The sequence below is a fragment of the Erythranthe guttata genome, chromosome 13 (assembly GCF_056151865.1).
Source record: "Erythranthe guttata isolate IM_541 chromosome 13, IM_541, whole genome shotgun sequence".
Classification (NCBI taxonomy): Eukaryota; Viridiplantae; Streptophyta; class Magnoliopsida; order Lamiales; family Phrymaceae; genus Erythranthe; species Erythranthe guttata.
In genome coordinates, this window is record NC_142545.1 from 6,125,001 (window position 1) to 6,189,443 (window position 64,443).

The window sequence follows — 64,443 nt, forward strand, 5'->3', positions numbered from 1 at the left end:
AACAAGCCACACTTCTCTCAAAGGCAATTCTCTCCGCTTTCATCCCTGGATGGAGGTAATAAATTTAATAATAATCACGTATTAGTTCGTATTCGATGACGTCTTATATTTTAAATTTTTGTATATGTTGTGTGGGTGTGAATATTTTTGCCTACCAAAACAAATAGAAGAATGCAACACATAATTAAGGAAGTGGAGTCACTCTTGCTTGTGATAATCGATAAAAGAACAAAGGCAATTGAAGCAGGGGAAGCTACATCAATTGATTTGTTGAATATATTATTAGAATCCAACTCTAAAGAAATAAAACAAAATGGGCGTAAGTTTGGAATGAGCTTGCAGGATGTGATTGAAGAGTGCAAGTTGTTCTATCTTGGTGGCCAGGAGACAACCTCGTCGTTGCTTGTCTGGACTATGATTCTACTGAGTAAGCATTTGGATTGGCAGGCTCGCGCAAGAGAGAAGGTTCTTCGTGTTTTCCGAATTGGGACTCTCGATTTTCAAGACTTAAATCGCCTCAAAATTGTAAGACCTCTATTGATTGGCTAGATAATCCACGATAAATTATTTGGTATTCAATTATCCAAATAACTTTTAATTTCAGGCCCGAATTTTTTGAAAATAATGAGCAATGTTGTTTTAGCAGAAAATATGATATGCCTAATTGGGCCAACCCAATGGGCCTACAATTTCTTTACCTACTGGGCTACGAGCCCAATATCGAAGACTAATATCACCGAGGCCCAAACACCTTCAAGTAAGGCTTGGGCCCAACAAAGCAAACACAACCCAATAAACGACATATAAATAGAGGTTTTACTCATTTTATTAAGGTACGTCCAATTAACTGAGCAATACTATTAACTGTATTCTCTGGACTATTTCTATGATCAGCACGTCTGACTTGAGCGTCGGAGGGGTTTCCGCCGGATCAACCCCCGGCTTAGCTCATGTGTTCTATGATCGCAGGTACCTCAGGATCATCAAGTTGTCAAGCTACTGATCCGCTTTGCTCTCCCAGTTTATTTTCTACACCACCCCAGGTGATCTAAGTAATTAGCATCATCATTTTGGCGCCGTCTGTGGGAACGATGCAAACCAGATCACGTAGCCAACAAGATCCTCCTGAGGCGTCAGCTCGGAGAGAAAATAACACAGCTAATCAAGATCCTCCTGAGGCGTCAGCTCGGAGAGAAAATAACACAGCTAATCAAGATCCTCCTGATGCGTCAGCTCGGAGAGAAAATAACACAACTAATCAAGATCCTCCTGAGGCGTCACCTCGGAGAGAAAATAACACAGTTAATCAAGATCCTCCTGAGGCGTCAGCTCGGAGAGAAAATAACACAGCTAATCAAGATCCTCCTGAGGCGTCAGCTCGGAGAGAAAATGACACAGCTAATAACCTCCCAGTCCGTGGAGGATCTGGCATGCCACCTCCTCCACGTGCCGCGGAGCCACTTCCTCCACGTGCCGCGGAGCCAGCTCCTCCACGTGCTGCAGATCCACCTCGCGAGGTTCAGGTGATCCCCCCTCGGGACCCACCAATCGCCGATCCACCACTCCATGCTCCTCGAATGGTTCAAATAACCGAGGATGCGCTTCAACGCATGATAGCAGAAGCTTCAACTCGCGCTGCCACAGAGGCCGTGACCCAATATATCGCCACGATGGGAGCAAATGCTCCCAACGCGATACCAGCACCTGCTCCACATGTGGAGCCACCTATGGCACCACCGCCATCGACTCCCTCGGGGCTTACATCTGCCCCCAAAATATTTCGCTCGCCAAGGGTTATCGACTCCCTGGGGGCTTACATCTGCCCCCAAAATATTTCGCTCGGCAAGGGTTATCGACTCCCTGGGGACTTACATCTGCCCCCAAAATATTTCGCTCGCCAAGGGTTATCGACTCCCTGGGGGCTTACATCTGCCCCCAAAATATTTCGCTCGCCAAGGGTTATCGACTCCCTGGGGGCTTACATCGCCCCCAAAATATTTCGTTCGCCAAGGGTTATCGACTCCCTGGGGGTTCACAGTGCCCCCAAAACTTTTCATTCGCCATGGGTCATCGACTCTCTGGGGGTCTACTTCCGCCCCCCCTCGAACGGTTCAGATAACCGAAGAGGACCTTCAGCATATGATCGCCGAACCTTCAACAAGATCAACTTCTACTTACTTCTCGAACGGTTCAGATAACCGAAGAAGACCTTCAGCGTATGATCACGGAAGATTCAACTCGTGCTGCCACTGAATCAGTGGCACCATATATCGCCAAGGTTGGGCATCTCACCCCAGTGGTTCGTGATCGCCTCATCCTAAATGGTGGGCTATCCCATCCTAAAGTTGGGCATCTCATCTCAAGAGTGGTACATCCACTTACCTTTCAACCCCAAGGGGTTTCACATCCCATCAAGTGTTTCACGTCCCTACTTCAAAAACAGAAAAAATGGTCGGACGCGCATGAGCGAACCAATGGCACAACCGTGCGCATCCACCTCAGACCATAGGTCTCGAGCGCCTCATCCTACAGTGGGCAGTTATCCCCATCCTAAGGTTGGGCATCACCCTTACCTTTCAACCTCAAGTGGGTTCACATCACATCTCAGGAGACGAGTATAATCTCCCTACTCAAAAAATAGAACATCCCCAAGTGGGTGCACATCCTATCTCAAGGAACGAGGATAATCTCCCTACTCAAAAAATAGAACATCCCCAGGTGGGTGCACATCTCATCTCAAGGGACGAGGATAATCTCTCTACTCAAAAGATAGAACATCCTCCAGGGAGTGCACATCCCATCTCAAGGAACGAGGATAATCTCCCTACTCCAAAAAAAGAACTTCCCCAAGAGGGTGCACATCCCTTCTCAAGGAACGAGGATAATCTCCCTACTAAAAAAATAGAACATCCCCAAGGGGGTGAACATCAACCAACTAAAAAAAGAAAGAAAAAGAAAAAAGAAGAAGATGAAAAAATAAAAGAAAAACGAAGATGATGAAAAAAGAGAAGAAGAAAGAAAAAAAAAATGAAAAGAAGAAAATGAAAAAATAGAGCGCATGCACAGCACGCGCGGGAAGAAAGAAGAAGAAAAAAAGAAGAAGATGAAGAAAAAAGAAAAAGAATAAAGAAGAAGAAAAAATTAAAAAAAAAAAAAAAAAAAAAAAAATCGCCAGAATGCGCGAAGCGCGCACGCGCGACGCGCGCGTGCATGACACGCGCCCAGCTGTACTGTGTAACATGCCTCTGCGCGCGTGCATCGCACGCGCCCATTCTCTCTCACCGCGCGTGCGTCGCACGCGCCCGCACTCTCTCTCTCCTCCGCGCGTGCACTGCACGCGCCAAAGCTCTCTCTCCTCCGCGCGTGCACAGCACGCGCCCGCGTGATACCTACCGCGCGCCCCCCACTACCCCAGCCTCAAAGCGCGCGCTCCCACCTACCCAGCATCAAAGCGCGCGCCCACCTCCCGCTACTCACCTACTCGCGTGCAATTTGCACTGCGCACCATTAAATCGCGCGGAACTTTCAGCGCCCTCCACCAAATTGCGCGTAGATTTTGACTCGCTTCACCAAATCGCACGAGAATTTCAACGCGCTCCACCAAATTGCGCGAGCCCTTTAACGCACCTACCAAATTGCGTTCGCTATCAAATGGAAAAAAAAATAAAAAAATTATTTCTCCACGCCATGCCAACGATTAACGCAAGACTACAGCACCGATCTACTCTCAATACGATCCGGTACCCCTTTCGACTTGGCTCCCACATTGTCTCGAGAGTGGGGGGCTTGCGAGAAAACTCCCACGAGGAGCCAATTCGCTCAGTACTACCACCCGCAGCGAGATAACTCCCACGAGGAGCCAACTCCCTCGGGTCTCATAACCACAGCGAGATAACTCCCACGAGGAGACCACTCGCTCCGTCCTACAACCCGCAGCGAGACAACTCCCACGAGGAGCCAACTCCCTCGGGTCTACGAAACCATAGCGAGATAACTCCCACGAGGAGACCACTCGCCCCGTCCTATAACCCGTTGCGAGGTACCTCCCACGAGGAGCCAACTCCCTCGGGTCTCATAACCACAGCGAGATAACTCCCACGACGAGACCACTCGCTCCGTCCCACAATTTGCAGCAAGACAACTCCCACGAGGAGCCAACTCGCTGAGTGCTACAACCCGTAGCGAGACAACTCCCACGAGGAGCCAACTCGCTCGGTACTACAACCGGCAGCGAGACAACTCTCACGAGAAGACAACTCGCTCGGTTCCACAACCAACTCGCTCGGTACTACGAACCTGCAGCGAGACAACTCCCACGAGGAGCCAACTCGCTCGGTACCACAACCCGCAGCGAGACAACTCCCACGAGGAGGCAACTCGTTCGGTACCACAACCCGCAATGAGACAACTCCCACGAGGAGCCAACTCGCTCGGCACTACAAATCCGTTGCAAGGCAACTCCCACGAGGAGCCAACTCGCTAAGTAATACAACCCGCAGCGAGACAACTCCCACGAGGAGACAACTCGCTCGGCCACACAACCCGTTTCGAGATAACTCCCACGAGGAGACAATTCGCTCAGAGCGACCTCAGTCTGCGCGCTCCTAAGTCGCGCGCCATCCGATGCTCCTACAACTCCCTTGCGAGACAACTCCCACGAGGAGCCAACTCGCGCAGTAATACAACCCGCAGCGAGACAACTCCCACGAGGAGACAGCTCGTTCGGTCCTACAACCTCTTACAAGGAAACTCCCACGAGGAGCCAACCCCCTCGGGTCTCAAAACCACAGCGAGATAACTCCCACGAGGAGACCATTCGCTCCGTCCTATAGCCCGTTGGGACAACTCCCACGAGGAGCTAACCCCCTCTAGTCTCAAAACTACAACGAGTTAACTCCCACGAGGAGTCCACTCGCTCAATCCTACAACCCGTTGCGAGGCAACTCCCACGAGGAGCCAACTCCCTCGGATCTCAACACCACAGCGAGACAACTCCCACGAGGAGACCACTCGCTCCGTCCTATAACCCGTTGCGAGGCAACTCCCACGAGGAGCCAACTCCCTTAGGTCTACGAAACCATATCGAGATAACTTCCACGTGGAGACCACTCGATCCGTCCTATAGCCCGTTGCGGGACAACTCCCACGAGGAGCCAACCCTCTCTGGTCTCAAAACTACAGCGAGATAACTCCCACGAGGAGCCAACCCTCTCTGGTCTCAAAACTACAGCGAGATAACTCCCACGAGGAGCCCACTCGCTCTGTCCCACAACCCGTTGCGAGACAACTCCCACGAGGAGCCACCTCGCTCGGCACTACAAATCCGTTGCAAGGCAACTCCCACGTGCAACCACCTCGCTCAATAAATATTACTCACCGCGAGACAACTCCCATGAGGAGACAACTCGCCCGAAATTCACTATATAATCACAAGCTCAAGTTAGCACGATTACAACCCTAGAAGCACTTAGAGACATTATGAGAATCTATATAGCCTGGCCAGCTTGATTACTCAAATTTATCTACTTGTTTTCGATGGGTCATTCATTAAAACGTGGCCACGGTCCTAACATACTTAAGACCCACGAGGTCTAACAAGAGGCACGACCCCCATAAAAAAAATCTTGAGAGTCTGATCCCCTCCTCAAGTACATCACGCACAAGGCTATATGTAAACACATATAAGCAACGCGTCAAAACATTGACAATGTCGAAAAATAACAACTCCCACGAGGAGAATACTAGCTCCGTGCTACTACATTATCGTGAGACAATTTCCACGAGGACGTAACTCGATCAACTCGATTACCCCAGAGACAACTCCCACGAGGAGATTACTTGATCCGTGCTACTACATTATCGCTAGACAACTCCCACGAGGAGATAACTCGATCAACACTGTTACCCCGCGACAAGACAACTCCCACGAGGAGAAAATTCGCTACTACATCGTCGCTGGACAAAACCGACGACTCAATTAACTTACATCGCGACAACCTTGTCGCGCTATGCGCCAACGCGCATTCACACCCCTCCGACACACGCTCCAACGCATTTTCGCATACCATTAGGCCATACGCCAACGATCGACTTCTACAATTTTTACTCTCGACACGATCTGAGACCCATTACAACATGGCCCCCACATCGACTCGAGAGTGGGGGGCTTAATGATATGCCTAATTGGGCCAACCCAATGGGCCTACAATTTCTTTACCTACTAGGCTACGAGCCCAATATCGAAGACTAATATCACAGAGGCCCAAACACCTTCAAGTAAGGCTTGGGCCCAACAAAGCAAACACAACCCAATAAACGACATATAAATAGAGGTTTTACTCATTTTATTAAGGTACGTCCAATTAACTGAGCAATACTATTAACTGTATTCTCTGGACTATTTCTATGATCAGCACGTCTGACTTGAGCATCGGAGGGGTTTCCGCCGGATCAACCCCCGGCTTAGCTCACGTGTTCTATGATCGCAGGTACCTCAAGATCATCAAGTTGTCAAGCTACTGATCCGCTTTGCTCTCCCAGTTTATTTTCTACACCACCCCAGGTGATCTAAGTAATTAGCATCATCATTTTGGCGCCGTCTGTGGGAACGATGCAAACCAGATCACGTAGCCAACAAGATCCTCCTGAGGCGTCAGCTCGGAGAGAAAATAACACAGCTAATCAAGATCCTCCTGAGGCGTCAGCTCGGAGAGAAAATAACACAGCTAATCAAGATCCTCCTGAGGCGTCAGCTCGGAGAGAAAATAACACAACTAATCAAGATCCTCCTGAGGCGTCACCTCGGAGAGAAAATAACACAGTTAATCAAGATCCTCCTGAGGCGTCAGCTCGGAGAGAAAATAACACAGCTAATCAAGATCCTCCTGAGGCGTCAGCTCGGAGAGAAAATGACACAGCTAATCAAGATCCTCCTGAGGCGTCAGCTCGGAGAGAAAATGACACAACTAATAACCTCCCAGTCCGTGGAGGATCTGGCATGCCACCTCCTCCACGTGCCGCGGAGCCACTTCAACTATGATGTGAAGCATTGTCGATTAAGAATCTGCAACTAAAAATAACAAATCTCAACTGCGAAAAAAGCAAAATCAACTATATATATATATATATATATATATATATATATATATATATATATATATATATATATATATATATATATATGATTTATACACTTGGAATCAATAAACAAAAAATCCAAAAAAAATAAAAAAAAAATTGGAGTCGATCAACCTTAATCGACCACCAGACATAGTCGATTAGCTTAATCGACTATTGAACATGTACATACACTAGTAGAAAAATGGCTTTTTACTACGACCATTAACCGTAACAAAAGGTATCAAATTCGTCGTAAAAAGACTTTTGCTACGCATTTGCTACGAATTTGCCCCGTAGCATATACGGGCGTGACAAAAACATTGCTACGGTAAATAGTCGTACCAAATACTTTTTTGCTACGGTAAATCCTAGTATTTACTACGACTCAAAATTGTTCCGTAGTAAAAAATACCTTTTATTACCTGCCCCTTTCACAACCTTAATTTTCTTTCTTCTGCCTCTCTGTCTTTCAACCGATCATACCACCGCAATTAATGTCTCTAGGAATTTTTCGGCAACATAACCGTTTGACCGTTATATTACCGCTCCTTTTGTGTTATCTGCCTTTGGAGACAATTTCGTTTTGTCATCTATATATCAAAAGCCTATTGAAAGAGAGAGATAAGGGGAGAGAAAAGGCACAATTCGAATCTTCGTTCTTCTATTATTTCTGCTCTTTTGTGAGCGTGTGAGATCTACTCCTCGGAGAGGAAAGCACAAGAGAGGTTAAATCTGTGTGAGGTGGGGTTTGGGTGAGAGACTTAACTTGAAATCTGAATGATTCCGGTTAACCTAGGGTTCCGGTGACTCTGCTTTGTGCCGGGCTGTTGGTGCCACTGCTGGTGGATTTTGGACGAGAAAAAAAAGATTATTAGTATTATTATTAGTATTAGTGTTAGTATTAATTTTAGTATTTTGACGTGAATCGAGGGTCTCGATCAGATATAATGGTGATGGGGACGCCGTGAAGCCGGACTATTTCTCGAACATGGAGTTCGGCCAACTTTTCTAGGCTAAGGTCCTTCATATTGGAAGAAAATGAGCTGATTTAGTCAGTCGGTTGATGATTACCCAAATGGCGTCGGATCCCCTTTGGGTCTTCGGAAACCCTTGCACGAAGTCCATCATAACAACTTCCCATTTCCACTCCGGGATTAAGTTGTATTGAAGTAAGCCTTCGGATCTTTGATATTCCGCCTTGACTTGCTGATATACTAACATTCGGCAACGAATCGGGCCACGTCTTTCAAGTGATTAATTTTACTAAGAATGTTGTCTAATATGAAGTTTTTTTAGTGAATATGAAGGTGATTATAGAAAACTAATATTAAATAATAATTTTATTTTTTATTACATATATGCTTGATTATTATTTGTGTAGGTTGATCTTCACTCTACTGAACTTACTATGGAATCCAGTAAAGATTTTTTATTTTATCAAGGTTGTTTATTGTAAACGGATTTTATTTCATTAAACATTTTTTTTGACATTGTTTTGGTATTGTGTTAGTTAATTTGTATGACAATTGTCCATATGCAAGACACTCGCAATGTATAGAATTTGGTACATGTGGTTAAGTCAAGTTCTCAAACACGGTTTGATTATAACATGGGCTATATGCGAAACACCATTCATTGGAATTTTAATTCTTGATAATCCTTTATTTATAAATGATATTTGAGATAAATCTAATGGACCTGAAAAATCATATATGCCCCCACTAATTGTTAATTACTATAATTATTTAATTTAAAAAAAAATTATACCCATAATCTACACCAAAATCTTCTCCAAAAATTATTCCCCTCATCACGCCGATTCAATTATTTTTTTTTTCCTTTTTTTATTTTTTTTTGTTTAATGCTTTTCTTTATTTCGATTTAAAAGAAAATTTTGTAATTATTTTGTTCTTTTTATTTTTTATTTTTTTCGATTTTTTATTTTAAATTATCTTTTTTCTTAGTTATATTATTCATGTTTTTTATTTTAATTTAAAAAAATTGTTTTATTTTATTTTCGTTTTTTCATGATTTTACATTTTTTTCTTAATTTTTCATTTTTTTGACAATGGTTTTTTTTTTTCCGAGTTTTTTTAAATAAAAAGCACTCTATATAAACATGAAAACCACTCTGTATAAACATCTATATAAACATGAAAACCACTATGTATAACAATTATATAACATGAGAACCACTCTGTATAACAACTATGTCAACATAAAAACCACTCTGTATATGCAGTTATATAAAAATCTATACAAAAATTATTGAAAACCACTATAATTTTTGTTCAGATTTTTATAGTGGTTTACGTAAAAATATTGAAAACCACTATAAAAAAAGGAAAATGCAAGTTGAGATACTTGGAAAATGGCCGAGAGAATCAACATCTGGAAACTCGTCATCTACACCACCACCAACCACGAATTTTCCTTCAACCGCGTTCATTATATATATATATATATATATAGAGAGAGAGAGAGAGAGAGAGAGAGAGAGAGAGAGAGAGAGAGAGAGAGAGCAAGGGGTTCTGATTCGAGAACCGGAGATCTAAATACATAAGCATATATTGTATGCACCCCAGGATTATATATATATATATATATATATATATATATATATATATATATATATATATATATATATATATATATATATATATATATATATATATATATATATATATATATATATACCTATTTAATATGCATTAAGTGACGAATTTGAATTGATTAGGCATCATGGTTGTAGATGTCAGGACCAAAGATACTCGCTTTTCGTATACAAAACATCATTCATAGATTTTTTTTTTTTATCTTATTTTAGCTTACTTAATTGGGTCTTTTTAGGGTGAGACCACATGTGTTCTAAACTTATATGAGATATGTATTAATTACTATTAATTTTATAAGATTAGAACTGGACCCTAGGAAAATAACAAGGCTTATGTTCTAAACAATGAAGTACTTTACCAAATTATCCGTCGATTATTTTTTTTTATTAAATTAATATAAAATCGATTAACATTGAATTGTCTAATCTACCCCATACTAAATTTTAATTAAATAATTAATTTAAATTCATTCTGACCGAGTTTTATTTGATAAATAATCGAAAAAAATGCATTCATTAGGGATAGAACTTGTGAGATCTTAATACATTCATCACTTTTAACCATCCAAGCACATTAACTTATTATGATATAATTAACCATAATTGTATAAATACTGTTAATTAAAATATTAATTGCAACATTCATTATTATTAAATGATATTAAATAAATTATTAACAAATTTAATATAATAAAGTTTGAAAATAATAAAGAATTGCAGTTCAATACGTCAAACATCTATCATTAATTATATAATATTAGAATTATTAATAAACTCCACCATTTAAAAATGTAAAGAATGCTCAATCTATATTATATATAAAACTAAGATACACAATAAAAGTTATCCACTTGAAGAGATTGAGTCCACATTATTTTATAAATTTCAAAATAACCCCACTTATCATATTCGCCCATATTATTAATGAATTAATTTCACATTATTGGCTTTTAAATTTTATCTCTCACACATGTCAAAATAGTGTATTTTTATTGGTTATTGAGTTTCTTTTTTTTAATCCATTGCTTCATATTAAAAACGTAAATATATAAATGGACATTCCACTTAATTTGGGTTAATTAAATTTTATGCACAATATTATATTAATTGCCAAAAAACTCCAATTATCATAATCATCTATATTATTAATTAATTGATTTCACATTATTGGTTTTCAAATTTTATCTCTCCTACATGTCAAAATAGTGTCTTTTTATTGGTTAATGAGTTTCTTTTTTTATAAACAGTATTTCGATTAAAAAAACGTAGGACTTAAATGCAATTTTTTTTAAATTTCACAATTGAGTAAATTATAAAACTAAGATACACAATAAAATTTTTCTAATTGAGGACATTGAATCAACATTGTTTCATTATTTAAAAAAAAAAACCCTAACTTCTATAAACAACCACCTAATTATCTATTTATTAAAACAAAAAACGTGGTTACCTAATTTGAATTGCGCACATGGCCAATCTGTGCATTTTAATTGGTTGATTTTTACCATTTGGCAAACTATACATATATACAAAAAAATAATAAAATCCAAATTTCTTATATGGAAAAATTATGCATTTTCATTGGATGATTGTTTTCAACTTTTAATTTTAATTGCACACATGGAAAATTTGTGCATTTTAATTGGTTGATTACATATTTATATATAATTTATTACATCTTATTCGCATATCTAATATTATGTTTTCTTAATAAATATTTTAATTTTTAATCTATTTTTTATAGTTATTTTGCATATCACTATTTTATGGAAAATATTTACCAACCTATTAACTATATATTAATATAGATAAATTAAAATATTATTTAATAATTGGTACATGGTAATGAAATCATCTATTATGATAACCGTAAGATCAATTTGGAAATGATTGATTTGATTGAATATAAATATGATAGGTAATTGTAAATATGGAGGTAAATATGCAATTATAGGGGTAATTATAAATTTCATAAAATTTGAATTTATTAACTAATTTGTTTTCAAATTTTGAATATTGACTAATTAGTTTCTAAAAAGAGTATTAACTCTACATTAATTACTTTATTTATTTCCTTTATTACATTATTGAACCACCTATAAATTCACCATTCAACACATTCACCTTCTTCATCTTTCTCACTCAATTTTTTTTTCTTTTGCAATTTAATGTAATTCGAATTATTCAATTTAATTTCGTATTGAGTATTGACTTATTGTTTCGTAATTTTTTGTCGTAATTCTTTCGATTTATCAATTATTGTTTTATTCGTTATTTTTAGTGTTTCGGAGATACGGCGAAGATCATGTTTCAAAAAAAATTGCATGACATCACATACCTACAATTGTTGAAACATCTTAGCATTTTTTATACTATATGTTTAAGTTATTGATTTATTTTGTATTTGATTTCTTTATTCAATTGTATTTGCAACATTTGAGTAATTCTTTCATTGAAGCTACAGGATTGTATCAACCTTTGCTATGAGTGTAGAACTCATGTTCAAGTTGTTATATATGTTCGCGTAAAATACATGGGGAAATAAAGTTTCAATTGACCGAGAGTTGGGGAGAGTTTTGTAGATCAAACAAAATGGTGTGCGACAACAATTGTACTCTTTTTATCTACATCTATATTATATATGAAACTAAGATACACAATTAAATTTTTCCAATTGAGGAGAATTGAGTCCACATTGTTTACATAATTTAAAAAAAAAACCACACTTACCATAATCACCTATATAATTAATTAATTGATTTCACATTATTAGTTTTCAAAATTTATCTCTCCTACAAGTCAAAATATTATCTTTTATTGGTTAACGAGTTTCCTTTTTTTAATCAATTGTTTGATAATAAATACGTAAAAACAGAAATGCACATAATTCTTTTTTTTTTTTTGGTTAATGAGATTTTATGCACAATATTTATATTAATTGCAAAACAACCCCACTTAAAAGAACCACCCATATTATTAATGAAATAATTTCATATTATTGGTTTTCAAATTTGATCTCTCCACACGTCAAAATATTGTCTTTTTATTGGTTAATGAGTTTCCTTTTTACAAACATTATTTTGATTAAAAAACGTTCGAGCTAAATGAAATATTTGTAATTTCCCAATTGAGGAAATTTTATGTACAATATTTCTATTAATTGAAAAAAAAACCCACTAACAATATTCACCCATATTATTAGTAAAATAATTTCACGGTATTGGTTTTCAAATTTTATCTCTCCTACATGTAAAAATAGAGTTTCACAGTATTGGTTAATGAGTTTCCTTTTTATAAACAATATTTTGATTAAAAAAAACATAGGACTTAAATTCAATTTTTTTTTATTTCCCAATTGAGGAAATTTTTTGCACAATATTATATTAATTGCAAAAAAACTCCACTTACCATAATCACCCATATTATTAAATAAAAACAAAATCACAGTATTGGTTTTCAAAATTTATCTCTCCTACTTGTCAAAATAGTGTATTTTTATTGGTTAATGAGTTTCCTTTTTATATACAATATTTTGAATTGAAAAAAACGTGAGACTTAAATGCAATTTTTTTAATTTTCACATATTATTGTATTTAAATTAATTTAGATATATCCGAAAATTATATCAATTTAAATCAATTACTTTATTTGTTACCTTTATTACATTCCTTAACTCTCCTATAAATTACCATTCAACACATTCACCTTCTTCAACTTTTTCACATACATTTTTTCTGTTTCGGAGATATGGAGAGGATTCTTGAGAAAGAATTGCATTTGTATCACCTACATGCAATAATATATTTCATTATAGTCCCTTTTGTAGTATAATTTTACTTTATTGCTTTATTTTGTAATTGATTTCTTCATTCAATTCTATTTGCAGCATTTGAGTAATGCTTTTGCTGAAACTTCTCGGTTGACAAGATTGTCTACTATCAACCTTCGCTACGATGAAGGCAATCATTTTCAAGTTGTTGTGTGTTCGCGGCAAATATATGTGCTATTGACTAAGGGTTCGACACAATTTTGTTACGCAAATAACATGGTTTGCGGCAACAAGTACTCTTTTTATTTTAACCAATGGGATGATGTACTTGAGGCCTGGCTTGACCTAGCCTTTTAAATATTATGATATGTCTTTGGTATTCCTTAAAGCTTTATTAATAATATGAGTTGCATCGATTTTCAAATAATTTTGATTTTTTATTATGTTATCTATCATTTATACATTAAACAAACATATGTATTAATATAAATCGAATGCATAAACTATAGCCACGTGGAAAGAGCATTGTATTCCATTAACGTAATTGTGCGCATTCACACGGAAACGAGTGCCCATAAGATAAACCGAATAAAGGTATGGAAGGGAAAAACTATTATAATATATTACAAAAGAGCCACAAAATTGGGCCAAAAAGGAAATTTGAAAAATATCTAAATAACTAATCTTTACATAGATGTTATATATACGATACATAGATATGTATTGCTTTGATAATTTGTGAAACTAATATTATATGCATCAAAGCCCATATAATGTGAATATTTATCGTTAAAAACTATGTATTTACTGTTTTTATTGTTTTAATAAAAACCGCATAACCTATGCAACAATTAAATGTAAAAGTGTAAGATCATGTACATAATTATATTTAATTGTTATTGTAACAATGTACAATAAGCAAATTGGATATATACAAATTTTCACATGTACAATAATGTACAAAATTATATATTGTTTCCATATAATATGTGTAAAATTTATTAACCATATATAAAATACATATGAATATTTTATATATCGGATATATATTTTCGTAATGTATGTATGGATATTTATTTTATATGTATTTTCGCACAATATATGTTTTGGTTCCTTAATATTAATTAATAATGATGTAAAATTTTAGAATTATGTATCGGATCTATAATTAATTCTAATTAAGAATATAAATCTATTTAAATCGACATTTAATTTGTGCAGATTATTTATAGAAAATTGCTTAATTGTATTTCATTACATGGAATATGAATATTTGTTGCAAGAAAAAATTTCGTAAATTACTTCTTCTTCCCACATGTTTCCAAAATATAAAGTAAAATTATTACTAATGTTAAATCAATATATATTTTTCCGGTAGGTCAACCGCCGTTGATCGCCGGGTCTCCGGCGTGGACTTTTTTTTTTATAATTTTGTTTTTTCTTAAAAAAATATTTTAATTAATATTACTGTCTTGGCTACTAAATTACTGTCTCCAACAGTTATTTAACTGTCGGAGACAGTAATTTAGCTGTTAATTGATTTTTTTTCTTCAAAAATATTTTAATTAATATTACTGTCTTGGCTGCTAAATTACTATCTCCAGTAGTTATTTAACCGTCGGAGACAGTAATTTAACTGTTAATTGACTTTTTTTTAATATTTTAATTAATATTACTGTATTGTATGCTCAATTACTGTCTCCAGCAGTTATTTAACTGCCGGAGACAATAATTTAACTGTTAATTGACATTTTTTTCTTAAGAAATTATTTTTAATTAATATTACTGTCTTGGCTGCTAAATTACTGTCTCCAGCAGTTATTTAACTGTCGGAGACAGTAAATTTAACTGTTAATTGATCTTTTTGTTTAATTTTTTTTCTTACAAAAAATTATTTTACTTAATATTACTGTCTTGGCTGCTAAATTACTGTCTCCAACAGTAACTTAACTGTTTAGACAGTAATATTAATAATATTACTGTTCGGGAAAATAATATTCATAATATTACTGTCCCAAAAAGTAATATTATTGTCTGAGACGGTAATTTAGTAGCCAAGACAGTAATATTAATTAAAATATTTTTTTCTAAGAAAAAAAAAATTCGAAAAAAAAAAGTCAACGCCAGAGACCGCCGGCCGGAAAAAAAAATTCAGAAAAAAAAAATCAATGCCGGAGATCGACGGTCTCCGGCGGTCAACGCCGGAATCTGGCCGGAAAGAAAATTCAGACAAAAAATTATTTTCTGAAAAAAAAAATATTTTTTTCAAAAAAATATTATTTTGGGGGTTATTGTGATATATTTGTTTAAATCCGGGGTCAATATGTAATATTAAGGAAGTTAGAGCATAATGGATGGAATTGATAAGAATTATATTATGGAGGGTATTTTAGACTAAAAACATGGGGATGGGTTTATTTGAAAGACTGTTTTTTTTGGACCAATGTGCATTTAAGTCCCTTGGGTCTTTTTGCCATTCGCCATATATATATATGAGTATACGATAGGTATTAGTTATTTATATGATTTCTTTTTCTTTCTATTTAGCATTTATTTATAAATTGTTTTCTTACAATGTTTTAATATTGATTACATATGTTATTGGTTCGCTTTTGTCGATAGGTTCATTGGCTCACCTAGCCGGTGGAACCAAACATAACATTCCATTTGAACTTGAAGATATTGAGTAATTTAAAACTCACTGAAATATATTTTTTAGATTTTACATGTGTTTTTCATATCCATCATCATTTTCTTTGATATGCAAGTGATTGTTTGCAAGGGGGGAAGTTTGCTGACTACATACTTCAACGAATTCAGGATATTAGTGTAGGGCCGTATATTGTTGTAATACAATTTGCAACTACTGAGATTAAGAATAGTATTAATTTGTTCAATATTTCTCTTGTGTATTTGGTTTAATGAATGTGAAAGACATTTATTACATTTCATGACTATTCTTATGTTTTCTTAGGTGAAGTCCACGTATCCAACCATCGGTATTCATTGCGTGTGCTTATAAATGAGGATATTCCTGCAATTAATGAATTCAAATCGAGGTTATAATTTTATCTTTAAATAAATTAATTACTTTGTTTTTACATTTATTTCGTTGATTACGATTTATTAGCATGTAGTTTTTATTTTAGTTTCATTCGAAGTAAACCAAATAGTGGTCAAGTGATAAGTCAGATGTCGTCGCAGTCTTCTTACTCGATGGAAGACGATTTCATACGTAAGACTGTTAGAAAAAAATTGGACGAATTTAGTGACACAAATGAGGTAATAACAATGTTTTTGCTACATTATTTATTCGTACATTTTCAATAAAATACAAATAAGAACCATTTATCAAATATGATTATAACTATATTTAACTAACTATTGTTTATTTTCACATTATAGGATTTCCAACTCTCTTCATCACCATCACATGCAATCCTCAATGGCCTGAATACAAAGGGTGTTGAAAGATACAAATCTCAGGCCGGGGGATCGGCCAAACATTCTATGTCGTGTGTTCAAGATGAAGCACGATAGTATGATGACATAAATTAAGAAATGACGTGTATCCGGACGTATTAGAGCATGCAAGTATTTAATTAGATCTCAATTTATAATTATACATTTACTACATTCATATGAATTAGAGATATGAATCATGTGTGAGTTTTAATATTTATTTATTCATTAACTAAATTAATGCATATTGTTTAATATCATTTGTTTACAGTTCCTCTCCAGATGTGTGCACTATTGAATTTCAGAAACGAGGTCTACCGCGTGCACATATTTTTTGTGGTTGCATAATGATGACAAGCCCAAGACCCCAGAAGAAATTGACAAGATTATATGTGCTGAAATTCTTGACGAAGAAACCGACATAAAGATGTACCAGTTGGTGGAGAAGTATATGATACATGGATCGTGCAGTCAGGCGAATTAGAAATCTCCATGTATGAAGGATCGAGTTTGCACGAAGCGATTTCCAAAACCATTTGTGCAGCGAACTGAGTCAGATGCAGATGGTTATATTGTGTACAGGAGAAGGGAAGATGGCATAACGGTTATGAAGAAGAAGACTACTCTTGACAATGGGTTTGTAGTTCCGTACAATTGGGTATTATTGAGTAAATACAGATCTCACATTAATATAGAGCTATGCAACCAAAACATGTCAATCAAATACCTGTTCAAATACGTCAACAAGGGTCATAATCGAGTTACGGTGACATTTTACGAAAGATGCAATATAGATGGCGGTGCTGAGATTCGTGACGAGATAAAGATGTACTACGACTGCAGATATCTTTAGGCATGTGAGGCAATATGGAGGTTGTTTAATTTTGATATTCATTACAGAGACTCATCTATAATTAGGCTAAACTTTTATCTCTCAGATCATCAGGCCCTTGTCCTCAATGAAAACAAATCATTACAAAGTGTTCTGGATAGGCCATCTGCCAAGCAAGCGATGTTCTTAGCGTGGTTTGAGGCAAACAAAAGTTATCCACATGCCAGGGACTTGAGGTACAGAGATTTTCCACAGCAGTTTGTGTATAAGGAGGATTCTTGCACTTGGGCGCCAAGAAAAAATGGATTTTCTGTTGGTAGGATTGCAAATGTCCCCCCTACAAAGGGGGAAGACTATTACCTTAAGTTGCTACATAACATTCAGAGGGCTGCAGGTGTTACGAGGACACCAGAAAAGTTGCTGACTACGTCTACCCTACGTTCAGGGATGTGTGTTATGTGTTGGGTTTGTTAGACGACGACAAAGAATACATAGATGTGATAAGAGAAGTGAATGCTTGGGCATCTGGGGATTATATAAGGAGGTTATTTGCGGTTATGTTGCTTTCCAATAGCTTAAGCCGGCCCGAACATGTTTGGCAAAGTTGTTGGTCGTGTTTGGCAGAGGCTATTGCTTACAAACAACAACGGCTTCATAATAATCCAGGTATGGCAATTTGTATAGAATAGAATTATATTTTAAATATTACTCATTTTTTTAATAGTCACTTTAAGTTTTGAACTAAATGCATATAATGTATCAAATTTTTGTGCAAATTTATCTATATCGGATGAAAGCTTGATGAACTATACTCTCACTAAAGTAAAGAAAATATTGCAAAGTAATGGTAAAAGTCTAAGTAATTACGTGCCAATGCCATTTCCAATTGAATTCGCGGTGGAGGACACAATAAACATATTGGTCTTAGATGAACTGGATTACGACGGTTTCAAATGGGTAAAGAACTTCAATGGTGTCTTGCCCCAATTACAGACGAGCAAACAAAGGTTTATGATGTATTCATGGATGATGTATCCAACGACCGTGGTGGAATGTTCTTTCTATATGGTCATGGTGGAACGGGAAAGACATTTCTCTGGAAAACTCTTTCGGCTGCAGTCCATTCCAAGGGAGAGATTGTAATTAATATTGCATCGAGTGGTATATCATGGCTATTGCTCCTTGGTGGAATAACAGCTCATTTTCGATTTGGACTTCCCCTAAATGTTCACGAGACTTCCACATGCAGCATAACGCAACAAAGTCTACAGGTAGAGTTGATGATTAGGGCTAAGCTTATTATGTGGAACGAGGTTCCTATGATGCATATGAACTGTTTTGAAACGCTTGACAAGACAATGAAGTCAATATTACAGGTAGACAAACCGTTTGGAGGTAAGGTGGTTGTTCTTGGAGGAGATTTTAGGCAGATGTTACCAGTTGTACTCAAAGCATCAAGGCAGGACATAGTACATGCTACGGTAAACTCCTCTCCGTTGTGGCATTTCTGTCGTGTCATGAAGTTGAGTAAGAGCATGAGATTGCAGTCATGTTCTTCTCCATCTAATGTGGACGAGGTAATATAATTTGGGGACTGGATACTGAAGGTTGGTAATGGGGATGTTAGGGAACAAAATGATGGTGAAGCTTCGCTAGAGATTCCCGAGGACATGTTGATTGGTGATTCAGAAGATCTATTCAGAGACCTACTGAACTTCGTATATCCCGATTTGTTGAGTAACATGTATGATCCAGATTATTTTCAAGGGAGGGCAATTCTTGCACCAACTAATGAACGCGTCGAGTCTGTGAACAATCACTTAATGTCTCTCTTTTCAGGTGAGGAGAAGGTGTACCTGAGCTCAGATAGTATGTGTAGGGACGAGCAAACAACGGATCGGAGGATAATGCAAAAATCTATTCGACTGAATTTCTCAACACAATAAGTTGCTCGGGGGTTCCTTCTAATGTATTGAAGTCCAAGGTCGGTGCACCAATTATGTTAATAAGCAACATCGATCAAGCAGATGATTGTGCAACGGGACCAGACTTCAAATTATTATAATCGGCATTCACGTTCTGCACTGTAAACTTCTTTCCGGTAAAAATATCGGTGACATTGTGTTCATTACTCGGATAACTTTAATACCATCTAACTTCGGATTGTCAATTAAATTTCCGAGAAGACAGTTTCCGTTGATTGTTTCTTTTGCAATGACGATCAACAAAAGCCAAGGCCAAACTCTTTCGCATGTTGGTTTGTATCTTCCTCGGCCTGTCTTCAGCCATGATCAACTATATGTCTGTCCATAGTTAAGAGCAGAGGTGGCATTAAGATAATCATCAAGTGGGATTCGGGCGAACTCACCGATGTTACTAGAAATGCCGTCTACAAGGAAGTATTTCATCGAATTTGAAGGTTGAAAATATTTTTATATTTCTGAGTTCTTCATGTAACATGTCTTGGTTTTTATTTTTTTTAACACCTTACTCTTTGGCAGGTCTATCTTTCATATATGTTTTCCCCCGTGCGATGTTACTTTCAGTCATGTCCCTAGGATGCTCAGTGCAAATCTTATTATCTTTAAGATTTATGTTTGTCGATATACTAATATTTAATATTATTGTTATATTGTAACTATGAAGAACATGATACTTATAACATATTTTTTATATTGTTGGTCGATAACGTTTTGTACTTAAATTAATGAGCGTAATAATTGATATCTACGTAAAAAAAAATTTATAGACATGTATTTCAAGTTGAAAATATGTCGCCCCGTGCATCGCATGGGTGAATACTAATTAAATATAAAAAAAAATGCATAACTTAATTCAAACTCACTTATGTTATTATCGATAGTGTGGCAAATCCAAATACAAAATAAAATAATATGTTTATTTAGAAGAAGAAAAAAATATAACTCATTCCAGTTAGTAGTTTTCTTACTTTAAAATAAAATTATATGCTACAAATACTATATTGTGAATTTTCTTTTAATATTTAATTTAATCGAATATAGTAAGATTTGAATCGATTAAGTTCAAATCCTTTCAATTAGTAAACATTATTCAAATATTTGAATCGGTTGCTTAACTATTGACATAACGTGTTACATAATTGATTTAACTATTTATAAGTAATGTATAATATCTTTTTAATTCAATTTTGTCATAAAAAATAATAAATTTAATTCCTAACACATGTAAGAACCTAATCGTAAATCGTAATATTTTATCAAAGCGTAATATTTGAACCAATTAAGCTCAAGTCCTTTCAATTCGTAAACATTATTCAAATATTTGAATCGATTAATTAGCGCGCTCAACTATTGACAAGAACGTCTTAATCAAATTAACTATTATTAATTAAAGTGTAATACATTTTTAATTCAATTTTATCATAAAAAAATAATTCCTAAATTACGTAAGAATCAAATTATAAGATTAATTAAAGCGTATGATTTGAATCAATTAAGCGCAAATCCTATTAATTTTTAAATATTATTCAAAAATTTGAATCGATTAAGTTCAACCATTGACAAGAACGTATTAATCGAGTCAACTATTTATAATTAAAGTCTACTATCCTTTTAATTCAATTTTAACAAAAAAATAATAATTTAATTCGTAAAATCGTAAGAATCAAATCGTAAATCGTAAGATTTAATCTAACCATGAACCGATTAAATCTTACGATTTTCACGAATTAAATTTTATTATTTTTTATGATAAAATTCAATAAAAAAAGATACTAAACTTTAACTATACATAGTTTGATTAATACGCTATTGTAAATTATTGAGTTTAACTGATTCAAATATTTGAATATTGTCTACGAATTGAAATGAGTTGAGTTTAATCGATCAAATCTTTGAATATTGTTTTTGAATTGAAAACACATGAGTTTAATTGATTCAAATATTACGATTTAATTAAATCTTACAATTTACGATTCAATTCAAACTTCAAATTCTTTCGAAATTCATTTTTAAATTACACGAGTTGATCAGCATTTCCTTAGATTTTTAAATAATATTATATAAAGATTTGTTAGTATGGGATATTTTTAATATATAATAATAATTATATGAGAATTAGTAATTTATTTAACATTATTTATATAAGTTTTATAACCATTATAAATTGTAGCTTTGTGATATATATCCGTATTGTTAGTTTATTTTCAATTATGTGTTGTGTCTTAATTGTAAGTATTCTTGTACGTTTTCAGATGGTCACAAGTTTGAATTCAGGTTGATGCAATTTTGGCTGGGGTGGTTTAATGATTTTTACGAATAATGATATAATTGACTTTATAAATTTTAATTCAGCAGTATATATAGATATAAAATTGTATTAAAATAGAAAGGGTAAAATTGACATTTCATTAATAATTTATAATTGCCGACTTTTTTAAAATAATAATTGTAGAAAATATATTTGCGACGATACATAAATGAGGAAAAAATATGTTTTTTTTGCTGGGACTAGGGGTGGAAATTGGAACAAAATTTCCGATTTCCGCCGATTCCGATCCGAATATTTCCGATTTCGGAACGATTTTTTGTAGTCCGATTTCCGAAATTCCAATTTCCGAATTTTCCGAAAAAAATCGGATCGGAATCGGAATTTAATATAAAATATTTGGAATTTCCGAATTCCGATCCAAAATAATTCCGAAATATTCCGAAAATTTCCGACATTTTCCGATTTTTTCCGAATTTTTTATGTATAGATAAATTATATATCATACATGTTTTTTTCATACCAAAACTAAGCCACCTCTTTGGGCTGGCCCATGATATTATTTGTTTTACAAATAATAAAAGTTTGATCTATTTATTGGCCCATTAAACTATCCATTATTCAGAAATCAAATATAATTCCTTAATTCAAAGGAACCCTATTTTTTTTTTCTTCTGCACTGCGCCGTTCTGGTGTGCTTCTTTTTCTTTTCAGTTCTTCTTCTTCTATGATATTCTGCTCCATTACAAAGGGCGACGCTCATTTCCCCGAACACCCAAAAGGCAAAGGGGTGCTGGCCAGTAAGCTATTCTTGCATGGTGTGGAAAGATTTATCGTTGATTGTTGCTCGTTTTTTGTGTTTTCGATTATTTTTCTTCTTCTTCCCCTTTTTTTTTTAAAGAAAATTTTGGAATTCCGAAAATTCCGAAATTCCGAAATTTCCGAATAAATCGGAATCGGAACTCAATTTTTGATTCCGAAATTTTCGGAATCGGAATCGGAAATGAGATTTGGGTTCCGAAAAAAATCGGAAATTTTCCGAAAGGCCCGTTTCCGATCCGATCCGTCCGATTTCCACCCCTAGCTGGGACACGTGTCCCAATTTGAAAGGGTATCTCATATAAGTTGTGTTCTTGGGATCTCATGGTAGAAACACCCTACTTAATTACTTATACAAACGACGTCACTTTTTGTATACTTTCCTACTATTTTGTATTGTATATCAACTTTTGATAGCACTATTTTGAGGAAATTTTTTATAATCAAATATTTGCTTTTATAATTAATATCCCCATGTTTCGCACATGGGAAGTACTAGTTAACATGTAACACATTTACTTCCATACTGAATCCAAATAAATTAACCAACCATATCAAGAAAGAAAAAAAAAATGAAAAAAGAAAAGAAAAGGAAAGAAAACAGTCCAGATTGTACAAACCAGTAAATTAACCTACATAACAAGAATGAACCACTATTTAGGCAGAGGGTGTTCCTTTCATATGAGATTAACAAGAGCTAATCCCAAACCGTACTTCGACAAAAGAGACGCTTTCAATATGCTCAAAGCCTACGCCAAAAAAACGAGCTCGTTATAACATGTAAAAAAAGAAACTTAATAAAAAAAAATTGATAATATAATCAAAGTATACCTCTTCAAAACCAATCTGTAACTTGACTGTTTTGACATCAGATGTAGGGATTTTTAAATGCTTCATAATGGATCGGCCAATGGTCTTGCAAAAAGGCGTCACATATAAATCAGGTGTTATAATATATTTTCCCGGTCCCTTAATATAAGTTTCCTCACCTTTCGGGTCCTTAAAGCACATCCGAAAACATTTTTCTGCGACTTCACCACTTTCAAAGTAATAAATCGTTGGAGTCGTTTGTTCGGTCAGAGGAAAGATCTGATTCTTGGAAAGATACTTTGGAGGAAGCTCTGGTTTGATCAACCTGGTTCTAGTACACGGACTACTCATATACTTGTCGTTTATCAGTTCGGTTATACTTGTGTACAAATTGTCGATGTTCGTAATCGAAGTGTTGCTGTCAAAGAGATACTCAACTCCTCCTAGAGGGATGGTAAGCAGACTAAATAGGAAATCGACAAAATCTTCGTCGGCTTGAACAAATAATAACTTATTAGTAGATTTTTGTACCACGGCTTTTAAGGTTATCGTCTTCTTCGAGTTGGATGGTGATTCTAATTTGTTATGATGAAGCGAATCCAGTGTTAAACATCCCATCGTGTTTGTTTGACAAAGAACGACATCTGTTAGTGGGGTCTTGGAGAATAGAGATGCCTTCAGCAGTTCAATAATCTGATCCAAGATAACATAAGCAAATTAAATTAACATAAATAAGACAAAAATAAAATTAAAAATTAAAACATAATTAAAACTAACCTCATTAAATCCAAGGGTCACCGTCATGAACTCAGCACCTTTTGTTACTTCAACACCAAGACTAATGAGAGTTTGTATTACCGATCCTTCAACACTTGGCGCCATCTTTAGATCATCGGTTAGTAGGAACGAGATTTTTTTTTCCGTAAAAATCCCACCATCATCAACATCATCAATATCAACATCAACATCATCATCATCATCTTTACCATAATCTTCATCATCTTCATACATATACTCATCTTCATCTTCATCTTCATCTTCATCTTCGTCCACAAGATCATCCCAATCATCATCTTTTTCTTCATATTCATCTTCGTCCATATATTCATCCCAATCTTCATCTTCAGATTCATCCTCATCCCCATCTTCATCTCCGTCTTCATCTTCATCTCCATCTTCGTCTTCATCTTCGTCTTCATCTTCGTCTTCGTGGGTTGTTATACCCATTGGTTTGCTCAACAATTTGCCACAATCACATTCAATGTTACCATAGTACATGGTTACATTATTAGATCTCTTCTTCTTACAATCTGTATCAGCGCATCTGAAGAATCGTGTTGGCTGAGTATCTCCGATATCGAGTTTGAGTTTAAGACATTCAGCTTCAAATGAACTTCTCGGATTCAGCAGCATGTCCTTACAACCCTCTGTCCAGAAATGATTACTCTCGAGATTTGCTAAGCCGTCATACAAAGCGGTTAAGCTTCCAAATTCCACATGTGCTTCTTCTCCGTAATGTTTCTTAAGAATCCCGACAATCTTTCCCAGTGGCAATGTCAGAAAGCTCAGTAAAACATCCGCGAAATTGCTGTCGATTTCTGCAAATAGTACTTTAGTTTTTTGCTTGTTTACCATAACTTTCAAACACAACTTAACTTCATTAGCATCCGACATTCTTTTGGTTTGGTTGTACTATAATAAAAATACAAAATAAATCAAAACTTTTTTTTGTACGGACAAAAAACAAATTATGAATTTGTTGCAGAACCAAATTCCAGCACTCCGGGCTTTTATAATACAAGAGATGAACCTTTCATCTCCTCAAAATAGATATGAAAAATAATATGTTTTTTTTTCCCTCCATTTTCAATTGTATGGTTACATCATCAAATTTCAAGAAAGAAATTCAAAGGGTCATAATTTATTGATAGTCGCAAGAAGAATTTGGAAAGACCTCAATGAATATGATGATATCAGTTAGACCATCTCTAACTGATACATTTATTTGAGTTGCATCCTCGAAAAAGAGATGACTTGATATTAGATTTTTTGATCCGAAAAAAATAAAATAAAAGATATTAGAATTTTTATTATAAAAGAAATTTTTCATATTAATTATAAGAAATCCCTAATTAAAATTTGGGGTCTTTACAATAAGTCAATCAACGGGTACTTATTCATAAAAAGATCCAGACAATAAACTCCTTTACAAAAAAGTACACACATAGTTCAGATTTTTGTACAAGACTAAAATAGTCAATCATACTTTAATATGCTTCAATTTCATCATTTAATTTAATTTAACATCAATTTGAACCAAAAGTTCACAAATTATTCTATTTTGACCCAAAACATATTTTTATGGATAATTTTGTCCGTCACCCCCGTTGACCGCCAGTCTCCGGCGTTGACTTTTTTTTTCACTTTTTCTTTTTCTTCCTGATTTTTTCGTCGGTTTCCGGCGTTGACTTTTTTTTTCTGATTTTTCCGCCACCAGTTTCCACCGTTGACCGGCGGTCAACGCTGGTCTCCGGCGTTGACTTTTTCGATTTCTTTTTCCTTTCTTTCTTTTTTTCTTTCTTTCTTTCTGTAACATCTTTTTTTTTCCCGTTTAAACAGTAATATTAACTATATTACTGTTAAACACAGTAAAATTAACTATACTACAGTTTAACACAGTAATATTGCTATATTAATCTCTAGCACAATAATGTTAACACAACAAAAACTCATTATTATTGTGTAATAGAGTAATATTACTATGTTGACCGCTCAACAAATGTAAACATAATAAAAAGCCAAAAGAATTAATATTATTGTGAGTGACAGTAATATTACTATAACAACAGTAATATTACCATCAACCACAACAATATTACAATAATAGACAGCAATATTATCACGTTACTTCGTGAATAATTCAAACAAACAAAAAAACCCAAACAAAAAATAATATTGATGTGGTTGACAACAATATTACTATAACAACAGTAATATCACCGTCAACCAAAGTTATATTATTGTGTTTATAGTAATATTACAATAATAGACAATACTATTATTACGTTACTCCGTGAATAACTCAAACAAAACAAAAAACACAAAAAATAAAAATATTGATGTGGTTGACAGTAATATTATTGTGTTTACAGTATACTGTCAATGACAGTAATATAATTAGGTTGACTTGTCAACAAATCAAAAAAAATTAAAACAAAAAAAAAATAATAATAATATTACGTTAATTTACTGTCAACGGCAGAACAATTACATAAATATATTGTCAACAGCAGTACAATTACGTTAATGTACTGTCATTGACAGTATAATTACGTTAATTTACTGTCAGTGACAACACAATTACGATCAACTTTTAGCGGCGAACGTTAAAAAAAAAAAGGAACACTAAAAAAAGTCAACGCCGGAATCCGGCGGCGGAAAAAAATAGACCGAAAAAATAATAATAATAATTCGAAAAGTAAACGCCAGAATCCGTAGGCAAAAAATAAAATAACAACTGTTTAACATCTTTTTGCCCCATTTAAACATCAATATTGTTGTGGTTGACAGTCATATTAACTATACTACTGTTTAACACAGTAATATTGTTATATTACTCTCTAACACAGTAATATTGACACAACAAAAATCACTATTATTGTGTAATAGAGTAATATTAATATGTTGACCATTCTATAAAGGCAAACATAATAAAGGCTTACATTGATCGTGATCCAGTCCGAATTTCAGAAAACGTGAAACTTAAAAGTTGTAGAAAACTTTGTTGGCCATTCGGATCCTATTGAATCAACAAAATCGGATTTCTGACGGAAGAGATATGATTAAATCATTCAGCACCGCCATAATATTGACACAATTTGGTGCTACCCACAACATTTTGAATTGACGAACATATAATTTATCAGGTACGCCTTTTAATTATAAGATATATATTTGTGCAATAAATTGATACTGCTATATGATATAGTGGTGGATTATTGCATGATAGTTTAATTTTCATATGTGGAAGCATGATAAACCATATACAATATATATGTTTTAATGAATATTAATTATGTTTTTTATCTACATTAATGATATAAATAATTTTTATCCTAAATACAATAAAGTGAGATCGTATGTGATAATTATTTAAATAAGTTTATCATAAAACGCAAGATAATAAGTGCTATACTACATAACATTACTCATGAAAATGCAATATTTATTTGCTTAAATTGCATATAGTTTGATACGGGATTAGCTTTCTCCCAATTTTCATTTGACGTGGAACCGTCCAGTTGATTGATTTTCGAATATGTTATATGAAATTTGTGAGTACGTGAGCTTATTAACGTTTTTATTATTGTCTATGAACGATTAGACTTGTCTCGTATATTAAGTATGAGTTACTTAGTAAGAGGAATATTATTATATATATTATTATTTGTGTAAGCCATACTAATTCCTTAGATTTGTGTTATTGCATGCACATGCATTGATTACGTGTTATAGAATTTATATCAATTCATTATGTTGGACATGAATTAATTTATGCCATGAAATATTACGTCCAAACTTGATGTTATTATATACTCGTGTGTATACTATGTATATGTTGATATAGTATGCTTGATCTATTGTCAAACAGTATGAAAGTCGTGCTCACTTATCAAAGATTATATGTTTATTACAATATTTATTGATATACATATGTTTTATATATCAATCGTACTACAGTGCAATTAAAAACATGATTGAAATGAAATAGAAAGAAAGAGAACCTCAATTTATGAGAGCACATGAGTAGTTCTTGTCTCAAGAACATAAAAGAAGATCGAATCATTGGTTCGATTTGATTTTTGTTTTTGATATCACATTTTCAAGATGATGATCTACTATGTGAATGGATGAGATCAGATTTTGATTTTTCAAACATCCGAAATATTTGTTGACAACATTTAAGTATCTTGAGAAGATTTCTCTTTTTGTGCTTTCTTGAGAGAAAGAAATACAATACTTTGTAATTAAATATATTGGTGATCCAATATATTACTCTAACTAAAGAAGAAATGTATTTTGCTACATTGTGTATCCTTATTAATAAAATAAAAATAAGGATTTCAAAGCGTTTAAATACTATGTTGAATGAAAGTTGGAAAATATCAACTTTGACAAATGAATTAAAAAATGAATATTGAAACTCTTGGAAAAAGTTTATGGATATCATATTGATAAATTCTAGAATACATAGTCTAGAACTTGTGGGGGAAATTAGATATCTCGAGCTAACCACATTAATATTTAGAAATGTGGGGGTCTTTAGATCCTAAACACATAAATTAAATATCCCGAGCTAACCACATTAATACTTAGAAATGTGGGGGTCTTTAGGCCCTAACCACATTATTTAGAAATGTGGGGTTGTTTAGGCCAAGGTAAAAAAGTACTTAAGTTAATATAAGGGCTAGTATAATCAAGTGGATAAATATTGAATATATAAATAATGATTGTGTACAAGATAGTCACTCTTGATGCAAATTGATTATATTGTGTTTTCTTGTAAAATAAGTAAATAAGTAAGTTCTAAATAAGACAACTTATAAATGTGTAAGTGGTAAATTATCAAAGTGATAAACAATCAAGTTAAAATATGTCTGAGTGGTAAATCATCAAAGTGATGAACAACCAAGATACAACAAGATGGCAAAGAAAATCAATATGTTTGATTTTGATTTGATTTTATAACTTATGAGTTATAAAATGAACGAAGGACAACTATTTAAATATTGTCTATATTGGAAGAATGTACGTGGAAGTTAGTTTGTCTTCTTCCAAGTAGTCAACCATTAAGGTTTAGATTAGATGGACTATTCAAAAGAAGGATTAAGTGTGGTCCTATAAAGCTAAATAAGTAGATATGAATTTTTATGATTATTTATAACAAGATATTAGAATCCGTTAAGTCCTTCTAAAGTAATATTTGATAAAATTGTGTTATCAAATAATTCTCGTAAATAACGAGTGTGACCGGTGTGTTTATATTAAAAGCACATGGAAGTATATGTCTATAGACGACATTATAATCATGAGATATTGATCATGATATTGTTTTGAACGTTGAGAAAATATTGAATAAATAAAATTAAATACGAGGGTCTATACGATATAATCTCTTAGATTAAATTCACAAAGACAAAGATAGTCTTATTGAAAGTCTCATGTTGAGACACTACTAGAAAATTCAAAGATATATAGTCTTTACTTTGCCAAAAATAATGATAAACAATGTTTCAATTACAAATATTTTTGGATAGTTTGGCAGTAATATTTTTGTTATATATGTAATCCCAAAATAAATAATCATTCATGATATTATAAGGGTTCTTAAGTAATCTAAGTATCGCCTTTAAATGGATTACGCTAAAGAAAATATCCAATTGTATTAAAAAAGTGCATTGGATATATGAGTCCACTAAGATTATGTATCTTGGAAATTCTCAAAGAAAAGTAATATCTCGATTCATTGTGGAACTCGAATATATAGCTTCGGATAAAATTAGAAAAGAAGTTGAATCAAACTTCATAAAATTATTGGAGGATGTTATGTGTTGGACTAAGTCGGTGCCTGCAATTATGAATAAATTTTGATAGTCAATCAATTAGGATAAGGGCACAAACGACTTGTATAATGGCAAGTATCGACACATTGGTCATACACATAAGACCATTAGGCAATTGATCTTAAAATAAATAATTAACATTGATTATGGAAATCAATGGTTCATAGCGGATCTGCGACTAAAAGTCAACAGATCAAACATATTGTCTGTCTAGTGGAGTGTAAAACCCACAAATTAAGAATTTCTATAGTGGTAACCCAACCATGATGACTGGAGATCCCAAGAACTGGTTCAAAAGGGACAAATAAGCTATGGAAATTCAGTGATGCACTAAGGAGTATATATTCCTATGAAATTATATATTTCCAACCCATTCCCGTGATAGACATTAGTATTAGCAATGTATCCAATAATCACGGGATCTATGGAGAGATAAGGAAGATCAAAACTCTTGGAGAGATAAGGATGAAGACTCTCGTGATTTACCCACAATAAGAGGAGAGAAGTTGGGTGAACTTGGAGACCTACGGCAACAACTTCAACCCAAGATGATAACTCACTTAGATAAGCAAATCAAGGATTCATAGTTATCTAGGATTCCTGTCTATTGTATTTAAATACCATATCTAAAGCCTATTTGTTTACGGTGAAAAAACATACAACAATAAAGAAAAGTTTTTCAATATTATTCTCTCTTATTAAAATTACTCTATGTTTCTCTCTTTTCTTCATGGTATCTAGAGCTAGTGTGAACACTAGGAAACAATTATAGATTCACCTCAATACTCTCTCTTGTCTTACCTTTGATTTTTTTTCCTTTCGATATGGCTACCTTATCATTGAACGTTGGTAATTTTATTACTCTCCGACTCACTCCAAACAATTACCCCTTGTGGCGAGAGCAAGCCTTAGCTCTGGCCGAAAGTCAAGAGTTGGTGGGGCATCTCACAAACGAAGATCCTGACCCTTCCAAATTTAAAACTCCAAATCTAGACAACTCAAAAGATGCAGAAAAGTCTACCCCTCCGTCCACTCCATAGTTAACTGAAGCCTTCATAGCCTGGCGAAAATCTGACTGTTTACTTCGAGGGTGGATTATCGGAACATTCCCGGAGGAAAGTCTTGAACTTGTTGTTGGTCTCGACACAGCTTATGCAGTGTGGGAGGCCCTAAAAAATGCATATGCCCAAGAATCACAGGAACGTGAATTCACACTACGGCAACAAAAAACGTATCTTCGAAAAGAGGATCACACAACAATCACCGAACACATTAGCAAATTCAAAGTTCACTGTGACAACTTAGCGGCTATCGGAAAACCTTCCAGATCAAGAAAAAGTTTTTTGCCTTCTCACAAGTCTTGGCCCACAATATGAAGTTTTTACCACAACTATGTTGAAACCTCCGAGGCCTGATACTCAGAATTGGTATCTCAACTCCAAAATTTTGATCCAAGGCGTAATTGGTTCTCCAACCAGACGGATGGCCCAACTCCTACTGTCCACCCTCAAATGGCTTTTTATGGACAACAACAGCGATACTCGAAATCAAATTCATCAGGCTATCGTGGCTCATCACGGAAATTCACTTCCAATGGAGGTGGTTTTTTAGACACAACAACAAAGAGACTCCAACCATGGTAATTCATCTTCTGCAAATCTCCAACGACGACCTCCACCACCACGGGAACGCCGAATGACATCTGCGGAAAGGGAAAGATTCCGCGATCAACAATGCCAATACTGTGGGGCGATGGGCCACATTGCTAAGATATGTTGGTGGGTGCCAAATAATTCCACTCAAAAGAATGAAATTCCAGAGGCACTTGCAACTCTTACATTGGATAATACCATTGCAGACACGGAATGGACCACGGACACCGGAGCCTCCAACCATATGACAGGTAAACCAGGTATGTTAAGAAATATTTGTACATATTTTGGTGCTGATTCTGTGTTAATAGGAGATGGTTCTTCTATGCCAATTCTTGCAATTGGTGATTCTTCTTTACGACAAAAAAATATTACCTTGCCTCTCAATGATGTTTTGTTGGTTATAAACTTAACAAACAATTTATTGTCTGTAAGCCAAATAACAACTCAATTTCCTAAAAATTGTGAGTTTTCTAATGTTGATTTTTGTGTTAAGGATCGGGCAACTGGTCGACCAATGATCACTGGGAAACGCAAGGGTGATCTCTATGTCTTGCCCACTTTTCCGGAACTGTATTTCTCTCATCGTTTTAGATCCAGCACAGCAGATGTTTGGCACCAACGCCTAGGCCATCCCCAATATTTAGTTTTAAGTATGCTTAAAAATAAAGGACTTATTAATGTCGTAGGGACAACAAAATCTCAAAATTTGTGTGATAGTTGTCAACTAAGAAAGCTTAGTCGTTTACCTTTCTCTTGTTCAAAACATTCAAGCATTAGTATTTTTGAAAAAAATCATTGTGACTTGTGGGGACCTGCCCATGTTTTATCGATTGGAAAGTTTCGATATTATGTTTGTTTGGTTGATGATTTTTCCAAATATACGTGGATTATCCCCTTACGAAATAAATCTGATTTTTTTGATGCATATATTGCTTTTGAAAAGTATGTCTTTAGGCAGTTTAATAAAAAATCAAAGTCTTTCATTCTGACGGAGGTGGTGAATTCATCAATTCCAAATTATCGACTCACTTTCGCTCTTCAGGTATTGTTCATCGGGTATCTTCTCCTTATACTCCCGAACAAACTGGTGTGGTTGAAAGACGTCATAGGACTATACGAGAATTAGGAATGACCATGTTATTTCACTATGGTGCACCTTTATTTTTATGAACAAAAGCTTTTACTACGGCCGTATATCTTATGAATCGTCTACCATCATCTGCTCTTAACTTTCAAACACCTTATTTCATGCTTCATGGAGCGCATCCAGTTTATTCGTCACTTCGAGTTTTTTGGTCTAAATGTTTTCCATACACTTGGGATACAAGAAAAATTAAATTTGAGCCAAAAACGGTTCTCTGCATTTTTGTAGGATATAGCGACACGTATAAGGCATATAAATGTTTTCATCCTTCAAGCAAAAAAAATTTTATATCACGTCATGTTTTATTTGATGAATTGATTTTTCCATATAGACCTACTAACACGTCTTGTATTGCAACAGAACAGCCGCATGCAATGAGTATTTTCGACTCATGGCTGCCACATGCTACTGTTTCTTCTTAACTTTCAAACACCCTATTTCATGCTTCATGGAACGCATCCAGTTTATTCGTCACTTCGAGTTTTTGGGTCTAAATATTTTCCATACACTTGGGATACAAGAAAAAAAAAAATTTGACCCAAAAAAGGGTTCTCTGCATTTTTGTAGGATATAGCGACACGTATAAGGCATATAAATGTTTTCATCCTTCAAGCAAAAAAAAATTTATATCACGTCATGTTGTATTTGAGGAATTGATTTTTCCATATAGACCTACTAACACGTCTTGTATTGCAACAGAACAGCCGCATGCAATGAGTATTTTTGACTCATGGCTGCCACATGCTACTGTTTCTTCTTCACCAGGTATATCTACGGCTGCTTCATTACCTCCTTGTGTAAGTCCTCTACTGCCCGCTGCTACAGCTTATCCCACTCCCATTTATAACCCAAATAATCACTCCCAAAGTCTAAGCCCTATTCAATCACCACAAGAATCTCACTCTATAGTCGAGCCACACATCTCAGATGAAAATACGGAGTTATTCGAGTCCCCAAACATTTCTGCTCTGTCTGAAACAACTTCATCGCCAGAGTCTCATGTGTCTGATAACTTTCCCGAAATAATTGAAACACCCGAATCGGCTCACACCAATCTTGCACCAGTGACTCATTCAATGGTCACTCGGTCTAAATTAGGAGTGATAAAACTAAACTCGAAGTACGCCTTAACCACCATCACATCTTCCAGTATACCTCGTGAGCCTCATAATGTCAAAATTGCCTTGGCAAATCTTGGTTGGAGAGCAGCCATGTATGAGGACTTAGATGCACTACATAAAAACGAGACTTGGTCTCTTATTCCACGCACACCAAACATGCATGTCATTGGTTCGAAATGGGTGTTCAAATCAAAACTTAAACCTGATGGCTCTTTAGATCGTCTCAAGGCACGTTTGGTTGCAAAAGGGTATCATGAAATTGATGGAGTTGATCACACTGAAACATTTTCTCCTGTTATTAAACCAGGGACAATACGCATGATAGTTACCATAACTCTTGTTCAAAAGTGGCCTATTCGTCAGTTAGATGTTAAAAATTCGTTTTTGCATGGTTTGATTTCCGAAGATCTTTACATGCAACAACCACCAGGGATGACAGATCCTCAATATCCGCCCCATGTTTGTAAACTTCAAAAGGCCCTCTACGGTCTAAAACAAGCACCGCGTGCCTGGTTTGATCGATTTAGTTCATTTCTTATAAATATGGTTTCTTTTGTAGCTTAGCTGATTCGTCACTATTTATTTTTCACTCCGTTTACGGATCATTATATTTATTACTTTGTGTAGATGATATGTTGCTCACTGGATCAACTTTAAAACTTATTTCTGACTTTATCCAGGTGTTAAGAAATGAGTTTGCAATGAAAGACTTGGGGCATATTCATCATTTTCTTGGAATGGAAATTACGTCAACAACGAGTGGAATTCATTTGTCTCAATCACACTATGCACTGACTATACTTGAACGCTCCAATATGGTGGATTGCAAGCCAATGAGTACACCTCTTGAAGCTAAAACGAAAATATCCTCTAAAGATATTCTTTTGACAGATCCAAGCTTTTATCTAGGACTTGTTGGAGCTCTACAATATCTTACACTAACTCGTCCTGATCTTTCTTACAGTGTTAATTATGTATCTCAATTCATGCATGCTCCGACGGTCACACATTTAAAAATGGTTCGACGCATTTTACGATATATTAAAGGGACCATTCAAATAGGATTACATTTTTCTTCACGCTCTACACTTGATCTTTTTGCCTTCTCTGGTGCAGATTGGGCTGGGTGCCCTACTACACGGCGCTCAACTACCGGTTATTGTACATTCCTTGGGCAAAATCTTATCTCATGGTGTGCCAAGAAGCAACATACAATTTCTCGCTCCAGTACAGAAGCCGAATATCGTGCCATGGCAAACACGGCGGCTGAACTCACATGGATATCTTTTATTTGGAAAGACCTTCGAGTTCCATTGTCATCACCTCCGATACTCTATTGCGACAACCTTAGTGCTCTTTATATGACAGTGAATCCTGTATTCCATGCACATAGCAAACATATCGAGCTGGATTATCATTTAATTTGTGCGCGAACGCGTTGCACGTGGGCTACTTGTCATTCAACATATTTCCTCTGAAAATCAAGTTGTTGACCTATTCACAAAGCCAATGTCAAAAATCGCTCTTCGTTTTTTCCGCAACAAACTTTGCCTTCAGCCCCGGCAAACTTTGCAGGAGGATATTAGCAACGTATCTAATAATCACAGGAGTCGATGGAGAGATAAGGAAGATCAAAACTCTTGGAGAGATAAGGATGAAGACTCTCGTGATTTACCCACAATAAGAGGATAGAAGTTGGGTGAACTTGGAGACCTTACGACAACAACTTCAACCCAAGACGATAACTCACTTAGATAAGGCAAATCAAGGATTCATAGTTATCTAGGATTCCTGTCTATTGTATATAAATACCATATCTAAAGCCTATTTGTTCACGGTGAAAAAACATACAACAATAAAGAAAAGCTTTTAAATATTATTCTCTCTTATTAAAATTTCTCTTTGTTTCTCTCTTTTCTTCAATTAGTGTTGCCTGCAGAGAGGGTAAAGGATAAGAGAAATCTTTGCATGATTCCAAGACCTTGACAAAAGGTGAGGTATAGGCAGCATACCTTTAATAGGACATCGCCTATCTAAATGTAGAAGTGTGGACCGTTTCAAAATGACAAACACTTATGAATCCAAGATGTGCTTTAGGGCCAAAATGGAAGCAACCATGAGAACTGATGAAATGTGGGATAACTATTGTGTGGATATCATTGTCTTGGTTTACACGTACAAACGGCTGGCAGTTCAAGACATCGCGTACACTAACTAGCCAAGTAAATCCCATGGTATACCGCTAAGGTAGGTTCAAAGCCAAAAGCTACATATCCCCATTGCAATAGTATCCACTTGAACTCTCGATAGAATCCATCGTTCTTCGTTCATTTCATTCATGTGGGGGATTGTTGGAATTAGTAATAAAATAAAATTATTTTTTAATGGAAATCAGAAAAATATTTTTAGGCACCTATTTTATCAACTAGATGTGACAATATGAAGAGGTGTGACCACACCTTTTCATTTGTTTAATTTCCTAAGGGTTGTGTTCATTACTCACAACCATTAGAAACCTATAAATAAAAAGCTCCACATGTTTGATGAAAACAACAAAAAAATCAATTCAATTCCATAATTTTGTTCTATGGAATTCTTTTTTCTTTAGCCCGAAAATATTCTTCGTAGAATATTTTCTTCTGTATTCGATTCGAGAGTTTGAGACACAAAGGTAACGTTCGTTGTACTCGGGATTTTGAGTGCTCATATGTCGAGTTAGCCGTTGTATCTTGGGAGACCATTGTCAAATAACCGTAAGCACGTAGCGGGGCAATATGGTCTTAAGGAAAGAGTATTCTCGCATCGGCTAATCTTTTCATATTTTCCCTAGTTAATTTTTTTTTCCATTTTACTAAATTCACTATCCATTTTATATACCGGGAACAACAATATTTTGGGTCTCTTCCATTAAAGGAAGTAATGGAGAGTTTTCTTAAAGAGACCATATATATATATATATATATATATATATATATATATATATATATATATATATATATATATATATATATATATATATATATATATATATATGTGTGTGTGTGTGTGTATGTATGTTTATATATACACACACCAAGCTACTTGCAAGTAACTTCCCTGTAAAATCTCCGATTGTCAAATAACCTCCTCTAAAAAAAACTCACTCATGCATCCCTATTTAGAGCCCGTTTGGCTAAGCTTATTTAAAACATCTTATAAGTTTCTACATCTGATAAGATGTTTAGGAGCTGATAAGCTGTTAGATCTTATTTTAAAAATTATTTTTTAAGGTGTTTGGATATGTAGCTTATAAGTTACTTTTTGTTTTTATAAGTTGTTCTGGTGTTTGGAAATAAAAGGTCTGTTTATTGTTATAATGACAAAAAAGTACATGACGCCAGTATAATTGTTAAACTTATTTGACTCAAATATTTTTGTTCCTAAAATATTATTATAATATTTACAAATTATTTTTTCAAATAATAATAATAATATAAAATTATATAATAATATAAAATAAAAGTTGTAAAAGAAATATAATTTTTTTTGTATAGATGCAAGAAATATAATTTATTATGGAGATAATAAGAATATTCGTGTATTTTTATATACATATAAAATATAAATAGAGAATAATTTTTTTTACAGTTATTATGATAATTACGATAATTATATGTAACTAATTATTAATCTTGATTACAAGAATACGTTGTTTTGATAAAATATAAATATTATTAGTATTCATGTAATATAATAAAGTATTTGAGGGTAATTTTGTATTTTAAGTGTTTTAGTAAAGAAGCAAATAAGATCTTAAAGAAAAAAGGTGGGGTAGAGGTACTTTTTTAAAAACATCTTATAAGCTCCCTAACAGCTTATTTTTGGAAAAAATAAGATCTTTTGCAATTTTTTTACCAAACACCTTTTAACAACTTATAAGCTCCTAAACATTTTATAAGATGTTTTTAGGAGCTTATAAGCTTAGCCAAACGGCCTCTTAAATAAAGTCAAGGATGGAGACCCCCCAGAGGCAATTTATGTCTCTTAGGTGTTATTCGTGCAATCTTTTCTCCATGAAATATCAAAAATGCCCCCAAACTCTCTTTTTTCTTTTTTCTTTTCTTTTTTATTCCTCTCTTCTCAGTCTTCATATTCTTCGATGTTGGGTACCCATTTGAACATGTAGAAACTTAAACTCGAAAATATCCTATTGTATTACAAAATATGATCCTATGGGGATGAAAATAAGGATTACAAAATCTGAACAAGGGAAAATCAACTACAAGTACATGCAAACTGAAACAATAACTTGTTTAGGATATAACATACATAGAAGCTATTTAGAGCTTTCTATTATGGTTGAGTTTCCTTGTCTTTGTTTTTCGTCCAGAATCCACCGGCGGTGGCACCGACAACCCATCAAAAACACAGTTGTCTAATGATATATAATAAATGATATATGCTTGCAATGTTCAAGAATAAATTTATATTCAAAAGAATTGTGTTTTATTTGTATATTATAAGGATTTTTATTATATTATAATCTTATTATTATTAAACGTTTATTATGTTATTTGGATATATAAATGATGGAGATATAACATATTTAAATATCTTTCTATATATGTTTTGAATATTTATAATAATACTTATTGAAATTTTAACAACCGAATTTTTTCCGATTTATCGCCGATTAATCACCGCCGCACCGATTAATCGTGAGGCGGTGCCTAACTGCCTCTAACCCAATTACCGCTTTTTACAACCTTGGTGTATATATATATATATATATATATATATATATATATATATATATATATATATATATATATATATATATATATATATATATATATATATATATATATCTTATAAATGTGTAGGAAAATTTCTACAGTGCTTCCCAATATATTTTTTAATTTTTTAAATTCAGTTTGATCCTTAAACGGCGCCGTATTGTGTTTTCTTTTCGATTTTCACGTGCAAACTCAATTTAATTTAGACTTTCATTTAATACCTTTTATATATATATATATATATATATATATATATATATATATATATATATATATATATATATATATATATATATATATATATATATAATTTTTTAATTTTTTAAATTCAGTTTGACCCTTAAACGGCGCCGTATTGTGTTTTCTTTTCGATTTTCACGTGCAAACTCAATTTAATTTAGACTTTCATTTAATACCTTTTATATATATATATATATATATATATATATATATATATATATATATATATATTGATATACCTATATTGATTTAACCCAAAAATACCCTTACAATACCTAATAAAAGTCACGTCTTTTTTTTCTCATTTATTTCTCTCTCTCTCTCTTCCCCTCTCTCTCACGCCGCTCAACACGTTCCCTCCCTCTCGCTTTCTGGTTTCTCTCTCTCTCTCTCTCTCTCTCTCTCTCTCTCTCTCTCTCTCTCTCTCTCTCTCTCTCTCTCTCTCTCTCTCTCTTCCCCTCTCTCTCACGCCGCTCAACACGTTCCCTCCCTCTCGCTTTCTGGTTTCTCTCTCTCTCTCTCTCTCTCTCACACACACACACACACACACACTCCTCCCCCCTCTTTTCTTTTCTCTTCAATTATAGTGGAATAGTATAGAGGCTTTGACGGTGGTTATGGTGCGGCGGTGGCGGCTATGGCGGCACTCGGAGTAGGAGTTGCATCTTGAGGCTTTGTGACATGGGCAGAGGATGGCAGGCTCGTTTTTGTTTGCAACCAATACGGATGAGTCGTGAGGTGGGTCTGGGTGTGGGGGGAGGGAGAGGGGGGAGTAGTGGTGGTGGTGGTGGTGGTGGCGGTGGATCGGATCTAGGGTTTGGTGGAGAAAATTTAAGATTTTTCGATTTGGATGTCTACAGATGTCTATGAGTGTCTTTGGATGTCTACAGTGTCTGGCGGCTAGGATTTCATGGCTAGGGTTTCATTGCTAGGGTTTCATGATGTATGTGGGTGTCTACAGATTAGTACGTTTCCTACGGCTCTCTGTAGATGTCAACGACCGAAAAAAAAATTAAAAAAACCATAATTTTCAATTTATGTAGAAAAGAAGGGGAAAAAATAGATTTTTATATAATGAAAAAATATGAAAAATGAAAAAAGAAAAAGAAAAAACACGTAAAAATGAAAAAAATGCTCGATGCAAATTTAAAAATGTTAAAAAATACCATAGTTCATCATATTATATTTACAATCTGCTGTAATTTCGAATTTGTGAGTAGAGGCTCATTTTTGGAATAAATTTCATAAAGGATGTGAAGCAAATTTTAATTAGAGTTGTCATTTAGTTTTTAGTTCTAATAAGGTTTGTCACCAGGGACTTATATCTTAAGACCCCTATTATATATCTATGTGTAGGAAAATTTCTACAGTGCTTCCCAATATATTTTTTTACTTTTTACAATTCAGTTTGACCCTTAAACGACGTCGTATTGTGTTTTCTTTTCCATTTTCACATGCAAACTCAATTTAATTTAGACTTTCATTTAATACCTTATTTTTTGTTCGACCGAAATGCGTGGGCCCGTATCACTATTCTTTCTCGTATTCACTATTCTTTCCTTTTTCCTCTAATTTTTGTCCAACAAAACCATGGGCCCACAACACTAATTTGCTTTTCTTCTCATTTTGCTGATAGCTAGAATAACCGAGTTTGTGGGATTATAATATATAGGGGTGATTACAAATAAGCCCATCAATGGATACTTATTCATAAAGAGATCCAGATAAAAAATTTCTTTACCAATAAGTTAATGTTTGGTCCAGATTTTTGTAAAGCAATAAAATAATCATCATACTTTAATATGCTTCAATTTCATCATTAACTTAATCTAACCTCAATTTAATCCCAAATTGCACAAATTATTCAATTTTGACCCAAAAATTTTTTTTCTCAAAATTTTTTTTTCTCAAAAAAAAAAATTTCAATTTTTTTTTCCCGCCGGATTCCGGTGTTGACTTTTTCGATTTTTTTTCTTTTCTTTCTTTCTGTAACTTTTTTTTTTTCGTTTAAACAATAATATTGCTCTGATTGACAGTAATATTAACTATATTACTATTAAACACAGTAAAATTAACTAAACTACAGTTTAACACGATAATATTGCTATATTAATCTCTAGCACAGTAATATTAACACAATAAAACTCATTATTATTGTGTAATAGAGTAATATTACTATGTTGACCGTTCAACAAATGTAAACATAATAAAAAACCAAAAGAAGTAATATTACTGTGAGTGACAGTAATATTACTATAACAACAGTAATATTACCGCCAACCACAGTAATATTACAATAAAAGACAGAATATTATTACGTTACTCCGTGAATAACTCAAACAAACAAAAAAATCCAAACAAAATAATAATATTGATGTGGTTGACAACAATATTACTATAACAACAGTAATATTACCGTCAAACACAGTAATATTATTGCCTTTACAGTAATATTACAATAATAGACATTAATATTATTACGTTACTTCGTGAATAACTTGAACAAAACAAAAAACCCAAAAAAATAATAATATTGATGTTGTTGATAGTAATACTATTGTGTTTACAGTTATTTTACTGTCAACGACAATAATATAATTACGTTGACTTGTCAACAAATCAAAAAAAATAAAAAAAAATAACAAATAATAAAAAATAATAATATCACGTTAGTTAATTTACTGTCAACGACAGAAGAATTACATAAATGTACTGTCAACGGTAGTACAATTACGTTAATTAACTGTCATTGACAGTATAATTACGGTCAACGTTTAGCGGCGGACGTAAAAAAAAAAAAAAAAAGGTCAACGCCGGAGACCGGCGAAAAAATCCGAAAGAAAGAAAAAAAATGAAAAGTCAACGCCGAGGACCGGCGTTGACCTGCCAGAATACGGCGGCAAAATTTTATTTTTTGAAAAAAAAAATTGAAAAAAACGTTTTGGGTCAAAATTGAATAATTTGTGAAATTTGGGGTCAAATTGAGATTAAATTAAGTTAAGGATGAAATTGGAGCTTATTAAAGTATACTCCGAAAAAAAGTCAAAATTGAATTTTTGTGGTCAAAATTGGATTTTTGTGAACAAAATTGATTAAATTGGGGTTACAATTAAGAATTGGATATAAATGGCATATACATGAATATTTCCTTTATCTTTATATATAAAAGAAAGGTTTGCCCCGAAACCCTAGAAGCCGTTTTTCTTATCTTTTTGCTTCCGTTTTGTTATCCCTTCTCCACTCCTCCTTTCTCCCACGTTTTCTCGACAGTTTTTTTTTTTCTTTTTTTTTCCCTTTCCTACTGTCGTTATTTTTCCTTCTCCATCTCTTCATTATCTCCACGTTTTGGAGCTAATCTCGGAGTAGTTTATTTTTATGCTTTCTTTCATGGGAGGTTTTCCTTTGATTTACATGATAATAGAAAAAAGAAAACTTCCCACGTTTTCAAATTCTCTTATGCGCAATTCAAAAACCTCCTTCCACGTTTTTGCAACTGTTCTTTGTGCATATATAAAGAAGAGCTCTTCTTAATGTTTCCATTATATCATACGTCAACTATTTTTGTAGATACTTTATTTTCGCAGCGTTTTGATTTATATCTTCAAATTCATACTGTCATTTTTTTTTTTGACTGATTCACATTATCCGCCTCCCGGAAGCTCATAACGGACCTGAGGTTGTGTGTGTTTTAATATATAAGAATTTGTTTGATCTGTGGATTTTCACCGATTTAATTATATGATCTTATGTACTCAAATGGTTCCATCTAATTTTTCAGGGTTTGGAACAAGAATTCACAAAAGGCTTTGGGAGATAAGCAATGGCTGACAGAATTTTGCAAGAACAAAACTACCTTCCCACATTTAACTATCATCTTTGGGGTATGCAGAAATCAATTTTTCCTTTTCCGATTCCTACTCACAAACGACGGTGGTTTTTTGTATAATAAACACGAGTTTACTAAATTTATTCATAGTTCTTTTTTTTTTTCTTGATTCCTCTACAGAAACTATTAGTGGAGACTGCTTTGTGTTAGTAATTGATAATGGTAAGTCATTTACTAAATACCCTAAATTTGGAATATCCACAATGTGGTTTTTCGAGTTAGTTTCCTTTATGGTTCATTCATTTTATGTGTTTATTCTCCCCGATTTGTTGTTCTTATATAATTACTAGATTTTTTCATTGACAGATTGGGTGTAGAATAAAAAATTCACAGTTTCTCATTTTGCTAAGATGGATTTCTTCTAAAGAATTTGTTTTTATCTGTAAATGGTTTCTTAACTATTTATAGTTTATTATTGCATGTCAGTGTGATGACCTTTAACTTTCAACTGATCATATGCACTGTAATGAAACATGGTTGCATGATTTTTCAACTATTACCTGATCATATAGGTCTTTTTCATTTGTCTATGATTTTAATAGTTTACAGTTTAAGAGCAGTGATTCACTACTAAAAAGATAGGCTTTAGTGACGCCTTAATGACGCTTTAATGTGACGGTCAGTAAAACTCGTCTCAATAACCATCTTATTGTGACGCCTAAAATTAAACGGGCTTTGTTTGGTTTATGCTATTATTTTTTTTCTTTTTTTAATTCTTAAAAAATACATTATATGACGTTTCTAAATAACGTGTCATAATATAATTCTAAAAAATACATTACCCACTAAAATAATTTATAAAAGAATCACTTTACCTATTTACAAGTCCATAATTATGCGGCTCCCTTCTAGTTCCCCCCCCCCCCCCCCCCCCTCTCTTCCTCTCTCCCTTGCTTTGCATCTAATATCCAGCAGATCAAATACTTGGGCGATTTTAGGTAGAGTGGAATCACGCAAAAAAAATACTCGAAGAACACAACTTTTATGGTTGTAAACTGCCGTCGAGGTAAAACTTAATCGCTATTATTAGTTTTTTTTTTCTAGGGTTTTTTAATTGTTGTTACTTGTATTTTTGGGATTAATCTGTGGAATGTGTATTGGGTTTTGAAATATTTTCAGATAAAAGTAAGAAACTTCATTGATTTTGTTGTATTAGTTTATTGAAAACATCAATCTGTTCAGATTAATTTGTACAACTCAATTATATCAATTTTGAATTAATTTTAGATGGAATTAAAATGAGTCATGTTCTTATGTTTTTCTATTTCGCTGAATGTAATGTTGATTTTTTTTTTATATTAATATTTCTATTTCAGGTTATTGAATACATAAATATGTTATATTCCTTGAATCAATTCAGGATATATTTCCTCAGTCGTGATAAAAATTCTAGAATTCAAAATCTTATTTTTCATTTGACTGGTATTTAAAATTCAATGTTATATATGTTACGTTTGAATTGTAGAATTATAGAATTGAATCTCTTATGTTATATTCTCAACGAGTTGATTGTGTTTGGGCATTTCAGGGATGTTGTTGTAGCTATTGTGGCCAAATGAAAATGTCAATATTGAAACAAAATTGGTTGATCTTTTATTTCCATGGACTAAAAGAACAATAAAAACATGGTCATCTTTGATGATCAACTATTGGAAAATACTTAGCAGTGTTTGCTTAATCGTGCTTTATGCTTTGAATATTTCAGATATTTTTAATATAGTAATTGAAGTAGTTTGATTGGAATCTTATGTGCTACATATCAGGTTAAACTCTTGCGAAGACACATAATCTACTAATGCTCGTATTTGAGAATTATGCTTGCATTTCTTACACTGTTAGTATTAGTTCTTAGTTCTGAATAAGGTAATACACACAATATTTTGTCTTTTAGAATACCTTGAAACGTGTAAAGTGTTCTACTTAATATAACTAAAAATTCCACATAATATAACCTAACTTATTTTTTGGTTCCAAAGAGTTTTCTAATTGTAATAAATAGCTATTTTCCATTTCTTAAAAAGGTCAGTAGGTGTTTCCAACAGTTTCAGCGAGGTTATACCTATGGGATAAATTGTTGCAGGGTGTTCTATAATCTAAGGTAAAGTTACTAATTTCGGTACACTATGGAATAATTTGATCTTCTCTTTCTATAAATTTATCATATCAAAGTATTACTTTGTAGATTAAGTGCTTGTTATTTCCTTTACTTCAGGTTGGCTTATGAGAAGATTACTACTTTGTTATATTCAATATTTATGTGTGGGGTGGTGTGTAGCAAAGATAAAGTGTTAACTTTGTTTAGTTTTATTCCATATAATGTTAGTATGTTTCATATACAATTACTGATCAAGTGTTTTTCTTTTTTGCATATTTAGATGGTAAGTGCTAAAAATCAAAGGAGTTTCGCTCAAGGTATGTAATTGTTTTTCTTTTGTAAGCTTAGATCCACTTAAATACCTTTATTTACTCCATTATTTTGGTAATTGATATAATTTACACATATTAGTTATAAATTGAATTGCATTAGTCAAACTAACTAAACATGCAGTTAGAGCCTATTGCAAGATATATTTCCGACAAAAATTCATAAACTCTTGCTATTGTTATGATGGTTTGTCGAGTGAGCATAAGTATACTATTGTTACCAAATAAAAGTTTATATTGGTTTGTATTGATTACTTTCATTCAGTTGCAAATTGTTGTTGTGAATTTCTTCAGGTTCGTATCTATGAATAACAGGTCAACAAGGAATGACATTTTCACGGGTGTAAAGGTACCATGGAGTAGATACCTGAGCATTTCAGCAAAAAGACCAGAATATTTTTATGTACTTCATTTTGAGCTACCAGGATGTCAAAACTTATGCCAGTAGATATACCCTCCTGGTTTGAGTACTGTTAAACACATTTTTCTCTCCCTTTTGTTTAAATATGAGACTCTATACATAATTGGTATCTTTAAATTTTGGTGGTTAATAATAGATTGACAAATTTAAGTATACCAATTTCAGAAATTTGTTTTTATTATCATACAATGTCAAGTTGATTGTGTTTGTAATTTTGTATAACAAATAATAGTTTTGCGTTGAATTTCTTTAGATATGCTCGTTGCATTTGTTTAGCATGGAAGTAAAAGCCTAAAAAAATGAGCAGGGTATTTTTCACCAATATTGTTGTGACACTAAAATGCGTCATATAATAATGCTTTTGTGACAACATAATTCATCAAAACAATACATTTTATGACGCTTTTCCGTGTCATATATTCTACCAATTATAGTAGTTGAAAATCATTATGTGACACTAAACCTCGTCACAAGAAAAGGATTTAAAGACGTTGCGGAGCGTCATAATACCGCGGTTTATAGGACGCCGTCCAGAGGCGTCATAAAAACATATTACCACGGCCACCTATGTGACGCTTTGGGCAGGCGTCACTATAGACCAAGCGTCACAAAAACCAGCTTCTAGTGATACTTTGCGGCGTCACTATAAATAGTTTTTCTAGTAGTGATTCGGCCCAATATTATGGAGTAGGATAGTTAGATTAGAATTGCAACTTATTTGAGTTCTTTTTCCATATGTATTGTTTAGTTGATAGGGTTCCTTTTATGTCTTAGTTAGTATTTATCTTTTCATTGTTTTCCTAGGTCATTAGGTCTCTATTTGATTAGTATAAATATAATTAAGTACGTAGTTTTAGGATTAATCATGCAGAATAATAAAACTTTTGTCTTAGTCTTTTCTTGCAATTTGCGAAGAAAACGCCTGTCGATACTTTTGAGATCGTAAACTTGATTTTTGCAAATACTTTCTTTGCTTGACTTTTCGGTAACTATTTTAAGATAAGGATTTAACATTTAAATGCGTTGTACTCAACTTTAATTTTTTCTCGATGAACAGTTTAAGATAAATTAATTTTCTAACCTAAGACATTGAATATGTCCGACATGGACTTAGTTTTAATTGAAGTATGTGGAACTGAATATATTAGTTATGTTGCATTAATTATCCAGAACTATTTAAAATTTGAATAATAATTTTGCAAAATCACTATTTAATTTTCCTATATCTTAGTTGTCCAAAACTCCCAGTTTACTTATCAAATTTTGTTCTTACTATTTTAATTTAAAATTACACATAAAAATATTACTTACCTTAAGTGTTTTATAAAATTTGAAAGAATAGCCGATTTTTATGATTTTCTTTTAAATTTCTTCTGATGCTTTTGATTGATTAATGACTGAGAAATATTTTGTTGTCTTCAAGTTTAAAATGTCCGATTATTCGAAAAAAAATATTTAGACCGGATACTTTAAACATATAAATAATTGTTGTGTCAAAATTTCTCTATTATTGAATGAACGATTTAAGAGAAATTGATTTTATATTAAGACAGTCTGATAATCTTAAATTTGGTATTTTTAGTTATTATGATTTTTTAGATGAACGATTCAATTGCACATGCTTCTGTTGCTTATGATTTTTCACTTACTATTTTAAGGCAAGAATTTAGAAATGTAATGAGTATTGTGTTTTACTTAAATTTTTTTTGGATGAATAGTCTAAGAGAAGTTAATTATTTAAGTTAAGACATTGAATATCTCCAGTGTAAACATATTTTTTAAGTGAAATATATGCAATTAAATATCTTAGTTGTTTTATATTATCCAATTCAATTTAAAATTTGATGAATGATTTTCAGATCACTATTCCATTACCCTTTTTACTATCATAGCCACAGACAAGAGTTTTACTTTTTATTTCATTCATTGTCTTATGTAATATTTATGCATTTAAAATATGTTTGTTTTGTCTTCCTAATTTATTCAAAATATTATCTTCATATATATTACATTTCTTTTTGTAGGATCGATGTCTAATATTAATATTATATGCCACAAGAAATAGTAAGTCGTTTTTTTTTCAGTACATAAACGTAGGTGTGTACTAACTTTTATTTCTAAAATAGATATACATTATGATTCCACTTAGTATAATTTTTACATTTTGATTTTCTATTGTATTGGATTTGAACATGAACTTTACTAATTTTGATTATATTATTTTTTATTTAATTTTTTTATCTGTAATCTTTATATATAAAAGAAAAGTTTTTCCCGAAATCCTAAAAAACAGTTTATTTTTTAACAAATCTCTTTTTTTTTCTCCTCTTCTATCTACGTTTTATATATATATATATATATATATATATATATATATATATATATATATATATATATATATATATATATATATATATATATATATATATATATATATATATATATATATGTATAAATATAATTATTTTTTATACTTTTCTGCACGATGGGAAAATTTGCCCGTTTCCTCTATTATCCTCTTTTATCGCATGATGGGAATTTTTTTTCTATCACGTTATTTTTTTTAATAATTAATTATATTTTTTTTTTGCTTCTTTCTTTCCCATCCCAAATATTTTTATTGCACGTTTCTTTTCTTCTTTTTTTTTATATTATTATTATTTTTTTTTCTTATTTTTTTCCTTCCCCACTAATCAAGATTAACTCTGGGATTTTTTTTTTTTTGTTTGTTTTTTTGTTTTCCACTCAACGCGATCTTCAACTTCTTTTCTTAACTGCCCCACTTTTCTCCATCTCAACTCCATAAATTTTCCTATATATACATGTTACCAAGAACATTGAAGAACACTATAGCTGTATAGAGATTATTATTATTATTTGTTTTGTCCTCTTTTTCATCAAATCAATAATCTTCAACGTAAGAAATTATATGTTTTTGTCTGTGTTAACAATTCAATTATGTTATTTGTTCTTCGTTTTCTTAACACTCTTAACATTCTTTATTACGGTACAAATTTGTAGGAATATTAACGACCTCACAATTTATTTTTGGCTATTAGGTAATTTATCCGATCAAGCAATTATATTATCAACAATACCGACTTCCTTTGCTCCTGCATCAATTATCATGGCGTTCATTCTATTTGTTTCAAAAATAGTAAGTCAAATTTATTTTCCCAATTTACAAACGTATATGTGTTAAATTTTATTGCTAAAGTAGATATATAAATTATGATTGCAATCAGTGGAATTTTACATTTTTGTTGTTCTATTGTTTTGCTATTATACATGTCATAGACGTTTATTAATTTTATTTAATTACATTTTTTTCTGTATTCCCCCGGGCAACGCACGGGGCAAAATACTAGTTTATAATAAATATTAGGGTCAAGTTCAAAATACCTACCTAAACTATATTCAACGTATAAAATACCCCAATGAACTTCAAAATGTACCGAACCAGCCCCTCTCTTAAAATTCCGTCCCACCCCTGCTGACATGGCACGTTGACCTTTTGAATTATGTCTGTTGGAATTTTTTCGGGCGATTTTACCCCTGCTGACATGGCCAATTATAGGCTGTTGTTCCCATTTTTTTATTTTTCCTTTTTCCACAGATTTCACCTCTTTTTTTTTTTTTCCATCTTTTCTACTCATTTCTTTTTCCACTAAATTTCTGTACATAGTGTTTTTTATTTGTTTGTTTAACTCAAAATTCTATATTTTTTTATTTTTTATCCTTTTTTTAGTAACACAAAAATGTCTAGTAGCAGCACAAACACACAAGTTTCTTGTCTTCGAGGAACAACATGCCCTCTTTCTCTGAATCAACCTCCAAAATCAGCCTCGGTTTTCTGTTGTGCCAACTTTGATTTGTAAATCTCCTCATTCTCTAGCAAATCAACCTCCAAGTCTCCAACCGCGTTACCCTCTTTTGAATTTAGGACCAAATTAAGAAAAAAAAAAAAAAAAAAAAAAAGCTGATTCGAACTTGAAATTAATCCTAAATTGAAAACCAGCTCCAAAGAATCGCGTCTTCCTTCAAAGTTCAAACCAGCTCCAAAGAATCGCGTCTTCCTTAACACAGCTTATTATCGGTTCAATTTACTCTAGAAATGTGTAATCAACGGAAGGGTGAGATGAGAAAGCGGCAAAGTGAAATGAGAGAGGTGAGTGAAGAGGGAATTTTTTTACGGTTTTTTTCCAAGTGTTGGAGAGAGAAAGTGTTCAGCACTAGGGTCAATTAATGGAGGACATAAAAGTAATTGCAGAGTGTAGATTAACAGCGTTAACAATTCTGTGTTTTTTAATGTTGACCGATAATCAATAGGGGCTGGTTCGGTACATTTTGAAGTTTAGAGGGTAGTTTATACGTTGGGTTGGGTATAGTTTAGGTAGGTATTTTGAATTTTACCCTAAATATTAAAAAGATGAGCTTATTGGTGAAAGAGATATAGCTCTAAACCTAGAATAATAAAGATGCTTGGTTGGAGACTTATGCACAAAAACCCTCAATATATATATATATATATATATATATATATATATATATATATAAATGTTGAAATTTTTAGTAAGTTATTTTACCTAAAATATATATATATTTTTTTTATTTTTTAAATTATCCTCGTGCATCGCACGAGTGAAATACTAGTATTATTATATTACACAATAATAGCAATTTTTGTTGTGTTAATATTATTGTGATAAAGAGTAATATAGCAATATAGACACGGCCATGGCCCGGTTCCGGGCCGGTTGACTCCGGTTCGCGGTTCACTTTTTCCGGAATCGGAACCGACCCGTACTACGCACGGTTCGGCGGTTCACTCCAGTTCCGCCGGTTCACTCCGAAAATTTATATTTATATATATATTTTTAGAAAAAAAAAATACTTAATGGATAAATAAATTAAAATAATTACTTTTAAATAGGAAAAAAAAAACAAAAGGAAATAAATAAAAGGACTTTAACTTAATTTTATAGGAAAAAATGGGGTGTGAGGATATTTATAAGAAAAAATGTGTGGGGGGGGGGGGGGGGAATTAAAAAAATAGCAAATAACGGCCGGTTCACCGGCCGTTATTTGCTTTATTTTGATTTTTTTTTTTTTTTTTTTTTTTTTTTTTTTTTTTTTTTAATCCGGGTGAACCGCCGGGCCAGCCCGGCGGTTCACGGTTCACGGTTCACCAATTCATAGAATCGGGCCCATCCCAGGGACGACGGGCCGGTTCACCGGTCAACGGTTCGGGCCAGTTTGTCAACGGGCCGGTTCCGGGCCCAAAACCGGCCCATGGCCGTATGTATAGCAATATTACTGTAGTATAGTTAATATTACTGTGTTGAACAATAATATAATTAATATGACTGTCAACTACAACAATATAGATGTTTAAATGGGGCAAAACGATGTTAACGTAAAAAATAATTCAATTTTTTCTTTTGAAAAAGTCAACGGAATCGGGCAGAAAAATCAGGATAAAAGAAAAAAAAATGTCAACGTTGTTGACCGCCGGTCAACGACGACGACCGGCGAAATTATATACAAAATTAAATAATATATGAAATTTGGGGTCAAATTAAATGTTAAATTAAATTACAATATAAAATTATAGCATATTAAAATGTGAGAGGTATTTTAATCTTTCACACATCCATCCATGGACAATATGTGAACTTTTTTGTAAAAGAGTTTTTTATTTACACCCGTGTAATGGACCATTTTTAGGGTGGGAAGAGGAAAAAGGCTCTATTACTCTTCGGTTTCAAAATTGGGGGAAATATCCAAGAAAGCCGCTTCAGTTTCAGACCTCAAATGATTCTTTCAAAAATTGATTCACCCTTTGAACTGATTAACTTCCGTGTCGATTTCTTCTTCTACTTCTTCGTTTTCCATTTCTGTGATGGCGATAACGGAACGAGATAGGAGAAGCCGCCAGAAGCAAAACACTGTCCCGATTGACAGGCTTAGCGATTTACCGGACTCGGTCCTGACTCACATCCTCTCTTTTCTCCCGACCAAATTCTCGGTAAGAACCAGCATTCTAGGTCAAAGATGGAGGTTTCTCTGGGCTTACGTCCCCAATTTAATTTTCCGCAACGACAGTCAAAAATCCATTAATAGGGTTTTATTGCTCCGTAAAATGCAAAAAGTTAATACTTTTTGCCTCTCTGATGACGACGACCGTTACCGTTACATCAATAGAGAAAATGGAGCTCAATGCAAGAAATATCAAATTTGGATTACCTTTGCCGTTGAGCGCAATGTGCAAATACTCCATCTTTGTTACAGTTCTTGGCGAGATGAAGATGTTTTACTTGGTTTACCTGGATGCCTCTTCACTTGCAAAACCCTAGTTCATTTGAAGCTGGAATCCTGCGGTGTCATCCCCGTGAGAGTTGCCGTGTGTTTCCCTCGACTCAAGAAGCTTCATCTATTGTACGTTCAATATGAAGCCGACGACGCGCTTCCCAACCTGCTTTCCGGTTGCCCTGTTCTTGAGGATTTGTTAATCTGTTTATACCCGGATATGGTTTATTGTAATGTATCTTCAACTACAGTAAAAAGTCTGGTGCTCGATTTTATATCCGTCGGCTGTGGTGGCAGAGCTGACAGGCTGGACATAAACACCCCATCGGTTGAATATCTCCAGATGAGTGATTATTTCACGGAGCATATCAAATGTGGGGTGCTAACCTCCTTAACTCAAGCATATATCAATTTTGACAGCCAACCAGACTATCATCATCATCTTCATTCTCGATCCCTGCTCGACTTTTTTGACACTCTTTGCAATGTTGAGCGCCTAAATTTAGATTTCTCATATTGTCCAGAGGTGCGCTTTCGATCATTCATCAGCTCATTGTCCACATTTCTTTAGTGATGGCAACTAATATTATTATGCGTGTGCATTTCTTCTGAAGATTATTAATTCAGTACTCTCTGCTTGGACTACAAGTTTTCGTAACTTAACCGAACTCGAACTGAGATGTGATTGTCGTCTTCTCTCAAAGTTCCTCGAAAATGCCGATAATCTTGAGATTCTTTGTTTCACTGAAGAGGTTTGTTGACGCAATATACAAGTTCCTAGCTTGTTTTCCTCTTTCATGTCTTCTTTAATGTCTTTTATTTATTTTTTATTTTTTTGCTTTTGTTGTTAATATCAGCCTCGTGAAGAAATAAAAAGCTGGAAGGAACCACCACAACAAGTGCCCGCATGTCTTTTATCACGTCTTAGAATCGTAAAGCTTCCGAACATCAGAGGTGAAAAGCACGAGTTTAAAATTATAAAATATCTATTGAGGAATGCTCAAGTCTTGGAGAGGATGGAAATATCATATCCCCGATCCCTTAGTTCCAACGAAGAAAATAATATGCTAAAGAAGATCTCACTTTTTCAACGCGGATCCAGAGCATGTAAAGTTGCCTTTGGTGCTGCCTCACCGCTTGTGTTCTGTAAAGTACGTTGACGCCTATATCTACCAACCACTTTTGCCTCATAATTGCTTTATGCACTTATCTCTGTTATGTTATGACCTACAAAACTCGTCATCTTTACTTCAGTTTTTTGTAACTGCAATTTGATGAAACAAATATTTATTTTTGTAATTGCGGAAAAAAAGGTGAGTATGTTTGTCACGAAGAGCTCCCGTACTACTAGTTACGTTGTTATTTCAAATGCGTCCACTTTAGGCACAAGGCTTCATTTCTTCGTTGAAGTATTAATTTTTATGCATGTCACCTATAAATCGTTACCTATAAACTTATGTTATGGAAATTGACATGAAATTGAGTTCAGATAGCTGCTGTGCTACTTAGTTGTCCAAGAATCTATTGTCATCTTCATTCTACTATTTTCTTTTAACTATGAAACAAAATTAAGGAAAGAGATTTCACACATTATTTTCATCACTGGTTTCGTAGGAAGCAAACATAAGAGAGATTTCAAAAAATCTTTGATTTTGAATATTCTTTTTTCTTGAATTTTGGGTGTGACTTCTTTTTATAAAGCATTTCAATAATTTCTTTATTACCTTATTCGATTTATTTGAGTTCTTTTGATATTAACACTATGCAATAATGTTACTATAATTTTGTTGTTTGTAAAATAAGGTAACTTCACCCACAGTCAAAATGCTCGATATATCCATCTTGAGTAAATACCCTAACACTTGGATATCGATATTTTAAGATACGGTGAACAAGACATTTTTATTTATTCTCGATCGGTGCTGGAATTTATTGGTAGACTTTGCAACATCAAGTTCCCAAAACTAGATTTATCAAATTGCACACAGGTACGCATTTCATCTTTCATGAGCTCGTTTTCCATTTCTTCAATGATGTAAATTAATCAATCTCGAATTGATTGTTTGTTGTCGTTTTCTCTCAAAGTTTCTTGAAACAGCTGATAATCTTGAAATCTTATGTAGTCATTGTTATACTATTAAGTATAAATTTTATCTTTTCTATTTCGTATATTTAAAATTCAATCGAGGTTTAATTTTTTAGTGGCCTAACGTCGAATATACTTGATATTCGTTGATCACGTAGCTCAATTTATTGATTGGACAATTTATTGATTGGACGACATCTGAGCTTAATGGCAAAAAAAATAAAAAAAAATACATTTGTTGCTAGGCTTTGCAATGTTGAGTGCCTAAAGTTAGGTTTGTCATATTGTACGGAGGTATGTATTCCATCTTTCCTCGGGATTGTAAGTTTTAGTAACTTGATCAAACTCGAAATCTTGAAATCTTGAAATCCTTATTTTATGGGAGGTTTGTTGATTCAATGGAAAGAGTTTTAAGCTTTGCTTTGTCATTTTAATGGCTTTTAGAATTGTATTATGTATCTTCGACTTATTCGATCGACATGCAATACGTATAAGCACCTCCCTAATTGATAATTAACATTTTGGAAACCATATATAGAGTATAACAAACCCTTTTTTTCTACTATCTATTTGTGCTGGCAAGCAATAGTCTCTCTTAAACTGGTATTTTGTAGAGTTGCAGCAGTCTGGACTCCCAAGTTGAGTTCATTAAGTCTTTTTTTGAGCTCATCAATCTGAGCTTGTGGCCGGCGGACCGTGTGCTTGTTCCAAAACATCAATGCCGTTCTTCATTTTGTGCTTTTTTGAAGTAATTCTTCCATTTGGTCAGCTCCCTCTGGGGTATCCCACGCTCGTCGAACAATTTCCTCGCAATCCTCTCGGTGAATCCACAGGGCTTCAAAGTGAATGGTCTTTTCGACCTGCGCTTTGTGTGGCGGCGCTCTTCCTCGAAGTTGAGAAAAATGGGTAGGTGGTCAGACCCGATCGTTTCTAGATGGTTGACCTGAGCATGGGGAAATATGGAAGTCCATGCTCCATTTGCACAAACCCAATCAAGTCTGCTCTTAATGGTATAGGGGTGTTCTCTTTTGTTTGTCCACGTGAAGGGGTGTCCAATGAAACCAAGGTCTGTTATTCCACACTCACCAAGAACATTTCAAAAACCCCCTATGTGCGAGGGCAGTTTTGGAACGCCTCCCTCCTTCTTAGAATTACTTAGCATTTCATTGAAATCACCACCAACAATCCACGACAATCCACGGACCTTGTCACTGGTGTCGTCTTTGGTCGCTGAGGCCCGTAGCCAACTGCCATAAGGGAGCTGCTCTCCTGGGTCATCGAAATCTTCTTCATACCGTAGTGGACACCGTTTTTCTCCATGCCCGATTACGCCACACATGAAGCAAAAATTAGGTAGTCGCTCATATGTGAAAGAAACCCAAACTTTAGATCCATCTGTCTTTTGAATGAAGAGGCCATGTTTCAATCCTTTATGAAAAATAGTACCATACTAACAACAAAAAAATAAATATATAACAACAAAGTGTTAAAAAAATAGCAAACAACAAACACAATTTTCGTCTCAAGATTATCAGATTTAGTCGATGTCCTTGAGCCTCTAGATACGGAACTGCTCTGGCGATTAAATACGGAATGAATTTAGCGGCGGAGAACGATCGAGCCATTTTGTACTCGTTTTGGTTTGCACGAAAAAAAATACTAAATGAAATCTTCTCCTGATGTGCAAATAAAGAGAACAAATGTGAATCGGGCTCAATAACTTTCTGTATAGTCATCTTCTCCTTCAATCTTGCACCATCAACCCTAAAAAACACAAAATTTAATTTAATTCCTGCCAAATTGAATCAAAAGTCTGAATTCTAATTTCAACCTCGAAATCTAAACCAGAGATTTTGGGAAATAAAATAAGAGTGTTGTCAAAGATGAATCAACCACGTTTCATAAACTCCCTCCCAGTAACAAAACAAACCTGTTGACGTAGCTCCTCTTCATGTTGATAGCAATACGAAAAAAATAAAAATATACCTAATTGCATTAGATTTCACGAAACTAAACTCATAGAATTCTAAGATCTTATAACGACGAATGATTTATTTAATTCTACCACGTCTGATAAACTCCTGATATTTTGTTTTTTCAACCCACGTCTCATAACTCCCTTCCAAATCTTACAACGTGATATTTGGGATTTATTCAACGTAATTTACTGAATTAAATACTTCCTTAATTAAATAATTTATTGTGAAGGGTATTTATGTCCGTAGGCTTATAATTTTAATTAATTTAATTAATTTTTTTGGTCAAAGGGCCTATAGCTATACTAATCTAACAGATTGGACTCCTAACTATATAAGTTTGAAATAAGGGGGGTATAGCTAATTATCCCGAGTATCAATATCATTATCAATATCTGTAATATATGTATGAGTATTGGTATGAGTATTGGTATGACTATTGGTATGAATATTAATATTGGTATTAGTTTTAATAATAGTATTATTACGAATATTAATATCAGTATCAGTATCAGTATCAATATGTGTATTAATATTAGTATCAATATTAATATAAGTATCAGTATCAATATCAATATTAGTATTATTATCATTATTGTTATCATTATTAGTATTATTATTCGTATTTGAATTCATATTAGTCTTGGCATATTAGCATTAATATTAGCATTAATATTAGTATTAGTTTTAGTATTAGTATTAGTATTAGTATTAGTATTAGTATTAGTATTAGTATTAGTATTAGTATTAGTATTAGTATTAGTATTAGTATTAGTCGTAGTATTAGTATTAATATTAGTATTATTGTTCGTATTAGTATTGGCGTATTAGTTTAAACATTAAATATTCGTATTAGAATTTGCGTACTATTATTAATATTAGTGTTGATACTAATAATAGTATTAGACTATTAGTATAAATCATCGTATTAATATTAGGATTAATATTAATATTAGTATTATTAGTGTTGGTTTTAGTATTAATATTAGTATTGGTATTAGTATTATCACTTTTGGTTTTAGTATTCGAAGTAGTAGTTGTTGTTAGTGTAATATTAGTGTTAATATTAGGGTGACATAGGCAATTGTACGCCGCAATGTTCAGAGTTAAAAGTCGATTTGAGATAAAGATATTTATCAACTCAAAATCGGGCGATATAACTAAAATTACGAGCAATGTTGTGTGCACAAAAGTTTTTCAGCGAATATGAAGGTAAATCACAAACAAATGTATATTTTGATTCATTAAAACATTTTTTTTTGGTATTATTTACATGTATGTCAACTGTTCAAAGTTTTCGATTGTTTTATTTTATCCGATTTTTTTTTTTTTAAATTGATCTCGTGCATCGCACGGGTGAATTACTAGTTACTGTAAACACAATAATATTACTGGGGTTGACGGTAATATTACTGTTGTTATAGTAATATTGCTGCCAACCACATCAATATTATAATTTTGTTTGGAATTTTTGTTTGTTTGAGTTATTCACGGAGTAACGTAATAATATTACTGTCTATTATTGTAATATTACTGTGGTTGACGGTAATATTACTGTTTTTATAGTAATATTACTGTCACTCACAGTAAGATTATTTTTTTTGGCTTTTTATTATGTTTACATTTGTTGAACGGTCAACATAGTAATATTACTCTATCACACAATAATAATGAGTTTTGTTGTGTTAAAATTACTGTGCTAGAGATTAATATACCAATATTATTGTGTTAAACTGTACTTTAGTTAATTTTACTATGTTTAACGGTAATATAGTTAATATTATTGTCAATCACAGCAATATTGTTGTTTAAACGAAAAGAAAAAGTTACAGAAAGTAAGAAAAGAAAAAAAAAATCGAAAAAAATCAACGCCGAAAACCGGCGGAAAAAAAAAAAAATTTCGGTCAAAATTAAATAATTTATGAAATTTATGGTCAAATTGAGGTTAAATAAAATTAAGGATGAAATTTGACCATATTAAAGTATGAGGAGTTATTTTAGTCCTTTACAAAAGTCTGCATCTCTTTATGAATAAGTACTCATTGATGGGTTTATTTGTAATGACCCCCAAATTTTATCCACATGGCAACATATGAGTGACATCCATTTTGTCACTATAAACAGACCATTCGTTTATAATGTTTTCTCTTGTTTGAAACATCCAGAGAATGGCAATCAGATGTATTTTATTTCTTGCTTCATTAGATCAGAAGCTAAAAAAAGGTGAATATGGCCGAAAAAACAGGTCCGATCCTAAACAAAAGTGAACGAAGTAGGGATCGATTTGTCGACATACTATCTATATAGATACACTGGAACGACTCCTTGAGAATACATATTACTCGATTTGTTATTTACTAAGAATTTTCCATCTTTCAAATTATTCTAATATCTCTTACTTGAGCTTCAGCGCCGGGACACCCCTCACTCCAACTTTTCTTTGTTGGTATAGTTTCTCCCACCGCGTGCATCTCCAACTTGCACAATTGTATTCGCATCCTAATGCTTGCACCCTAATTTTTGCCTCCCGCTGCTCGTATCACACCGCTCGCATTGGTTGCTCGTTCCTTCATCTCACGGGAATTGGATCCCCTTACATTCAACGCTAGTACAATGTTAGCGCTCAAAGCTAGCAATATCAACACGTGCCCTCCCACTCTAGTTATCCAATGAAGTGAGATCACATCACTACACTAGATATAACATTGTATAATAAACATTATTCACTTAATATTTTCTTTCTTTAAAATACAAACTAACATTACATATTTTTGAAATCCTTTTCTCCAAATATATTTCTAACCAAAATATTATAAAATTCTCACATAAATATAAACAGTCTCATTGACTTTTTCTCACACTAGATTTTAACAAGGCTACCCAATCCTTATAGTTTTATTATTTTTTAAGGTAAAAAATTAATAACTTTGGCCATAGCATTCGAATTTCGAGGTCCTACCCTGCTTATATTGAATGGTTTTTTAGAAATAAATATGAAATTCAGGAATTCAGGAGTCCTTTTCTTTTCTTTTCTTTTCTTTTTCTTTTTCTTTTTTTTTTTGATCCTTCGAGTGGTATTTCATATTGAATAATAAAACTAGATTTTTTGTAAATATGTCAAAAAATTTAGATGATAATATTTTCAATTTATCCCACAACAACATGTATTTCGGTACTAATTAATTGTTATTACTCCGTGCTGCCCTTTTTAAATTGCCGGAAGAAAAAAAAATTAATAAATAAAAAAAAATAAAAAAAATAGTGTTTAAAAGTCTATGCCTATATAGTATTTTTCATTAGCTATTTAGCTAATTTGATGATTTTTTAAAGTTAATAATTATTTGGTGATTTCTTTTTCACAAATGTTATCCAATCTATTTCAATAAGTGGATAGTCTATCGATCGACATCATCTGGACCAAGACATTTTGGGGACCTGCAGAAGAAACGAATTTTCATTGACTTGTTGATATTGTTTATGCTGCTAAGTTTCTGAATACTTAGCAACTAAGTATGCTTATTGTCAAAATGGTCACGAATTCTTGATATCTAGATTTAATTACCATTATCCCCACAATTTAGTATCCGTCACTGACGTGACAAAATTCATTTTTATATATTTAATTAGTAAAAACTGGTTTTTGTGCATCATTCCGTGACGAATCATTTTTATTATTCTAGGTTCATGGTTATATTTTTTTTGTCAATAAACCTATCCCTTTAATATATATATTACAAATAAAGGAAAAAATAGTGTATATGACAAAATTACCTTCAACCCTTTACACTCAATTCTTAATTGTAATCCCAATTTAATGGATTTTGACCACAAAAATCCAATTTTGACTTTTTTTTTTAAGAAAAAATTCAGAAATTATTTTTTTGCCACCGGTTTCCGACGTTGGTTTTTTTTTTTTTTTTTCTGATCTGATTTTTTCGCCGCCGGTTTCAGGCTTTGTCCGCCGGTCTCCGGCGTTGACTTTTTCGAAAAAAAAATCCGCCGCCAGTTTCCGGCGTTGACTTCTTTTAGTGGTTTTTTTTTAAACCGCCGCTAAACGTTGACCGTACTTGTGTAGTCATTAACAATAATTATACTGTCACTGATAGTAAATTAACGTAATTATACTGTCATCGACAGTACATTTATGTAATTGTACTGTCGTTGACAGTACAATTAGAGTCAACGACAATATTATTATTTTTTTGATTTTTTTTCATTTTGTTTGATTTGTTGACAAGTCGTCTTAATTATATTACTGTCGTTGAGAGTAAAATAACTGTGAACACAATAATATTACTGTCAACCACATCAATATTATTATTTTTTTGGGATTTTTTGTTTTGTTAGAGTTATTGACGGAGTAACGTAATAATATTACTGTCTATTATTGTAATATTACTGTAAACACAATAATGTTATTGTGGTTGACGGTAATATTACTATTGTTAGAGTAATATTAATTCTTTTGGCCTTTTATGATGTTTACCTTTGTTGAATTGTCAACATATTAATATTACTTTATTACACTATAATAATGACTTTTGTTGTCTTATTTTTATTATGTTAGAGATTATATAGCAATATTACTGTGTTAAACTATAGTATAGTTAATTTTACTGTGTATAACAGGAATATAGTTAATATTACTGTCAACTACAACAATTGTTGTTTAAACGTGGGGCAAAAAGATGTTAAAGAAAAAAAAATCAAAAAAAATTCGAAAAAGTCAACGTCGGAAACCGGCGGCGGAAAAATCAGAAAAAAAAGAAAAACACAGTCAATGCCGGAGACTGGCGGTCAACGGCGGCGACGAACGAAATTGTCCATAAAATTGTGTTTTTGGTCAAAATTGAATAATTTGTGTAATTTGGGGTCAATTTGAGGTTAGATTAAATTAAAGGATGAAATTGGAGCATATTAAAATGTGAGGGGCTATTTTAGAACAACCCTTTAATTTAATTTAACCTCAATTTGACCCCAAATTTCATAAATTATTCAAGTTTGACCCAAAACACAATTTTGAGTACAATTTCATCCGTCGCCGCCGTTCTCTGGAGTTGACTTTTCTTTCGTTTTCTTCTTCCTGATTTTTCCGCTGGTTTCCGGCGTTGACTTTTTCAATTTATTTTTCTCTTCTTGATTTTTTTGCCTCCGAATTCCGGCGTTGACTTTTTTGATTTTTTTTTAACTTTTATTTTCTTTAACATCTCCCCCCCCCCCCCCCCCCGGTTTAAACAGCAATATTGTTGTGGTTAACACCGTAAAATGAACTATAATATAATTTAAAACAGTAATATTGCTATATTAATCTCTACCACAGTAATATGGGAAAATTACAGTTTATGTCCATAAACTTTACCACTAAAATGATTTATGTTCTCAAATATTTCAATCCACGAAATATGTCCTTTAACTTGCCACTTTTGATCACTTTATGTTCTGCCGTTAACTCCGGCAGTTAACTTCGACGGAAATAGTACGTGTGGCTCATGTGACGTCTATGTGGCCGTTAAATGTGACGTGGAATAATATATTGAATATTAAATGTTGACATGGCACATGAATATACTAATTCCCTCTAACCCACTCTCCCAAATTACCAATTCACAGTTTCATTCCCATAAACCCAAATTTTTCCACACTCCAAATCTCCTCAATCCACTCCCAAATTTCCAATCCAATCCGCATTCTTGGTCTAACCCATACCAAACTCGAAGTCATAAACCCATAAAAAAAATCCAAACATTCTCACATTTGAAGAGTTTTTCCCTTCTGAGACGCCGCGCTGCTTTGGGTGATTTTTTGAGAAGAAAATGTCAAGAAAGAGGGAATCCGGCCTTCAGTGGACTCCAAACTACAGTAAGTATCCTTAACTTTGTAGCTATGTTCTTAAATTATGTGAAAATGTGATTTTTTTTTTTTTTTTTTTTTTTTTTTTTTTTTTTTGCTTCCTCAAACACCTGAATAAAACGCTTTAACTACACGGACATTCAAAAACTTGAGGAGACAATTCTGTTATTTTCGAATTTCACCACAATTGAAGGATTCGAAATGGGATTTTAGAAGTTGGATTTACAGGTTCATTGGGGATATGGCGAATTAGGGATTTTAGAATAAAAATAGGGAAGGAGATTGACGTGTCGCTCCACATCACATTTCATCGGCCAAGTAGACATTGTGTGTTGTCCAGCTCGGCATTTAACGGCCACATAGACGTCACGTGAGCCACACGTGCTAATATTGTCGTCGAAGTTAAAGGACATATTTCGTGGATTGAAATATTTGAGTACATAAATCATTTTAGTGGTAAAGCTTAGGGACATAAACTGTAATTTTCCCCAGTAATATTAACACAACAAAAGTCATTATTATTGTGTAATAGAGTAGTATTAATATGTTGACCGTTCAATAAAGGTAAACATAATAAAAAGCCTAAAGAATTAACATTATTGTGGTTGACAGTAATATTACTGTAACAACCAGGGCCGGCTCTAGGTTATTGGGGGCCCTAGGCGAAACAAAAAAACAGGGCCCTTTATTTGCAAAAGGATTTATTTAAAATTTATTTTTCGTGTTTTAATAGATAAAAATGTATTAATTTTTCTACAACTCTTTGAGATTCACTATATTATTCTATTTTTTTCTATTTTAGATCCAAACAAATATTTTATCCACTCAACATAATACTCCCTCCGTTCCTAAATAGGTGTTGTTTTTCACATTGACACAAATCTTAACAATCTCAATAAATATGTCTTGATTTTAGGAAAATAGATATTAATTGACCAAAATACCCTTGTTTATTAATTAATGGAGGAAGAGTGCTATAGAGTTAATAAAGGTAAAATTGAGAAATAAGCAATTAATGCAGCATTGGAATTGTAAAGTGACAGATAATATGGAACAAAAAAATTAAATTTTTCAAAAGAGACAGATACTATGGAACAGAGGGAGTATATGAAAAATCTATGAGCAATGACCAAAAATGGTAGAACATGGTAAATAGCAAGTTGAAAGTCAACGTAATAGAACATTTATTTACCCAATAATCACCTGCAATAAACAGAAAGGAAAAAAAAAATATTTTAGCAATTTATTTGACATATAGCTTGGAATTAATATTTTCAAATAATAGAAAATATAGAAACTAAAAATACTCATAGAACAAGAAGGCTAGCACAAGAGAAAATCAGAAAATTTCGAGATTTGATTTTTAAAGCTTTATATTGAAATTTACTATCATTAATTTAGAGAGATAAATATATAAAAAGGCTATGTTTCATCAATTATTCTTTTTTTATCCTACATGGGTGCTTGTAATATATATATATATATATATAACGTAAATAATAATTATATATAATAAATAATTACTTGGTGGGCCCTCTTAACAAGGTGGGGCCCTAGGCAAAGGCCCAACATGCCTATACACATGAGTCGGGCCTGGTAACAACAGTAATATTACCGTCAACCACAATAATATTTCTGTGTTTGCAGTAATATGCAAAGGCCCAACATGCCTATACACATGAGCCGGGCCTGGTAACAACAGTAATATTACCGTCAACCACAGTAATATTTCTGTGTTTGCAGTAATATTATAATAGTACACAGTTATATTATTACCTTACTCCGACAACAATTCAAACAAACCAAAAAAATAATAATATTGATGTGGGTGACAGTTATACTTACGTTGACTTGTCAAGAAATCAATCAAAATGAAAAAAAAAAGCCAAAATAATAATAATAATATTGTCGTTGACTCTAATTGTATTGTCAACGACAGTACAATTACATAAATGTACTGTCAGTGACAGTACAATTACGTTAATTTACTGTCAGTGACAATATAATTACTGTTAATGACAGTACGATTACGGTCAACGTTTAGCGGGGCGTAAAAAAAGCGAAAAGAATTCACTAAAAATAAGTCAACGCTGGAAACTGGCGACGGAAAAAAACAAACCAGAAGAAAAAAATAATAATAAAAAAAAGTCGACGCCGGAGACCGACGGCGGAAAAAACATACCAGGAAAAAAAATCGAAAAGTCAACGCCGGAAACCGGCGGCAAAAAAATAATTTCTGAAAAAAAAAGTCAAAATTGGA

General features: G+C 33.3%; 4 protein-coding genes, 1 long non-coding RNA gene and 1 pseudogene across 5 annotated transcripts in view; 5 read left to right on the top strand and 1 right to left on the bottom strand.

The window, feature by feature from the left end:
• The window catches only part of LOC148765772 (cytochrome P450 CYP72A219-like), a 4,120-nt gene extending 3,509 nt beyond the window's left edge, over nucleotides 1-611 (top strand). Inside the window, exons 3-4 of the mRNA XM_088812340.1 lie at nucleotides 1-55; nucleotides 144-611. The exon at nucleotides 1-55 is cut by the window's left edge and continues 190 nt beyond it. Of these exons, the coding sequence (XP_088668466.1) occupies nucleotides 1-55; nucleotides 144-549 (461 nt within the window). The 3' untranslated portion in view covers nucleotides 550-611. The remainder of the gene's footprint in view (nucleotides 56-143) is intronic.
• Nucleotides 612-16,694: 16,083 nt separating this feature from the next.
• LOC148765773 (uncharacterized) lies at nucleotides 16,695-19,742 on the top strand. The gene is made up of 8 exons (XM_088812341.1): nucleotides 16,695-16,784; nucleotides 16,908-16,965; nucleotides 17,270-17,411; nucleotides 17,547-17,792; nucleotides 17,883-18,032; nucleotides 18,191-18,462; nucleotides 18,790-19,277; nucleotides 19,404-19,742. The coding sequence occupies exons 1-8, from the start codon at nucleotides 16,695-16,697 to the stop codon at nucleotides 19,740-19,742; spliced, it is 1,785 nt and encodes a 594-aa protein (XP_088668467.1).
• A 3,798-nt stretch (nucleotides 19,743-23,540) lies between these two features.
• LOC105964381 (uncharacterized) lies at nucleotides 23,541-25,347 on the bottom strand. The gene is made up of 3 exons (XM_012988904.2): nucleotides 24,451-25,347; nucleotides 23,695-24,366; nucleotides 23,541-23,612 (listed from the first exon to the last, which is right to left on the bottom strand). The coding sequence occupies exons 1-3, from the start codon at nucleotides 25,345-25,347 to the stop codon at nucleotides 23,541-23,543; spliced, it is 1,641 nt and encodes a 546-aa protein (XP_012844358.2).
• A 5,773-nt stretch (nucleotides 25,348-31,120) lies between these two features.
• LOC148765774 (uncharacterized) lies at nucleotides 31,121-33,077 on the top strand (annotated as a pseudogene).
• A 10,929-nt stretch (nucleotides 33,078-44,006) lies between these two features.
• LOC148765775 (uncharacterized) lies at nucleotides 44,007-46,140 on the top strand. The gene is made up of 3 exons (XR_016029366.1): nucleotides 44,007-44,123; nucleotides 45,493-45,529; nucleotides 45,836-46,140. It is a non-coding gene; the product is annotated as an uncharacterized LOC148765775 (long non-coding RNA).
• Nucleotides 46,141-51,688: 5,548 nt separating this feature from the next.
• Nucleotides 51,689-54,454, top strand: LOC105964343 (F-box/FBD/LRR-repeat protein At5g56420). Its single transcript, XM_088812053.1, has 4 exons — nucleotides 51,689-52,797; nucleotides 52,886-53,023; nucleotides 53,129-53,422; nucleotides 54,154-54,454. The coding sequence occupies exons 1-4, from the start codon at nucleotides 51,865-51,867 to the stop codon at nucleotides 54,160-54,162; spliced, it is 1,374 nt and encodes a 457-aa protein (XP_088668179.1). The 5' UTR covers nucleotides 51,689-51,864; the 3' UTR covers nucleotides 54,163-54,454.
• Nucleotides 54,455-64,443: the final 9,989 nt, after the last annotated feature.

Bases quoted from the DNA above. Each gene is read 5' to 3' on its own strand.
- LOC148765773 (XM_088812341.1), top strand. From the start codon at position 16,695: ATGTCGTCGCAGTCTTCTTACTCGATGGAAGACGATTTCATACGTAAG. The intron at 16,785-16,907 runs GTAATAACAATG...TTCACATTATAG, and splicing joins AATTTAGTGACACAAATGAG to GATTTCCAACTCTCTTCATC. The intron at 17,412-17,546 runs GTATATGATACA...TATTGTGTACAG, and splicing joins ATGTACCAGTTGGTGGAGAA to GAGAAGGGAAGATGGCATAA.
- LOC105964381 (XM_012988904.2), bottom strand. From the start codon at position 25,347: ATGTCGGATGCTAATGAAGTTAAGTTGTGTTTGAAAGTTATGGTAAAC. The intron at 24,367-24,450 runs GTTAGTTTTAAT...ATCTTGGATCAG, and splicing joins TGACCCTTGGATTTAATGAG to ATTATTGAACTGCTGAAGGC. The intron at 23,613-23,694 runs GTATACTTTGAT...TTTTTGGCGTAG, and splicing joins TACAGATTGGTTTTGAAGAG to GCTTTGAGCATATTGAAAGC.
- LOC105964343 (XM_088812053.1), top strand. From the start codon at position 51,865: ATGGCGATAACGGAACGAGATAGGAGAAGCCGCCAGAAGCAAAACACT. The intron at 52,798-52,885 runs GTGCGCTTTCGA...TTTCTTCTGAAG, and splicing joins ATTTCTCATATTGTCCAGAG to ATTATTAATTCAGTACTCTC. The intron at 53,024-53,128 runs GTTTGTTGACGC...TGTTAATATCAG, and splicing joins TTCTTTGTTTCACTGAAGAG to CCTCGTGAAGAAATAAAAAG.